General features: G+C 43.3%; 2 protein-coding genes across 2 annotated transcripts; one reads left to right on the top strand and one right to left on the bottom strand.

Moving 5' to 3' along the window:
* Positions 1-20,210: 20,210 nt before the first annotated feature.
* LOC138956604 (uncharacterized) lies at positions 20,211-35,497 on the bottom strand. The gene is made up of 8 exons (XM_070327920.1): positions 35,395-35,497; positions 33,924-34,127; positions 33,154-33,335; positions 30,724-30,883; positions 30,119-30,242; positions 29,136-29,256; positions 20,968-21,191; positions 20,211-20,253 (listed from the first exon to the last, which is right to left on the bottom strand). The coding sequence occupies exons 1-8, from the start codon at positions 35,495-35,497 to the stop codon at positions 20,211-20,213; spliced, it is 1,161 nt and encodes a 386-aa protein (XP_070184021.1).
* A 362-nt stretch (positions 35,498-35,859) lies between these two features.
* LOC138956605 (LRP chaperone MESD-like) lies at positions 35,860-42,909 on the top strand. Its single transcript, XM_070327921.1, has 5 exons — positions 35,860-36,028; positions 37,876-38,032; positions 39,697-39,778; positions 41,744-41,888; positions 42,808-42,909. Exons 1-5 carry the CDS (start codon positions 35,867-35,869, stop codon positions 42,907-42,909), a joined length of 648 nt encoding a protein of 215 aa, XP_070184022.1. The 5' UTR covers positions 35,860-35,866.
* Positions 42,910-72,089: the final 29,180 nt, after the last annotated feature.

The following is a 72,089-nucleotide window of genomic DNA, read 5'->3' on the forward strand; positions in this document are numbered from 1 at the left end:
CCCTGCCAGATTAAATGTCTAAAGTGATATAAAACAGAATGACTCATAGTACTCAGTTTAATTTATTTTGCAGCTTTTGTTCCAATTACAAACCATGGCGCTGTGTGTTTTGTGTGGTGATCCGCTCAACCTTGGAGAGAAGACTGTTGTGCCAACAGACAGAGGAAGAGATACCATAAACAAGGCTAGTCTGGAACGTGGTGATGCCGTTTGTCTATCAGAAGGTGAAGCAGTGCACGAGGTTTGTCGTCGCAATTACACGAATGCACGTAACATTCAGAGCGTTTTGAAGAAGAAAGCAGAAAAAGAGAACGCTTTATCAAATCTAGCACAGAATTTGCGCTCACAGAAAGAATATTTTGACTTTGCTAAATGTTGCCTTTTTTGCGGCAAGGAAGCAAACCTTGACTCGCGCTCTGGTCCCAAAGTGTATCCAGTTAGGACACTTGACTTTGAACGCACAATTTTTCAAGTTTGTTCGCAGCGCTGTGATGAATGGGCAGACATTGTACGAAGCAGACTGGAGTTTGTATCAGATTTGCCAGCTGCTGATGCAGTCTACCATCAAAACTGTAGTCTTTGCTTTCGGAGCAGGAAAAGACCACCACAGTTTACTCAGTCGCATCAAGGCAACAAACAGGTGAAACTTGGTCGACCGAAAGATGAGAGGAAAGCTGAAGCGTTTGAGAAAGTTGCTACCTACCTGGTTCAAAATGAAAACGAACAGATAACAGTGAACGACCTGATTATCAAAATGAAGGAGTTTACAGATGATGCTTATAGCCACCCGACGATGAAACAAGAACTTCAAAATTATTTTGGTGAGCAGCTCATCGTCACGGAAGTCAACGGCAAGTCAAATGTCGTAACATTCAGGAAGACGGCCTCTTCAATTCTTCATAACTTTTATGCAAAAAAGGTCAAAGATGAGGATGCACAGAAAGAGCTGATTCTCAAAACCGCTGCAGAACTGCTAAAGAATGACATAAGAGCAGTGCCGACATCCCATGCAATGTACCCCAGTGATGATGACATTTCATCGCGTGGCGCCAACTTAGAGTTTGTTCCAAAGTCCTTACAGATTCTTCTTGAAAACATCTTCAGTGGAAAGGAAACCAGCGTGAAAGTCTCATCGATTGGACAGGCAATTATGCAGGCATCTCGCCCACGATTGTTGCTGTGTCCCCTACAGATCGGACTAGCTGTGCAAATGCATCACTGTTTTGATTCAAAGTTTCTCATTGACACATTGTATTCTCTGGGATTCTGTTCATCGTACAAGGAGGTTCTGACCTATGAAATGAATGCTGCCGTTTCAGAAAACAACGTTGCGTTTCAAGTTGATGGCCATTTTACCCAATATATCGCAGACAACCTTGACCACAACACAGCAACACTTGACGGGTGCAACACATTTCATGGAATGGGAATGATCGCCACTGTCACTCCCACCATCGGAAAAACAGACAGAATCAGAAGAAGAACTGACGTCAAGCCAGAAGAAATAGTGAAAAGAGCTAAAGTTGACATTCAGTACTACAACAGACAAGCGTGTGATGGCCTGCTGAAGCTGAAATTTGAACATCTTGAAAACGTGTTTGTAGAAGATGTAACATCAAAGGTGGATCTGCTGTGGAAAGCTTGCTGGCTGTTGCAACCCGACAGACCATCTTGGTCTGGTTTCATGCAAGCCATCCACAAGGGCAGATATCCAGGACAGTCATCCATAATATTTATGCCGATGATCGACATGAATCCCAGTGACACCACGTGCATATTTTCTACCCTGCATTTCATCAGTGCTCAGGCAAAGCGCAGCAACACGACACCTGTGTTGACATTTGACCAACCCTTATGGTGGAAAGCTCTTGGCATCATCTCCAGTGAGCCAGATGGCAGCGACCTTAAAGCCATTGTCCTTCGCCTTGGACCCTTCCATCTGGAAATGAGTTTCCTGGCGTGTATTGGCCATCTGATGGAAGAAACGGGTCTTCATGAAGTGCTGTCTACTGTGTACGCACCAAACGCAGCGAGCAACATGCTTCAAGGGAAAGCTGTGCTGCGTGCCGTTCGAGGACACATACTTGTTGACGCAGCACTAAGCATGCTGTTGCTGTCTGACACATTCCGTGTGCCACTGCCACTGCCCGAAAGTGACACAAAATAGAATAGAGATGAACATATGCAAGATGAGCAGACAGGAACCCCTTACGAGTCTGAACTCAATGTGAACCAAGCACTGAGCATCAATAAGGACACTGCTGTGCAGCTTCACGGTGTTCTAGAGTTAGAACCAGTTTCCCAGCTCCCCTCTGATGTGAAGGGAATAGTGAGAGATGCACTGCGTGACTTCGAAGGTAGAGAAGATTTGAAGGCTGCTTCTTCTCTTCATGACCAACTTCTGAGGGGAGAGCTGACTCCAGAGTCGATCCAGAACAGCCAACATCTTGTCACAATCAGAACGAAACTACAGGAAAGAACACTTTCATTTTGCAGTAAAACCAGTGAACTCTGGTTACTGTACATGGCAATGGTTGACATCTTGAAGCGCTTTTTGAAAGCTGAGAGGACGGGAGATTGGTTTCTTCACCTTTCTGTTGTAAAGGAGATGCTGCCATATCTAGCAGCAGCTGGACACAACTCGTATACCAAGTCAGCCTATCTGTACCTGCAGATGATGAACCAACTTGACAAAACCAGTCCTGATGTCTACAAAAGCTTCACAGAAGGAAATCACGTTGTGAGACGAAGTGACCGCCAATGGGCTGGGATCTCATCAGATCTTGCGATAGAACAGACCCTGATGCGGGATGCAAAGACAACAGGTGGTCTAACAAGAGGGAGAGGCATGACTGAGTTTCAGCGTTCAAAGTGGGTGCTCTCCATGCCAGCCTGCGCTCAGGTGAACAATGCCATGCAAGAAGTCACAGGCACACGGCGACTTTCAAGTGACCAGCATATAGAAATGGGGTCAGCAAGAACAGCTCGGGACACAAAAGACATGATGGCTATCACGTCTTACCTCCTGGACAGAAACCCTTTTGCTGATGATCAGGCCCTCAGGAACATTGCAACTGGAGTTGTTGGGGAAGCGGCTGTAAACGTTACCAAGGCCAGAGAGGTCGGGTGTGGCATAATGCAGGCCATGGAAGGGAAAACAGTGTCGGATCTCGTCTTAAAAAAGAAGGATCAAGTCATAACACTGGGAACAAAAAAGTCACTGAAGGTTGATGGACATTCGATCACAGTCGACCCTCAGCTTCTCTTCCAGAGATTCATAACAGTGGCAAACACAACATACGAGGACAAGAAAGAACTCTTTCAGTTTGAACTGTGCAGCTTCCCCTCAGCCCTGTTTGAATCCCATGAATTTTTGAGACAGCCGAACAAAGCTACCCTGGCGGATGAACTGTGGAAGCTGGTTATTGCCCATGCAGGTTCTCCCAGCTCAAACTTTCCTGCCGACGTACAGTTCGTCATTGACGGAGGCTCTTTGCTTCAAAGGCTGCAAGGATCGTGGACGCGGGGAAACACCTTCCAGAGCATCATAGATGGTTATACACAGTTCGTCAACTCCCGGTACCCACATGCCGTCATTGTCTTTGATGGCTATATGTCTGGGCCATCAACGAAGGACATGACTCACCTGCGGAGGACAAAGGGGCGTAGAGGGGCTGCTGTCCATTTCTCACCGGACATGGTTCTCAGATCCACAAAAGAGCAGTTTCTTGCAAACGCAGAGAACAAACAGCGTTTCATCTGTGCACTTGGTACAGCTTTGGAAAAAAACTGCACAGTTATCCATGCCAAAGCAGACGCTGACGTGCAGATAGTCCTCTCAGCAACACACTGCGCCAGAGAAAAAGTCACTGCAGTAATTGCCGAAGACACGGATCTGTTGGTATTGTTAGGCCATCATGCATGTGCAGACGCACATGACATCCTGCTCTTTTCTGACAAACAGGCCGGTAAATCTTCAAAGTTCTGGAACATCAAACAGCTGATTGCAGCTCTTGGCAACGTGCGCCACTTGCTCCTGTTTCTCCACGCCTTTACCGGCAGCGACACAACCTCTAGGCTGGCGTCGGAAAAGCAGCCTCGATGAAGAAACTCAGAAACAACCTACAGTTGCAAACACTTGCTGAAGTGTTCCTCCAAGACAATGCGACCTTAGAGGATATCCTATCAGCAGGTGAAAAGGCGTTAGTGCTGCTCTACAACGGTAGTTCCAGAGAGGGTCTCGATGAACTTCGCTACCGACTCTTCTGTTCAAAGGTAGCTGTTGGAACAACGTTTGTGCAAGTTCACACTCTGCCACCCACCTCAGCAGCTGCCCGATTCCACAGCATGCGAGTGTACTTGCAAGTACAAGAATGGATGGGACTCAAAGTGGCCATGGATCCCACGGACTACGGCTGGAAACTTGAGCATGGCATCCTTGTTCCAGTGACAACAGATCTGCCGGCAGCACCAGCCGATGTGTTAAAGGTGATTCGCTGCACATGCAAAAGTGGTTGTGACACAAAGCGGTGTAGCTGCAGGAAACACGGACTAGAGTGCACATCTGGATGTGGGGAATGTCGCGGTGTTGGCTGCTGCAACTCGCCTCTACCGTCTTTTGAAATCGAGAGTGAAACATCGTAACCATCATGTTTTCCTCAAAAGGTAGGCCTATTGTGTTATGCACTCTTTTCTTCACCTGTAGATGACTTTGAATGAAAGCCGTCCTAGGAAGTATTCTGCTGAAGAAGACAAAGGGATAGGAATAGGTATAGTCATATTAAAGAATGCGTATTTCTTTTATCGTCCGTACGTGAACAACGCATTGCAATGCGTTATTGTTCATTTCATTTTCATTATTTTATTATCCCAGGGCTGGGAAATTCGGGTAGCTTCCTCCAAATGAAAGCTTGCAGCAACAAGAGTGGTGCTAACCAGGTGTGCGCGTGTTAAGGTGTAATCAGCTAACTGCACTAATAGCAGAATGACCAAGGTCTTTTACGTTTTACTGTGGTGACACGGGGGTGGGACATGGATACCGTTTCTTGGTCTGCACATACACTTGACCCTTGTCCGTCCACCGGCTTAATAAAGTGTTCCTTATAGATGATGGTAGGCTAATGAAGCGGCGTAGAGTGGAATTTTGCGGCGTTATTGGCAGAAACAAGGGTTTTTATATGTGACGTAATCAAACCGTCATAAAAAAGTTATGCAGAGGCTGCCAACGGTATAACTCGTTGGGAATGTTGAGACAGGCTATCTAAATGCGTTGCAACAAAAAAACTTTCTGTAACCATTTTTTTTGGGTCTAAGCATAAATCTGGACAGGCTCCCCACGCTAATAGGACATAATACTTATTGGTTGGAAGCACAAAGAGACCGGAGAACAATCCTCCAGTATAATATCATACTGTTCTAGATCTAACACGCTGTCTGTGCTCAAGACCACAAGTCACTCATTCTAGATCAAGACAACTATCTCTTTGTATTAGAAACATGCTAAATGCATCCATAAATATCATGATGAAAATAGCAGAAGTGAATAGTCAAGAAGTCACGGTGGAAGTAGCGAACAAAAACAAAACTACGTTGCCAAGAGCTGCAATCAGCTGTTTGATGTTCCAGAACTTTGAAGATTTACCGGCCTGTTTGTCAGAAAAGAGTTGTGTTCGTGAGCGGGAGTGACACCCTGACGCGACCTCTCGCTACTTTTACCTGTTTGACTGTTTTATGAAAGTTTGTATCGACTGATTTTAGTACCAGAAGCTTTCTGATGGAACCGTCTACACAGTGGTATCTTTTTCTACGAAATCTGTCCATGGATCCCCGAGCTTTCTTCATCTTTGTCGTTTGGCTGTCAGCCATCACAGTGCAGTGTTCCGTAGGCCTGTTCAGCGACCTGCTTGGCCAGTTAGCCAGCAGTTGTAATGACAGTGCGCTTTACGTCAACAGTGGCGTAGGCCTACGCGTGCCAGGTGTGCCATCCAGTTGTTCTGTGCGTCGGTGCTACACAAGAGAACAGCTGCTGAAATTGGACTTGAATACAGGCAGTCCTCCTGTGACCCCCTCTCCCTCTCTTGGATTACCTCTGACCTCCGCTGATCATCCTCTGGCCTCCACTCTTGGATTACCTTGCTCTACGGTGCCCTTCGCACATGGATTACCTGGTCCTCTGTCGCTGCCATCGTCGATGTCTTCTGCTTCCAGCTGTGCCGCTAGCGATGGGTCATCGCTGTGTTGTCGCCTTAATGACAACGGTATCCACTGCCGCCAGCTGCCGTGCCTACGCAACCGCCCAAAGAAGGCACACAGGGGGCATCGCCGCAGACCGCGACTGAGGAGTGGGGCAGTGCTTCCAGACGTACCAGATCGTAAGCCACGAACACAGGCCACACCCCCCACCTCCTCCTCCACACCTCTCCACATCGCACTCTTCAACGCTCAATCAGTCTCATCAACACAACAAGCATGCAAACGCACAGACATTGTAGACTACATCACAGATAAGGACATAGACATTTTAGTTCTTACCGAGACTTGGTTGAAGGAAAACGGCGATGAAAGTGTCTGTGCCGATTTAACACCACCGAACTACTCTCTGCGATCATATCCCCGCACCACCGGCCGCGGTGGAGGAATAGCCGTCATCATGAAGAACACTCTAGCTAAACATGTCTCTTTTAACACTGTGCTGCCGTTTAAACACACCTCGTTTGAGTGTGTACAGGTGACATTGGCGCTTCATCAAAAACCCGTTCAGTTATTCTGCATCTACAGACCACCCCCCAACGCAAAGAACAAACTCACTGACACTATGTTTTTCTCAGATTTTCATAATCTGCTTGATCACTGCAACACGTTGTCTGGAACCCCTGTTTTGATTGGTGATATTAATGTTCATTTTGATGACTGTAACCACCCGTCCACTGTCAAGATGTTAGACTTGTTAGATGTTTTTCAGTACACACAGTCTGTCAGTCAACCAACACACAAGAAGAACCACATCCTTGACTGGGTTATGCATAGGCCTGATGACCATATTGTTCAGTCTGTAACTGTTTCTCATGTTTTATCTTCAGATCATTTTTGTGTTTTGTTCGATCTGATGACTAGGCCCCCCACCCCACCCCCTGTTTTCACTTCTGTCCGTTGTCTGCGTACGATGGATAAGGATAGTTTCAGGGAAGAGCTGCAGACTGCGCTGTCCCCTTCTCTTACAGCTGATCAGCTTGAAGTTGTACTCCGTGCCGCTCTAGATGTCCATGCTCCCAGTTTGCGTCGCCGTGTCCGTCCGTCCAAGTCAGCACCGTGGTATCCTGCTATTAGTGAGGAACTGCGTGATGCAAAGTGTGAGCGTAGGCGTGCCGAGCGCAAGTGCCTTCAGACGGGTCTCACTGTACATAAGCAGATTTTTAACTACACCAAGAACGTTGTAACCAAGATCGTACACTCCGCTAAGACACTTTTTCTGCAGACTCAGATTGCCACTTGTTCTTCTAGCAAGAAACTGTTTGATATTTGCAACCGCTTGACTGGCCGCACTAAGGTGTCCCCACTCCCCACTGTATTTCCTGTTAGTGAGCTGCCTGATGTTTTTAGTGATTTTTTCATCCAGAAAGTAGCCGATATTAGATCAGAACTTGACACGCTAGCTGTTAATTCTGCTGCACCCACTCATGTTGATGCTTCCCCTGCCTGTACGTTTTTAGCATTCCAGAAAGTCAGTGAGAAGGACCTTAGAGAGATTATTTTGAAATCCAAACCTACAACTTGTCCACTTGATGCATTGCCCACACCATTACTTGTTGAAAACCTTGATCTTCTGTTGCCTGTTCTCACCCAGATTGTTAATGATAGCCTGTTGTCTGGTGTTTTTCCATCATTGTTCAAAACTGCACTTGTAAAACCGCTCCTTAAGAAATCCAATCTCGATGTAAATGTCTTAAAGAACTACCGCCCTGTTTCTAACCTTTCATTTTTGTCAAAGATCATTGAGAAAGTAGTTTTAAAGCAGCTGTTAGTGTATTTGAACACTCATGATCTGATCTCGCATTCTCAGTCAGCATACCGTCCTTCTCACTGTACTGAGACTGCCCTGCTCAAGGTGACCAACGACATTCTGTCTGCTCTGGATGGTGGTGATGTGTCTGTGCTCACCCTACTGGACCTCTCGGCAGCGTTTGACACAATAGATCATGTCACACTGCTGAGCAGGCTCCAGACCTTGTATGGCATCTCTGGTCCAGCGCTGGCATGGTTTGAGTCCTACCTTACGGACAGAACTCAGGCTGTGCTTGTCGATGGCCAGAGATCAGCCCCAGCCCCCCTTGTTTTCGGTGTCCCTCAAGGCTCTGTACTTGGCCCCGTCCTCTTCATTATGTATACCAAACCCTTGTCTGCCCTCATTCAAAATCATTCCGTTTCAAACCAGTCTTTTGCTGATGATACCCAGTTGTATAAGCCTAGTTCCCCCGCTGAGACACATGCCGCCATCCAGACCATTCAGACCTGTATCTTAGATGTTAAGTCATGGATGGTAGAAAATAAGTTAAAACTAAATGATGATAAGACAGAGGCACTTCTGTGCATGAAAAAGTCCACTAAGTTCCCAAATTCTCAACCTTCGTCTGTCCAAGTAGGCAATACCGACATCTCTTTCTCTTCTTCAGCTAGAAACCTCGGCTTCACCATCTCCTCAGACATGACACTCAACAAGCACATCTCCAACATCTGTAGGTCCGCATACTTTGAACTCCGCAAGATCGCAACCATCCGCCATACTCTGTCCGTTCAAACTACAAACACTCTAGTCTGCTCTCTTGTTCTTTCTAAACTTGACTACTGTAACTCTCTTCTCTCTGGCTGTCCACTCTACCTCCTGCACAAACTACAGAAAGTTCAAAATTCTGCAGCACGACTGATCCTCAAAGCACGAAAAAAAGATCATGTCACACCACTTCGCCGCACACTCCACTGGTTACCCATCCAAGCCCGCATTGAATACAAACTGTCCACTCTCTGCTTTCACTTCTTCTCTGCCTCGTCTCCTGCTTATTTCTCTGAACTTCTCACTGTATACACTCCTGCTAGACAACTCCGCTCCTCTTCTGATAGCCGCACCCTAGTCATCCCACACACAAAATCAAAAGCATATGGACAACGCACTTTTGCATTTTGCGCATCTACTCAATGGAACTCTCTCCCCTCTCACATTCGCCACTCTCTGTCAGTACAGTCATTCAAGCGAGCACTCAAAACTCACCTCTTCCTGAAACACAACTCCTAAAGTCGCAACATTTTGCCATCCTGTTCTGTAACGGTTCCATCTCTATTCAGCTTGTTATTTTTGTCTTTTGTTTTAAATTATTATAAATATAATTTTTATTGCAGTAGTCCTTTAATTTTAACCCTTAGCTGTAGGCTAGATATGCATAAGTCATGTCGGTGCCACATAATGCTGACACACATGTTCCTGTGCATAGTTTATGGATAACGTGTAGTTGGGAAGTTAAGAGTAGAAATAATTAGCATTTAGTGTAGGAGGAGGGTTGGGGGTGGGTAGGGAGGGGGTGGGTATGGTTTACTTTGAGCAGGTCGGTTTCAGTTTTAATAAAGAATTTTAGAGAATTGTGTATTTTATATTTGAGTCTTTCGTGTTTTAGACATTGATGCATTTAATAGTTTTAACGAGTTGCCTTTTGTTTTATCATTCTGGTGTTTATCTAGATGTGTTGTGTATTTTATAAGAAGTTTTTAAAAGTTCGAAGTTATTTTAGCATATAGGTTTTTTATGGTCTTAATAGTTAAACATGTATTACGTTATTATTAAGATTCATGTTTTGTTAGCACTAAGCAGTTGTTTTAATCAGTCTGGTTTTCTCTTGTTTTCATTTTATGAACATTTTAAATGTTAGACTAACTTATTGTTTTGTACAGAATAATAACTGTGTGAATGGTGTTATACTGAATGAAAGAGTGTGACATGAAGTTCTTGTACATCATTGTAAAGAGTGTGAATGACGTTTTAGTTTAGATGTCAAGCGCTTAGAGCAAGCCTTTTTAACGAAAGTTTTTGATTTAGCGCTATATAAATGTTCTTATTATTATTATTATTATTATAAATGGGCATTTGAACTATACATTTTACTTGCTAGCTCCGTAATGCAAGTGCACATTGGAATACCCAAATCAGTCAGAAAATCAGTGTTGTCGTTGTACATTCCCATACACATTGAGAGAGAGTCATTTCAGACCGGAACGCAAAACTGCCAACAACAAAAATGAAACAAACAAACCAACTTACTGTTGCTTCGGATAGTTACACACGTCGGCAGCTCTCATCGCCATTTTCCCCGACAAAGGCCAGGGAAATAATGATACAATAAGCTTAGTTCTGATTGGTTAACCGCAGTCAGGATTACAAAAGGGTGAACGCGATTGGCTAATGGACATAGAGCGCTAAACCATGCAAACTCGTTTTGAGGCTTGGAAAGAAGTAAGTCCAGTGCAAACCTGAAAACCAAAGTCCCTGGACTTGCTTCCATTTGCCGATTTTTATCCTTCGATTGAATTTTTTTAGTGGACTTACTTCTTCAAAAAGTCCATAAATATTGATCGCACATCTTAGAAATTTTGACACAAGATGCGCCTTTTTCCCCTCTGCATTATGCTATGAAAATCTCATTTTTACCGAATTTGGACTTACTGCCTTCTGCCAATACACGGCAGATTAATGTTGCCGTGCGCTGTAGGTCGTCCAGACTGCCATAGAGCAGCTTCCCTTGCACCGTGGTCGCCTCCGCTCAGATCTGGCCTCGCGGCGGGACGGGGTGACCTCCGGTAGCTTGGGTTGGGCCCCTTTGAGGCATAGGGCCCGGCACTCTACCAGCCCGGGGGGACTCCACAGGCAGAGCACCCTCACGTGTTGAATCGTCGTTGTCCATCATGGGAGTGAAATGCGTTGCACTGTCGTTACGCGCACTTTGGCCCAGCGCATCCGTCTTCAGCAGTGGTTTCTTCTCCGACTTTTCCTTGTCGTGGGAGACTTGCCGTCCATGGCTGCAGAACGTCCCCCGTCCTTGGTTTTTGGCTCACGTAAGTGTAGCCTATGCGATCGTAACTTTGTCTGTCTGTGCGTGCGTGCGTGCGTATGTGCGTGCGTGCGTGTGTATGTCTGTGGCAGAAACTCTAACATTTGAAGACGTCACATTATGACGTAAGAGGGTTTGACGTCACGCGAAGGAATTACTGAAAGTCTCGGTCATTGTTTTTTTGAGCGGGCCGAGACTAGTTGGCAGTCGTGTCCCTGTAAGTAGGCTACATGCAGACAGACAGATCTAGATCTAGTGTCTCGCTTTCTTGCACAGTTTCACCTATGCTCTTTCTGTGTGTGTGTGTGTGTGTGTGTGTGTGTGTGTGTGTGTGTGTGTGTGTGTGTGTGTGTGTGTGTGTGTGTGTGTGTGTGTGTGTGTGTGTGTGTGTGTGTGTGTGACGGAGTGATTGAGTTTGTGTTACTGTTTGTCGATTTCTTACGTGAGCCTTGAAGGCTTCGCCTCTTGTTTGTCTGAGTGATCCTTCTCATACCCCATTAGCCTCGGGGAGAGGTGGCTGAATTAGTCCGACCTCTACCCTTTGACCTGTCCAGCTTGGGTGGCCCTACCAGGAGTTTACACTCCCGCTGGCATAGCTCTCCGGGTCATCGAGGCACTCAAACCACCACACCGCGCTAAGGAATCAGCCTTGTGGTGGACAGATGAGTTTGAGGGCAGATCTTTCTGCTGAGGCTGTTGATTGCAAAACCAAGTATATTCCTCTACCTTGTTCAGAAAACAGATTGAGTTTACAGGATGTAGTGTCGATACAGTGGAACCTACAACACAGACACCCCTCAAAATCAAATTCGCAAAATCAAAGTTCCCGCGATAAAATCGACACAAAATCAGAACAACTAAATAGAAACATGTTTAGCATGTCATTAAATTACCATTTTACTGCTGTACGGTGAAAATTGTCCCTATTTGTCAGTAAAACACACACACACACACACACACACACACACACACACGCACACACACACACACACATACACACACACACATACACACACACATACGAACACGCACATACACACACACACACACATACACACACACACACACACACACACACACACACACACACACACGCATACACACACACACACACACACACACACACATAGTTTATATGCATTGCAAATGGAGAATATACCATGAGACAATTAAACTAATTATTTATGCATGCTTATGACAGTGTGTTTGATTATCTAGTTTTCCGTTTGCGATTCCTAGCTTGTTTATTGGTTTAAGTACACATGCCTGTTTATTCTTTAGATTAAGCATACGGCAGTTTTATTGTGGTTTTCTGAATTGAATTTTCCAGATAATCTCATGAAGCTTTGTAAAATATAATTTGAAAAAAAAAGCCATGACACCCGAAGCACTTTTCCTATTTGTCTTCGCCTCCGTGTGCATATATAAGAAGGAACATAATATACATATACTGCTGTAAAACTCAGCAAAGTGAGAAAAGGGCTGTCCTATAGAAATGTCCGCCTAGCTTCTAGCTTTTTTCATTACAGGGAGACCAGAGAACAATAAAGATAAAAGATAATACAATCAGTTATGACCGCGTGTAGGCAGAATTGTAAAGACATTAATAACTTTTCATCATGTACACTAAGCCCCTCTCCACACTGATTCAAAACCATTCTGTTTTAAATCAGTCTTTTGCTGATGACACCCAGCTGTATAAACCCAATCCCCCTGCAGAGACTAATTCCGCCATCCAGACCATTCAGACATGCATCACTGATGTTAAATCTTGGATGGTCGATAACAAACTTAAGCTGAATGATGATAAGACTGAAGTCTTACTGTGCAAAAAGAAGAACACTACACTTCCCTCTCCCCAACCTGTTTCTGTTCAAATAGGCAACACCGACATTCTTTTCTCACCATCAGCTAGAAACCTTGGATTCACCCTTTCTTCTGACATGACCCTTAATGTAACCGTGTGCCAATCTACTTTCCTCTTTCGTACTGAACTCAAACACTAAAACAGACGACACAAGTTATATTACCCAGGTTCTTTTATTCCATACGATGAAATGGGGAAAATGTGGGATAACGGGGGTTTATCTTCAAATACAACTTTCACTGTATAGGACTAAACAACTTTAAAAAAAAAACAATGTTCTCACTCTTCATTCTAAAACTACATTCTTTCCCTAAAAATACCCTTTAAAACACACCAAATCCTTTCCCCAAACTACACTCTACTCTAACTCCTCACTCTCAACTTTAATCCAAAAAAAAACCACAATGAGACTCTAATTTAAAACAAACGAAATCTAAAAAAACAACCTAAAAAAAAAAACAATTCTTTAAAAAAAACCAAATCTACAAAAACTCTAACAAAACCTGACCAAAATCTCTCCACTAAATCTAACTACTCTTCACTAACAAAACCTAGTCTATAAAAACAAATCTACGCCCCACTAAAAAAAGAAAAAGACCTAACTAAACCAGAACAGACCTAACTAAAAAGAACCCCTCTAGAAAGAAAGACCTAACTAAACCCAGACCTAACTAAACCCCGTCGCACACTCGGCCATCCAGCAAAAGAATCCTCACATCCCGGAAAGATTTCCGGCCGTGACAGACATGTCACACAACGGCATTGAAAACACGCCGCACCAAATACACGTCTTCTTCCCTCAAAGATTCCAAGCAAAAGCACAGTTTTAGCGTTCACATCCTGTGCGCCGGTGTCACAAGATTAACCCATTCAACTCGAGGGGTGTCAGGCAGCCCCACTTTCTTTAGTTAGTGCCTAACGTCACCTTCAACTATTCAACTTTACATCGCAGCGGAGGGAAAAAGGGAGATGGAATAAAGCCACCTGTCAATTGTTTCCTGCTCACAAAAACATTAATTACAAAATTTACTGCAGAGGCTTGTACTAAAAAAAAATCGTTTTACCTATGCAAATTTTAGAATCGGCTATTCCGCGAGACCAATTCAATAGAAATGAAACTCAGTCTCGGAAACCTTAATGGATCCCCGATAGTATAGAGGTACCACGAGTTCACACGGATGCACACAAGTGCATGTGTACCGTAACTCTTTCCCAAGCTCACATTAACAAACATATATCTTTAGTCTGTAGAGCAGCTTATTTTGAGCTTCGTAAGATCAGCACCATTGATCGCCACACACTCTCCTCTCAAACAACTAACACTCTTGTCTGTGCCTTTGTTCTTTCTAAACTTGACTACTGCAACTCTCTTCTCTCTGGCTGTCCTCTGTACCTCCTGCATAAAATACAAAAAGTCCAAAACTCGGCAGCACGCCTCATTCTGAAAGCACGAAAACGAGATCACGCAACACCACTTCTTCACACACTGCACTGGTTACCTATTCAACTGAGCCCGCATACAAACTGTCCACCCTCTGCTTTAACTTCTTTTCTGGCTCGTCTCCTGCTTACTTCTCTGAACTCCTCACCGTCTATTCTCCAGCAAGACAACTCCGTGCCTCTTCTGACTGTCGCATCCTCACCATTCCACACACCAAAACCAAAACATACGGACAACGCACTTTTACTTTCTGCGCACCCACACGATGGAATTCTCTCCCCTTTCACATCAGCCACTCTCAGTCACCCCAAGCATTCAAACGAGCACTTAAAACGCACCTCTTCAAGAAATACAACCCCTGATTTTGTGTTCTCAGTCCATCAGTAGGCTACATGTAGTGTATTTGTTGTTTTAGTGATAATGCTTTTAATTAATCGTTGCTGACTATGAATGTAGATGTAAATGCTTGTATAACTGTGTTTTAAGCGCAAAGAGCATAATTGTAAAGTTATGATGTTGCGCTATATAAATGCTCATTTATTATTATTAGTATTATTATTATTATTATAACTTAGGACGTCAAACACTCAAATAAAGCATCAGCTGAGTAAATGGAAATAACTCAGTTTGCAAACACGTAACCTCCTTATATGGTATGGATCTGGCAACACCAAAACGACACTAGGCACGTCCTGGCCCGGATTCAAACCTGCGACCTTCCGATCACAAAAGAGAGAGAGAGAGAGAGAGAGAGAGAGAGAGAGAGAGAGAGAGAGAGAGAGAGAAAGAGGGGCGGTGAAGCAATTATAAATGCGCTCCTGTGTACATGCAGCTTCAGTGATAACTCAGAGTGTATACGATGTAACCAAAGCATCTTTTCTTCTGTAATTGTTTGAAGGAGCTACTCCTAACGTGGCCCGCCGAGCAACGCGAGTGAATCATGCAAAGAAAACGTGAGCTGGTTCTCTGTGTGCCTTGTAAAGTCGGCCCCGTGACATCTCGTCAGTGATGCCATTTGCCTTTCATAGCAAGTCTTCAGGGGATGTCAACGATGAATTGATACATTATGCTTGATTTGGTACGTGAGCAGGGCGACAGAAAATAAACTATTGAAGCCACAGCGCCATTTATTATGGCCGCCGTTTGGCATTACATAATATGTAAGCCTAAGTCCTCGTAAAACACACACACACACACACACACACACACACACACACACGCGCGCGCGCGCACACACACACACGCGCACACACACACACCCACACATACACGCACGCACACACACACACACACACACACACGCATGCATGCACACACACACACATACACACGCATGCACGCACACACACATACACACACACATACGCACGCACACACACACACACACACACGCACGCACGCACGCACGCACGCACGCACACACACACACACACACACACACATAAAACAACAACAGCAAAATACAATCAAAATCATACTTGTGTACTCAGGTGCACAAAGGCCCTCAGGGATGTCGTTAGGCGTCGGACATCGGACATAGACCGATTTAGAGGCTCAAATGTCCGATTCACATAGCCGCATGGCGGTCAGATGTCCTATCGTTTTGAACTAAGCGCTGGCATTGTCCGATAAGAACTCAATTCCTTCGGACAGGGCGATATTCGTTAATGTTCCTTTCAAGATACACATTTTCAAAAAGCGACCAAGCACTCTCTTGTACAGGTGCACTGAAGTTGTGCAGTGTGGAACTTGCGTTTGGGTGACACCCGTCTTCAGCACATTAAAGTTGGGAGTATGGGACTCCAACTGACTAAGTCTTGCGTCTGCTTTTGCTGTCAGTTCGAGACATTTTGACGAAGCGCACAGGGCGGGGATGTATACTGTTCAAAAAAAGAAACGCATAGCTTGTAATATTTGGTTAATTTAGTTATATGGCTACAAGGATATCCACCAAACTGCAGAAAATGTTTATCTGGTCGTCGACCTTTCGTCCATTGCCACAAGTGAGCTCTGCACGTGACGCATGCGTTATCAGTGGCTACAATGTCAAAATTGCTCATTTGGCATGAACACTCGTCATGCTTCAGTGTAATCTCGTAAAACTCGGGGAATATTGAGCTCTCACCATGTCTTCCAAAACCCATAAAAGCGGATTGTTCGCCACAAAGAAAACAGACGACAATTCAGCGACGAAAGATGGCCCGATTGAGCAGAGAAGACCGCCAAATTGCATTGGGTCGTTTACAAGCAGGCCAAAGTGAAAGTGCAATCGCCAGGCACTTCCACGTGTCCCAGAGCACCATCAGTAGACTGTGGGTCAGGTTTCAAGCCACTGGCTCCGTTGCTGACTTGCCACGAGCGGGAAGACCAAGGGCGACAACTGCTGCTCACGACCACTTCATACGGCTCCGCCACCTCCGGAATCGTTTCCTGTCGGCCTCATCTTCTGTCCAGGCTCTCCCCGGGCCACACCGATTATCGGACCAGACCGTGCGGAACCGCCTGCATGAAGCTGGTTTGAGAGCTCGCAGACCTCACAGAGGAGCTGTCCTCACCCGCCGCCATCGCCAGAACCTAGTGCAGTGGGGCAACCAGCCCCTTCGCTGGACCGTCCGGAATCACTGGAGACACGTGTGGTTCAGCGACGAGTCCTACTTCCTGCTCCAGCGACATGATGGTCGGAGGAGGGTCTACCGGAGAGTAAACGAACGTTACGCGCCCAACTGTGTGGATGAGGCACCCGTTCATGGTGGTGGAGGCGTCATGGTGTGGGGGGGCGATCAATACCGCTGGAAGGAGCACCCTGGTGCACGTCCAAGGGCGCATAACTGCCCAGCGATACGTGGAGGAAATTCTGCGCCCACACGCCCTTCCTCTTCTGGCTGACCAGGATGCCATATTCCAGCAGGACAACGCTCGCCCGCACACAGCACGACTCACCACCCAGTTCCTCACCGACCACCATGTCCAGGTGCTTCCCTGGCCATCCATGTCGCCAGACATGAACCCGATAGAACACCTCTGGGATGAATTGGACAGACGTGTGCGCAGGCGAGAAGAAGCGCCGGCAAATCACCGCGATCTATTGCAGGCACTTCAGGAGGAGTGGGACACCATCCCACAGCAAGATATCCGGCATCTGATCCAGTCCATGCCCAGAAGGTGCCGGGTAGTTGTTGCTGCTCAAGGCAGTCACACCCCCTACTGACTTGACAGCCTCGGCACCCAATCGTATTGATTGACTGATTGATTTGAAGATACAAATGAACTGTGTGTGCATTCAACTGTGTCCATACCAAATTTCAAACAAATAATCTAAATATTGGATTTTCTGTTAATTTTTTCGAAAAATAAAACAAATTTGGCAAGTAGCAACTATGCGTTTCTTTTTTTGAACAGTATAGCTCAGTCGGTAGCGTGCTGGATTTGTATCCAGTTGGCCGCTGTCCGCGTGAGTTCGTCCCCACGTTCGGCGAGAGATTTATTTCTCAGAGTCAACTTTGTGTGCAGACTCTCCTCGGTGTCCGAACACCCCCGTGTGTACACGCAAGCACAAGACCAAGTGCGCACGAAAAAGATCCTGTAATCTATGTCAGAGTTCGGTGGGTTATAGAAACACGAAAATACCCAGCATGCTTCCTCCGAAAACGGCGTATGGCTGCCTAAATGGCGGGGTAAAAAAACGGTCATACACGTAAAATTCCACTCGTGCAAAAAACACGAGTGTACGTGGGAGTTTCAGCCCACGAACGCAGAAGAAGAAGAAGAAGAAGACGAAGCGCACTAAGTTATGCCACCGAAAAATAAATCTAAAGCCTGCCAAAGTTCAACAAAAGCTGAACACGTTTGGCTATTCAACGGCATCCTGTGCTACATTAGGGTCAAAAACAGGGGGGAACACGGCGAGTGTCATTCTTGAAAATGAAAATATTCTGACGTCCTATTGGAATTTCTGAAAGCGGTCAAATGTCCTATTGATGCTGAAGAGCCAGGACATTTGTGCTATAGGTATGAATTTGTAGCGACATCCCTGGGCCATAACGTAGCTCAGTTCGTGGAGCACTGGACTTGTGAGCCTTGGGTAACGGGTTCAAATCCAAGCAGTAAAAGGAAAGAGAGAATGCTTACTGTCCTAGATCCTTCGCCCGACCGGGTTATCGACTACACACGGAAGGTATTAGTTCTAGACACAATCACCAGGCGGAAGCATGCATGTGGCAGATGTTACCGTGCTGGTCACAACTGCACCGCTTCTGCTTGTCTGTGTCATTTCAGGGCTGGAATCTAAAGGGCAGAGATGACATTCTTCTTCTTCTTCTTCTGCGTTCATGGGCTGAAACTCCCTCGTACACTCGTGTTTTTGCACGAGTGGAATTTTACGTGTATGACCATTTTTACCCGGCCCGCCATTAAGGCAGCCATACGCCGCTTTCGGAGGAAACATGCTGGGTATTTGCGTGTTTCTATAACCCACCGAACTCTGACATGGATTACAGGATCTTTTCCGTGCGCACTTGGTCTTGTGCTTGCGTGTACACACGAAGGCGGTTAAGTCACTAGCAGGTCTGCACATAAGTTGACCTGGGAGATCGGAAAAATCTCAACTCTTAACCCACCAGACGGCAGCGACCGGGATTCGAACTCACGACCTCCCGATTAAGAGGCCGACGTCTTACCACCACGCCACTGCGCCCGTCAGAGATGTCATTAATTGATGAAGGAAATTAGGCTGAGTTATTTCTGAACGGTGTATATTACGTAATGGTTAATTGGCTTGTTCACAAACGTAATCATCTAAGACCTGGTTAGTGGGAAGGTCCTGTGGTGTTTGAGGGTTACACAAAGGCTATAGAAATACAGAGTAGTTTATGAGCGTTTGGGTCATGTAAGACCTAGGAAGAACTATGAATTTACAGATAATGACAAAATTATCGCAAAAACAATATACCCAAGAGGCAAAGGAAAACCAATGTTGTTTTTCTAAAAACCTCATGGACTTGAAATAAAAAGGAAAGCCTGATACTTGCATGCTACTGTACACATGTTTTAAATCGGAGTCATGCTTAAAGTCCTGCCCTGACAGCTCAGCCTGGATGGCCTGCCCTTGGTCCAGCACACTTGCGGCGTCGGGACTGGCACAACATGCTAGCTATCATCTGAATAAATTTGTATGTATGCTTCTTGTATCTGTTCATTCGTTTCCTTGTCATTGTTAACTCAAAAGATTGAATTCAACATTAAGTTCATGGGTATTCATGCAGCATTTTAATTTCTTTTGCCTCTGAGTACATACTATTCAGACTGAAAATATACGCCTTCAATAATGTGTACCTGATGGAAGTATATTTGTTGGTGAAAAGTAGGATATGTGCAGAAATGGCTGCGATCTGCTGGCCGATGTGAATGCGTGATGTATTGTGTAAAAAAATGTCATCTCACACGGCATAAATAAATCCCTGCGCCTTGAATATGTGCGCGATATAAATTGCATAAAAATTTTGAAAAAATTAAAAATAAAAAATCCCTGCGCTTAGAACTGTACCCACAGAATACGCGCGATATAAGCCTCATATTGATTGATTGATTGACTTTTTTCTTTGTCAATCAATCAATGAAGCTTATATCGCGCATATTCCGTGGGTACAGTTCTAGGCGCTCTGCAGTGATGCCGTGTGAGATCAAATTTTATACGGCCAGTAGATTGCAGCCATGTCGGCGCATATTTACCTTTCACGGCCTTATTCCAAGTCACACGGGTATGGTAGACAATTATTAACTGTGTCCTCTTTGGAATGTAATCTCAGGCAGTCGCTCAGGGTATGGTGTTGTCAGTGAAGACACGCTTGGGATCACATCTGGAATAAAACATAACAAGCATGTGCATTATTATAAGACAATATTATTTATATAAATTAATTGGCTTTAAATTGAAACTTCGAGGTGATCATCTTGGATTGGCTCCTGAACATTACCATATTTAAGCCCCATGGAGTGAAATGAGACATTATGGAAACATGTCCCACACATGAACTAATTACCTCAAAGAGCTGCATGGAAATCTTTAAGTCTTGACGTGATAGAGAGAGTTCATTCTACGTTGAGTACTTTATGTCAAGATTGTTTTATTACATAATTCTACGTTGAGTACTTTATGTCAAGATTGTTTTATTACATAATTCTACGTTGAGTACTTTATGTCAAGATTGTTTTATTACATAAGAAAATGAGAAATGGTATTTACTTTTTTTCTGGCATGCTGCACACAGTCCTTAGCAACAGAATGCAATCAATAAATATGCCTTAGTGACAGGCATTGAAGAAAAATCCTTTTAGAGACTTAAACATTTTTGTTTTACCTTCTGGAGGTGATACGTCTGAGCTGCTTGAACCTGCTGGTAGTGTCGCATGAGTACTTGGACTTTCAATATCTATACACACACACACACACACACACACACACACACACACACACACACACACACACACACACACACCACATACACACACACGAAGATATAAGCAGATGTACACAGAGTTAAATGTTTAACAGGAAAAATATTAACCTGTACCTCCACAGCGGACCGTGTAGCACGTCGGCAGTGGCGGAGCTTTTCTTGCCGCGTGAGCCGGCTCTCAACGTCTTCATCGCTGAGACCCCTGATGCCCTGGCCTTGGAGCTCATTTCGCTTTGCGTTGATGAGCAGCTGCACGTCCTTGGGGTCCCAGGCGAAGATACAACGAGAGAGTCGGGACATGGAGAGCTTGTACTAGGGATGCCTCTCGGAGTTTCAGCCTGCATGATGCAATCTTTTATATAAAAAAAAATACAGAATGAAAATTGAAATACTTCACACTGTCCTTTCACTTTTTCTTGTACATATATCCTTTTTTCGCTCTCTCTTTTTTTTGTAAATGGATAAAAAGAGAAATTGTCTGTCATTATGAAAGCAGTGTTTGGAATCGAATAACGTTGCCCAGAAAAATTCATACATCAATTAATATCATGCGATTGAAAACTTCCCTTCGCATGGATTATCATCTTGATTGTTTTGTAACCCTTCTGTCTTTCTTACAAAAAGTAAAATTAATGTTGAGTGTGTATTGATGCGCATCGCCAGCGTATGTTCATGTATCAAATGTTTGGTCACCATCAAAGTTGAACCCCAGTAATCTGACCAATCACATAATCTTTTACATTGTAAACCCATCTTGATGATTTTACAATATGTATTTGTCATTCTTGGCTCAATGGCCTAATGAAAATGGCTTAATATTCAGACAAACTCATCATTTGTGCAGTTACTTAATGTGGTTATTCTCTAACTTGATATACACTGCATTTAATTCATGTTGAAGCAGTATACACAGAAGCGACAACCCAAAATCACACTTATACCCGAAATAGGGGGACACAAAGAAATGAGGAAAACCGACTAACCTCATCATAAAATGCCATACGTCAAGGCGTACGTACACCTGTGGCCATGATTCCCTGAACATGGTGCGGATCTGTGTGCATCAGTCCCGGTCCACATAGAAAACCTCTGGAGGGTCGGCTTTTGTGTGTGCGACTTTCTTTGTTTAGTGGGGCACTGAGGGGTCAGTCTCGGCAAGCCTCGACCCCCGTAAGTGCCCCACTAAACAAAGAAAGTCTCTCGGGATTCCCAACGTGAGTTATAAATAGAACATTGTGTAATCTCTATATAGTACCTATTTGTTTGAAGGGGAATGATCAACAACGCCAAAATTAACCCTATCAATTTGACAATACACTCACCTTTTTGATAGAATCCATTTTCAGGATCCTTCCTGTGGTGCTGGAGCTCTTTTCACCCCAGCAGATTATGTCTATTCTTTGTTGTTTTCTTTATTTCTTCAATGTTAAAATGCTTGTAGATCGTTAGCCAAACGAGAGTTCGACTTTTATACCGCAGAATATCTCAATCGTTTTGCTGAAGAAGGTAATCCCGGAGTCAACGCAGATGACCTCTATAAATTATTCAATTGTACTCTGAGATTAAAGACAATGACCAATGACAGGTGAGATCGAGACTCGGTGATGATGGATTATCCTTATGGTAACCATAGATTATCCAGAATAATCACCTCCTCAGCTAACAGAGACAAAGAGGCAGGTCATGGGATAAGCGTGTTTAGGTGGTATCAGCCATCTGCACTTATGGCAGAATGACCGAGAATTACGAGAATATCAAGCATGCATCCACCAACATTGGTCATACACATAAAAATCAATTTATGCAAAAACACGAGTGTACGGGGAACGTTAATCTCATGAACGCAGAAGAACAAGAACAAGAAAAAGAAGGAGAAGAGCTTTTTGAGATAATAAAGCTCTTGTATTCTTAAAGACATCCGACACCAATTAAACAACCGTTAAAAATCGCCAATATTTTGCCTGATGTATCTTTAAAGTCTGACAAAACAAATGTTTTACAATCAGAGAAATCGATCGTTGCGTTTTTAAGATACAGCCTCATGAATATGTTGACATTTCACGTTTTTTTGTAAATCAGGGTAGGCTATTGGATATAACTGATTAATTAAAATCACAAATACTTGTTTTTGTATGTGGCGTAAATACCGACTTTGTGCACATAAATATGATGGGTTTTGTTACGAATAAGTGTTTCCATTCTTTCTGAAATGGCTAATATTCGTTAATTTACATGACGTTTTATGTGCTAAAATTAGACCACCTGCTCACTTCAACTGAATATATCTGCTAATAGAACCGTTACATTTTCATAAAAGTTTGACATAAAGCACACCTGGGTGTACACAATTAGATACACAAAAATAAAAAATAAATCGATCGTTAAATTTTTGCATAAGTTTACAAAACGTAACCCTAACCCCATTTATAATTTTAGTACAAAAGAAGGTTGACATTATGACATTCGTTGCGTACGGAAAATACGCTTGAATCTAATGATTTTGTTGTTGTTACATATTCGTTGTGTGTTACATCAAATCGATATTGTTAGGCATCTGTCCGTGTTTCCATCCGTCCGTCCGTTCGTCCGTCCGTCCGTCCGTATGTCCGTCCGTCCGTCCGTCACACTTTTGATCGCTAATAGCTCCTGGGTTTGTGGGCCCGTTATCGTGAAATTTGGAATGACATATACCATTGTTATGGTATATATGTGGTTAACATTTCTACCCAATGGCTACGCGAGTACCGAGGTTGCACACGGTTTAGCGCTCACACGTCATTTCCTTTGCCTATACCTCCAGCGTTTCTTGACCGATTCACCACACATTTCGTGTGGATGTGGATATGCTGATGCTTAAACCTGGCGCAACACTTCAAAAACATTGCTTAATAATCGTTGGAGTTGTAACTGAAACAAAGCATGGGCGACCGCTCAATCGCTGAGCGCAGCTAGAGGTGTTCGACCCAAGCGTACGGATAGGCATAGAAATTAGAGCGCTTACCTCTCACGCTAGCATAAGGCGTTTGGCTGCCAGTCGGGGCGACATTATTATTAATATTATATTATTATTATTACCATTATTATCATTGTTGTTGTTTTTGTTGTTGTACTTGCTGTTGTTGTTTATACACACACACATACGCACACACGTTTCAGATATATATACACATACTTACACACAAACATACATATACACATACAGACACCCACACACACAATCACACACATATATACACACACACGCATACTCACACACCCATACACACATACAGACACGCTCCAGACACACACACACACACACACACACACGCACAGATACTCGCACGCACAAATACACATGCACGCATTGACGCACGTACGCACGCATACACAAACACAAACACACACACATGCCCACACACATATACACGCACACATTCACACACACACACGCACACACACACATACACACACACACACACACACACACACACACACACACACACACACACACACACAGATGCACGCACGCTCAAATACACATGCACGCATTGACGCACGTACGCACGCATACACAAACACACACACACACGCCCACACACATATACACGCACACATACAAACACACACACACGCACACACACGCACACACACGCACACATACACACTCGCACACACACACACACACACGCACACACACGCACACACGTTTCTGATGATAATCGTTGGTTGGCCAAAAAGAAGGACATACATATTATTTCATACACATTTTTACCCGTTTTGGATTTGTGAACGAATAACAAAGAACAGCCTTTTCAATCACAACATAGCAACATCTTGTAGCAGGCGTAATGTCGACTTCATAAAATGTTCTCTTTTTGTGTTTGCTATATTCGCCCGAACATAGAATAAACTGAACAAACAATCTTCACTGTCGGGTATGTCATCAGCACATAATGTTTGCGAGCAGCTGTTATTACTTTGGACTGTAAAGAACAGTTTCAGAAATTGTAATTGGTTGTCGATGCTACTAGTACTGCTACGTCTATAAACTAATGAGAACAACGAAACAAAAACGTTATTCGTTTTAAAACTTTGATATAGAAATTCTGTTGTTGAAAATCATAAAAGATACGCTCATCACATGTAATTATTACACACACACACACACACACACACACACACACACACACACACACACACACACACACGCGCGCGCGCGCGCGCGCGCGCGCACACGCACACACATATGCACATACTCACACACAAACATACATATACACACACCCACACACACAATCACACACATATACACACACACGCATACCCACACACCCATACACACATACAGACACGCTGCACACACACACACACACACACATATATGTATACACACACACACACACACACACACACACACACACACACAGAAACGAACACGCACTCACAACCACGCACAAAGAATTAAAGATTCTTGGCAAGCATAGTGACCGAGACTTGTAATAGGTGGAACGTCTTGGACCAGAAACATGGACTTTCTTTTACGTGTTCCGTGACGTTATTGTAGGTTTGACGTCATAATGACACAGGAGCAAAAGAAAAAGGCGAAGGACACGAGGGCAAGCAAACTCATTTGTTTTAGGGGATCATGAAAACAGGGGGAGGTAAGGCCGGAAGATAAGAGTTACGGAACTTGTTCGCAATCGTCACTACGCTGTGCATTGATCGGTGTCGGATCCCTTTAAGACTTCCGCAACTCATCCCCCCCCCCCCCCCCCCCCCCATACCCCCCACTGCATCTGCCGCCGACAATAAAGAAGGAACTTAATGCGCGAGAATAACTTCATCATTATCAAATAAAAAAAGGGTTTTCTTTCTAATAACGCAGAATATGAAACAGTAATTTTCTACACACGAGGAAGTACCGTAATAACATATATTTATTGACAATAAATGTCAAGAACGAGGCAAAAATTAAATAAAAATGGGGAAAAAGAGCGTGCTTTTGGTATCAGCTGCATAGTGACTGGACCAGTCGCGCTCAACCTGGTCTTGGGGAATTAAAAGAACTGCGTATAACCAGCTCCTGCATAGTTGTGCGTGACACTTCACGCTATCAATTGGTGAGTGTATCTGCCGTGATTCTATGTCCGTTGTGTGTGTGTGTGTGTGTGTGTGTGGTGTGTGTGTGTGTGTGTGCGTGCGTGCGTGCGTGTGTGTGTGTGTTGGTTGATTTGTGTGTTAGTTTGTTGGTTATTACTCGTTAGTGTCTCTTCAGCTGATATTACTATCCTAAACCGGTGTGTATGTGTGTGTGTGCGTACGTGCCTGTGTTTTTGTGAGTGTAAGTGTGTGTGTGCGTACGTGCGTATGTGTTTGTGTGTGTTAGTGTGAGTGTGTGTGTGTGTGTGTTTTGTTTTGTTTTGCCCCCCCCCCCCCCCCTCGCGTTTCATTCGAAGAAGAGTGTGTCACATGTTTTGCTCTTCCAATAAATGTGTCATCTATAAAACAATGTGTCTCACGTTTCGCTCTTCCAATAAATGTGCAATGTCTAAAACAATTATCTACACAAAATTCATCTCGCTCTTCCGGTAAATTTGACATGCATAAATCAATCATCTACAAAACAATCTTTGCGCTCTTCTAGTAAATATGCTATGTATAAGACAATCATCGATATAACAGTTGTTTTCGCTCTTCCTGTAACAGTTATGTGCCATGCGCAGAACAATCATCTTTATTACAAATTTGTTTCGCCATTCCAGTAAATGTGCCATGTATAAAACAATTATCAACTCAAAATCTTCTCGCTCTTCCAGTAATTGTGCCATGTTTAAAACAACCATCTACATCACAATCTTCACCCTGTCCATCCCAGGGGCACACATCCACGTCGGACATCGGACATACACGGATATTTTTTCCAAATGTCCTATACATTTTTCACGCAAGAGGACATGTCCTATTGTTTTAGTCACAAAGTGGTCATTGCCCGATTATGCTTTCATGTGATCCGTACATTGTCAGTACTTTCCAATTTATAGTAGTTTGATTTGCTATTTTATCGATGTTTTGCGAAGCGATGTGTCTCGAAATTTGGGGAGACTTTATGTGCTTTTTATAGAGAAGAGCTTCCAAGGGTCGCCACTCTGAATGCTCCTTTGCAGTTTTTTTCTTCCGAAAAAGCAACATGCCGCCGAAAATGTTTTTCTATTGACTTATTTTTGATCAGGACAAATGTCCTGTCACATTTGCATTGTCCAGGACATTTGTCCTTGCTTTCACCGATGTGAGCCCCTGCATTCCAGTAATTGTGCCATGTTTAAAACAACCATCTACAAAACAACCTTCTCGCTCTTCCAGTAATTGTGCCATGTTTAAAACAACCATCTACAAGACAATCTTCTCCCTGTTCATTCCAGGAGGATGCAGGGCGGAATCATGTTTTGGCTGACAGCTCTGCTGTGTGCCATCCTCCTCCTGCAGTCTGCTCAAGGTAATACTCTCAGCATTATCTTTCCTTTCTACTGATGTTGCGTTTTTCCCCCGTGAAAATACACGATCATGCAGTCGTCGGCAACCAGCTCATCCAACGTGTGAATCACGTAGCTGCAGACAAAGAAGAGCAGCATCCTTAACCCCTTCACTGCCACAGTATAACAGCATTATCCGAACGGTCTATGGGAAAGAAATGTGTTTAGAACCCCTACAAGTACTTGGACAGTGGTTACCTCCCATTTAGTTTTCAGAAATGTCCTGAAATGTTGTTGACACAAATCCCACGTATGAGATACGGTTATGGGCGTAGGACAAACCGAAAATGACCACGTATTACATACGGGGTGGGCAGTGAAGGGGTTAATTATGAACAAAAGTGTACCGTTTTGTTTTGTCAATAATTAAACGTTCCAATAACATTGTGTAACCATTCATGCTTTTTGATTCAGAAAACAAAAGGTCAGTTGGACCTTAATAGGAAATATGTATTTGGTCCAAATGTCGTGCTTTATCTGCTTGGTAGGAAAATTGATGGTCAGAAGACTTTTTACATATCAAAACTATCGGACGGCCGAGCAGCCAGGAGTCAGGCCAATGTGTCAAATCAATGACCGAAGACTTAAGGACTGAGGACGACACTGCATAGCAATCAAACAAATCTTAAAGCCATATGTACTCGATGACTATACACGCTAATTGCTTTACCAACAGCTGGAGACATGCTAAATTAAGTTCCCTGCAAAATATTGTGGTCTAGGACCCCTTCAATGTTGAGATATGTTAATTTTCATTTTGATCTGGATCGTCCTATTTATAGATTTGCCAACAGTTTGAACAGTTTGAACAGTTTGAACAGTTTTTGAACAGTTTGAACAGTTTTTATTCACAAAAAGCTCTTTTGAGCCACATAGTGAAAACAATTTACACTTAATGAACATGCAAAAGTACAAATGGAAAGATGGCATGAAGCAAAAACATGGTTATGATGTAAACAGAGGTAGCGTTGACGCAAGGGAAATAACTCCGCGTCTTTGTTTACATCCAAAGTTTTTGAGACTCTAAAACAAGCTGTAATGCATGTATATGGTCCGCGCATGGCGACATATCGTCATTACATGGTCTTATGGTGCGTTTGACATCGATTATGGGCAAACTACACTTTGTAAACACGGGAGCGCGTACATATGCCTTTAAGCTTGACCTGACAGGCTTTATATTCAACGGATGCAGCTGCCTGTCACTGTACTGTGAAGAGTATAGCATCTGACCGCCAATGTACAATTGTAAGCGCAGTGGCATGGTGGTAAGAGGTCGGCCTCCAAATCGGGAGGTCGTGAGTTCGAATCCAGGTCGCTGCCACCAGGTGGGTTAAGAGTGGAGATTTTTCCGATCTCCCAGGTCAACTTATGTGCAGACCTGCTAGTGACTTAACCCCCTTCGTGTGTACATGCACGCAAGCACAAGACCAAGTGCGCACGGAAAAGATCCTGTAATCCATGTCGGAGTTCGGTGGGTTACGGAAACATGAAAATACCCAGCATGCCTACTCAACGAAAGCGGAGTGAGCTCACTATGCTCTCAGAGTATAGTGTGGGGAACCCAAATGGGCAAACGAGCTCACACGTCACCAGACAATTCTGGAACGCTGAAGAAGAAGAAGTAAGCACAATGATTTATGCAAGAAATGTCACACCATACATCAAAAGCACTGATCTTATACAATGCTTAAAGAGAGATATCTCAGACAAAGACAAAGAGATTTACCCAGTTATGCCATAAATGGCAAACCGTACAAAAGCACTGACCTTATACAATGCTTTCAGTTTTTCCAATGCTTGGAGGGCCGTCTCAGGCAGAGAAGAAGGGTGTAAGCCATTGGTGACAGGTGGGCGGTTGTCATGGTGATTGTGGGCGTGATTCAAAAGCCTAAGAAACAAGAGAAAAAAAAATGAAACTCCAATTAGCGTAAACTAATATCTTCACTTCCTGATCTAAAGCAGGGGCTGGGCGTTTACTAGGTACTACAGGGTAACCCCTTCCGCAGTTATTGACCAACATTGGGGAGGGGTGGGTGGGGGTGGGCTACTCAATACTGGATGCTTACAAGTAACGTTACGGTAAATCAAACAAATTCTTCTTGGACAATTAATGCAAGGACATTTTGTTGGAATCCACCTGATTTTTTTCAGATATTTTTTAATTGTGTTGTTCCCGACAAAAAGGTACACTGTATATAAAAGCATACAAAGGAACAACAAGAGGCGAAGCCTTCAAGGCTCACGTAAGAACTAGACAAACAGTAACACAAACTCAATCACTCCGTCACACATACACACCCACACACACAGTAAGCTTAGGTGACACTGTGCAAGAAAGAGAGACACTAGATCTAGATCTGTCTGTCTGCATGTAGCCTACTTACAGGGACACGACTGCCAAATAGTCTCGGCCCGCTCAAAATAACAATGACCGAGACCACACACACCACGCGAGAGAGAAAGACTACAGGGAGGCATGCCGTCATGATGCATTAATTGACGTCAAACACTTTTGACCGTGACGTAATCTTATGCGAGCTTTATCCATAGTCTTGGATAACCACTCACACATAGACTCGGAAATGTTAAAGTTTCTACCACAGACATACACACACACGCACGCACACACACACACACACACACACACACACACACACACACACGCACAAACGCACAGACAGACAAAGTTATGATCGCATAGGCTACACTTCGTGAGCCAAAAACAATTCCAAGAGACACTGAACCTGCACCTGAAAGCTTCACAGATTTCAGCCAGAGTAGCGCTTTCTTTCAGTTTCATGCCGCCATTTTGTCTTTTCTTTGCCACACTGCCCATTGCTTGACCGCAGCACGCCTCTTGGAAGGGACGCAACCCTGAAACATATTGTACAAATACAAGTTAAAATAGTTTGCAGTTACAAGCACACAACAGCACAAAGGAAACCCCATTTTACTCACCCCTCACCCCCCCCCCCCCCCCCCCAAATTTAAGACTTCCCCCTTCCAAGACTTTGCTTTTTCAGATTTTCTGTTCATAACCTCTGTTAATTTACCTCCATTTTAGGATTCCCTCCTTTTTAAGACCTTATTTTCTTGGATGTAAGTGCACATACATGCACACTCAGACACACACACATAGAATGTGTACATGCTAAATTATACACATCCATGTACACACAGTCATAGACTCTCTTGCACACACAAACACACACATACACGCAGGCATGCACAAACACTCATCCACACTTAAAAACACAGCCCCCCCACCCCCCCCCCCCCCCCCACCACAAACACATGCACCTAAACACACACACATGCACTTTACCAACTTCCACCCCTCCAAACACACACACACCTGTCACTGTATTAACAGAGAGTTGATCGCGAAGATGCTGCCACTCGTCAGAAGAGTAGACCAGAGCGTCTTTGTCGCAAAACGCTGTTTCCACATATCGTGTCCGCCCCTTCACCAAAAATCGCCCGAAGTGAAACAACTCTACCACTGAAAGCCAGCCCTGAAATTGAAACACACAGTTATTTGTTTGTTTGTTTGTTTATTTGTTGCTTAACGTCCAGCCGACTACGCAGAGCCATATCAGGACGAGGAAGGGGGGGATGAAGGGGGCCACTTGTCAAGCGATTCCTGTTTACAAATGCACTAACCCATTACTTGTGTCCCAGCAGGCTTTAGTAAAACTAAATTAATACCTACTGGAAGATTACCAGTTTCCAGTATGTTAAAATAGGCTTAACCTATCTACTGCTGGACTTACATCAGAACACTAACAGATTAAACTATACATGAATCGCGAGACAAGCGGCAAGAGAAGAGATTTTTGGAAAAAATACAGGTGAATGAGCAAGAAGGCAGAAAAAAGAAAAGAATTCATGAAGAAAAAGAGAGCATGACAGGAAAGAGGAACCAAAAATCTACCTAACAGCAAACTAGAAAGCTCCTGCGGTTCCAAAAACAGGAGGGGCCTTTAATTTCATAACCGCAGTGCCCCACTGCGGGCAACACAGTAATAATATTAATCAAAACAAGAAAAGTGTGTTATAGAACATCAAATTATTATTATAGGCAAAGCAAAACACCTAAGAAACAGAGGACGTTTAACTATAAGAAATAAAAAAGTGTAAGAATTTGCATTCAGAAGTTATTTTTGCCTATTCACGTTCATTTAATTAATTAGTCTAGTTACGAATCGTTTTCAAGTAAAGCATTGTAGGTCATTCTGATAATCATCGGACCACACTATCGCTCATGGTCTCTCTGACAGGATGTATAATTACTGCGCAGAATCTATCAAAACAAGAATACAGAGTTTATCTCCCAACTGAGACAAAAGTGATTGCAGATTGGCCGACTTCAACAGTGATCTCCGTTCTGTTCTTCACAGTTATGATAAAGACATCGTTCAAAGGTTAAAACAAGTCGAAATGTTGAGACTGCTGTGGGAAGGAGACCATGATATTGTTGCATCACTCCCAACTGGTTACGGAAAAAAGTATCGTCTGCTTCGTAGCCAAAGTTGATTATCACGTGACACTTTTGCCATAGTTAGAGTTGTTTGCACAGTAAATACACCCGCGAAAGATAGCTCGCTTGAAACTGTCTCACATATAATCAATTTCTTTGTAATCTAAAAATTACACAACACCATGAAAAATCATTATCGACGATCGCGAATCTGCTTATATCAATAACTCAGTACGAAAAGCTCTAAATATGTCAAAAATCGATTTCTTACCCACAGAAAGAAAACCAAGGCATCCTGTCAGGGTTAAATGAGACCCGAAGGGAGGTAACTCATTTTGACCTGAGTTCAGGATGATTGTATAGGTGTGTCTTAATTACAGCAGAGTTAATGTTCCTTGGATTTGTCAATGTCAAATTAGCTAGATTATCCAGAAGACTTCTCATATTTTCATTACAGTGGTACCTGCGATGTAGGTCCCCTCTGCTTAGAGGACACCTTCCATGAAAGGACACCTTCTGTTGTCCCTTTGTCTATTATCTCTCCTAAAATACACCTGTCATGAAAGGACACCTGCAATGTAGGGACACTTTGGGTTGGTCCCAAGGGTGTCCTTTCGTCACAGGTACCACTGTACAACTCTACCTTCAAGGTATTCCCGGTGTAGTGTCAATACTCCACCCCAAAACACCCAACTGTGTACCTCTTGGGACAGTTTGAGACATTTTTACACGCACAGTAAATGGGAGGTGTATTGTTTGTTCGTTCATGGGCTGAACCTCCCACGGCTTTTACGTGAATGATCGTTTTTACCCCGCCATTTAGGCAGCCATACGCCGTTTTCGGAGGAAGCATGCTGGGTATTTTCGTTTTTCTATAACCCACCGAACTCTGACATGGATTACAGGATCTTTTTCGTGCGCACTTGGTCTTGTGCTTGCGTGTACACACGGGGGTGTTCGGACACCGAGGAGAGTCTGCACACAAAGTTGACTCTGAGAAATAAATCTCTCGCGGAACGTGGGGACGAACTCACGCTGACAGCGGCCAACTGGATACAAATCCAGCGCACTACCGACTGAGCTACATCCCCGCCCTTGGAAGGTGTATAGCTTTCACTCTGTCAGCCTGTCCGTCCTGCTGTCGGCACTCAGATCTCTGGTGTTTATGTGCAGATTTAACTGAAGTTGGCATGCACCTTGGTGGAGAAGGACACACAGTCATACCTTGCTTTAAGAGGGAATATGCCGTCGACATTTTTTACTTATGACAGGTAAGATACATGCAAAACCATTACTCCTCCTCACCAGATCCACGACACCGCCCGCCTCCTTTGTTTGAAGATTGGCCGGTGAGAAGAACTGACGATCGTCGTTCATGACGACCACGAGAAGCATGTTGTGCTTGGCCTGCTCTCCCCTTTCCTTCTGTGTGGCCGCGTACCAAGGGCAGGTCAGCACTACTCCCGCCACTATCTTCTTACATCTGTCTGACACAGCATCACAGGGGTCAATGAATACATCATCAACAAAAGCACTAAGAAAGAAAAAAAAGCAAGAGAGAAAGAACGAAAATTCTGGTCATGAAAAAATACAGAATAAATGAAAGAATATAAATACAAAGGAACAAAGAAAAAAAAGAAGGAAGAAAAAAAGAATAAAATAAAAAGCTCCTTCACAGTCATAATACAGGGTGATGTTTTGTGTTGTTGTTGTTGTTGTTGCTGTTGTTGTTGTTTTGGTTTTTTTACAGTTATTTTTTTACACATGTTGGATGCATTTAGAGTGCTTACTTCCCTTTGTTTATTCATATTATATGTATCAGATGTTTCAGATTAATAAAATAAAAATAGAGGTCGACAAAAGACAACAAAATTGAGTCATATATTCTCAAATCTAAAATATCATAAGATGTTTGGTGGCTTGTTGACAGACCAGCTTTTTTCTTTTGTCCGAGGGGACCATATCGTCTTTTGTTTCATCTTTATCAACCAAGGCCAAAGGCCAAAGTTTTAGGGTCTGCAGGAAAAAATAGGGTTGGTCGCGTAACCCTAAACCAACTTTTATTTTTGCCTTACCCCCAAGAGCCTGGTCTATAAGCATGAAAAATCGCTGGCGTGCTTCGTCGGTGATGGAGGAAGGGACGTGCATGAGCAGTAATTGTTTGAGCTCCAGCAACGGTTGTTCGTTGATGCTGAGCGGAACAAAAGTGTCATGGCTGCCTTCCACCAGCGCCTTTACCTCCCTCAGCTGGTCTAACGCTGAGCGAATCTTTTCTTTCACTGCAACAAGAGCAAGAGATCAAAATGTAATAATGACTTACATTTACAACAAGAGGCGAAGCCATCAAGGCTCACGTAAGAAATCGACAAACAGTAACACAAACTCGATCACTCCGTCACACACACACACACACACACACACACACACACACACACACATGTACACACACACACACACACACACACACACACACACACACACACACACACACACACACAGAGAAAGAGCATAGGTGAAACTGTGCAAGAAAGCGAGACACTAGATCTAGATCTGTCTGTCTGCATGTAGCCTACTTACAAGGACACGACTGCCAACTAGTCTCGGCGCGCTCAAAATAATAATGACCGAGACTTTCAGTACTTCCTTCGCGTGACGTCTAACCCTCTTACGTCATAATGTGACGTCAATGTAATGTGACGTCTTCAAATGTTAGAGTTTCTACCACAGACATACACACGCACAGACGCACGCACGCACGCACGCACAGACAGACAAAGTTACGATCGCATAGGCTACACTTACGTGAGCCAATAAAACCTGTTTTACAGATTTTTTATGATAATTAGGCTCACTTGCGCCCACCCTCCACCGACCCCCCCCCCCCCCCCCCCCTCCTTCCCTCAGAGTTTTTCTGTTCCTCAATCTACAGCTGTTAATTAATTCACTTAAAACTTCTAATTCTAGAGAGTATAGAGGAAACGAAGGATCGATGGCCAAATCTTGGCCTGATCGCAAGGGGTGAGTAAAAAATCCGCCGCGCTAGTAAAAATTCTGGTCAAATTAACAACTTTTGGTTGTTCCATCGAGTGTCACTTTCAAAGCTATATAAACACTGCATATATGTAAAAACTTCTGTCGTCTGCAAAATCATCGCCATGTTCGAGTGAATCAAAAACGAGGCTCCTGTGCGTGTCACCACTGTTTTAATTGTGTGAGACATCTAACACTCATAATTTGTTGTGTGGTTTATACCAGACCAGCGAAATTTCTGGCGGGCTTGTGACTTTCTTGAAGTTACTCGATAGCCTGTCTGGCGAGTTAAAATGTTGAGATTTGGCCATCCCTGAAAACATATTGTTCATGTCTTCACGGCCAAAGTATTAGATGTTATGGAAATTACAAGGGAAAAGTTTACGTCGTGTATTTAACAGACAAAATTGCTTCTAGCATACAGTTTCGTCATTACAATGATAATCATTCTATCATCAAATGATCAATCATTCAATGGCAATGCATACTGGTACTGGTAGTGGTAATGGTACCTACACATGAGATTCCTCTCGGTGTCTGAAAAGCTTCTCGCTGTAAGGTGAAGTCGCTCCATTGCTTGGACAGATGCCGTCGCGTCGGATTCTCCTTCCAACTCCATATTTTAATCAGCAGTCGTTTAATCACAGCTTCCTCAACTCCAAATGCAACCAGTTTCGATTGCACAACTGGACAGAGGAAAGCGAAATCCCAAAGCGACGTCACTCTCATGTTTTTAATTTGCTTAGAATAACTTCCCTTGCAACAATCCGCAGATTTACAATCCCTTTAAAACATACTTCGAATGAAGATATTATATCATTTCTTGTGCAAAAGTCACCATCAGTATCAGTGCATTTACTAGCAAGGTTTTTTTGATAGTTTTTATGATTTTAACACCACAGCCAAGTAAATTATAACACGTAATCGTAGCAGACAACTTGTACCTCTTCTCTTTTAAAGAGCAAATTTGGTCACAAATCTGTCAAACATGGCGCCGCCCATGAGCTGGCTGCTGTTTTTCCTGCTTGTTGTTTTGTGTGTTTCTGCCATTACAGCCAAGAAAGACGAAGAAGAATCAGAAAAGTGGAAAAAGAAAGATGTTCGAGATTATACCGATGCAGACGTTGAACGATTATTCGACCAGTGGGAAGTAAGCATCCCTAGGCACTTGGCAGTTCATGCTTCGTAAATCCGGCTCGAAGTCGTACGCCATGAAATTGAAAAAGAAATGTCTAAAGTGTCTGAACCTCATAACGCAGCCTCTGCTGTCCAAGTTAAGTTCTCGCTAACGCTAAGAGACGCAAGTTTTTGTATTCTTTTCCAATTTTTGGTTGTGTGCTAAATTCATAACTCAAAATTCAGTGGCATTCTTTACTTATTTTTGATACAAATTACAAGTCCCTGTAAACAAGCCAAAGAACATTTGTCGTGAAATTAATTGACGGATTGAGCTCCAAACTTAAGCATTATTAATTAATTTGGTTGTTTGATCGACGAAAATGATGTGAAAACGTTTACGTTTTCAACCAAGGGACATCATTACACGATGGAGATAATTCCTTCTTTGATGCATGTAATTGTAAACGAAATGCATTCGTACAGTTCATCGGGGTTCATTCCGTGACTTCAAAGGGATCTAATATGACTTGTTATGACAGACGGGCGCAATGGCTTGGTGGTGATTTAAGACGCTGGTCTCCAAAGCGGAAGGTCGTGGGTTCGAATCCCGGCCGCACCTGGTGGGTTAGGGTGGACATTTTTTCGATCTCCCAGGTCTACTTGTGTGCAGACCTGCTAGTGCCTTATCCCCTTTCGTGTGTACACGCAAGCACAAGACCACGTGCGCATGGAAAAGATCCTGTAATCCATGTCAGAGTTCGGTGGGTTAAATAGAAACACGAAAATACCCAGCATGCTTCCTCCGAAAGCGGCGTATGGCTGCCTAAATGGCGGGGTAAAAATGGTCATACACGTAAAAATCAGCCCACGAACGCAGAAGAAGACTTGTTAGGATTACAAGTGCAGGTTCTACAAATTTGGAGGCTTAAATGCCTCTGAATTATGAGCTATGAATTTAACAGACTAAAGTTCAAGATTACCCTTTTTGAATAAAACGTTGGCCTGCAATGTGAAAGGTTGAGTATGCCTGCAGGTGAGGATGGCTAAGGGTGGTATCATATCTAGCGCACACCGCATAGCATACACATTGAAGTTTGTTCTTGTGCCGCTCGCTGGATACGGCCCGTCGTAGGCATGGACAGTTTTCCGGAACTTGTCTTGTTTGACTGCAGTTTTGAGGGGAACCTACTCCTCCAGATCGCCGAAAATCCTGATTTCTGGAAAACATCTGGGTTTGGACAACTTATGCAGTGTTGTTCTCAGGCCTTGGTATCCAGGTTTCCCAATTGCTTCGTTTCCGGCCGATTTATGTGGAGCACGTGATGCGCACAAAAAATATTGGCGGTCCAGAAGTGTCGTCTGCGCAATGATCGCGGCGGCTTTCTTGACTGCCAAGGACGACCGCGCACGTTGTGAGACGTCATTCGTTAAACCTCAATACGGTCATTTACACATGTATATGTTTTTGATCCGCTGCATTGGTCTGACGTACCCAGGTCGTTGGACCGACCAATAGTTTTGAGATGCAGGAGGTGCTATGACTGATGTTTTTATAGCCAGGACTTTGGACCTAAACATATTACAGTGGAACCTCCCTACGTATTAAGACCTCCCACAAATATGAGAAAGTCAGGTCTTAAAAAGGAGGGAGTCTGAAAATGGGGGTACATTTTCAGAAATCATCAACAGAAAGTCTGAGAAAACAAAGGTCTTAAAATGGGGGTTCCATGCTTCACCGTAACAGCCATCACAGCTTCCCATTTCAGAAAAGAGTCTGAGAAAACAAGGTCTTAAAATGGAGGGAGTCTTAAAATGGGGGGTTCCACTGTAACATCCATCACAGCTTCCCGTGTGACAAAGAACTGTGTGTTGTGACAGGACGGCGACGAAGACGAGCTGGAGCCCGATGAGTTGCCGGAGTGGAAACGCGAACGACCCACGGTTGACATGTCCAAGATGGACCTCAGCAAGCCGGAAGAGGTCCTCAAGATATCCAAGAAAGGTCAGACTCTCATGATGTTCGCCACTGTGGCCGGTAAGACACTGATTCCTTTGGGCAGGGAAATAGCTAAGTCAGTACAGTGGTACCTACCATGTGGGGCCCCTCCGATGAGAGGACACCTCCCATAAAAGGACACATTCTGCGGTCCTTTTGTCTATTATCTCTACCAAAATATATCTGAGGTTGTTATGACAGGTAACCTGCAAAGTAGGGACACTCTTAGGTGGTCCCAAGGTAAGGGTGTCCTTTCATCACAGGTACCACTCAATAGTGTCGCTGGCTTCAAAACCAGTTGTCGTTATTGGCGAGGGTTCCATCCCCATGTTCGGCAAGGGATATATTCTCCCAGAGTCAACTTTAGGCAGAATCTCCTCAGTGTCCGAGCATGCGCACGATAAAGCAAAAGGAACTTCTGAATGCAGATTCGTACACTTTCTTATTTCTTAGTTACTCTTAAACGTCCTCTGTTTCTTAGTTGTTAAATAATATGGTCTTGTTCCCAGGGTACAACAAATTGACCAAGTGCATTATGGGAAGTCTAGGGGCTTGGAGCTCTTTCATTTCTGTTTCCTTTACTTGATTTGCCCATTCAATCAATCAATCAATCAATCAATCAATGAGGCTTATATCGCGCATATTCCGTGGGTACAGTTCTAGGCGCTCTGCAGTGATGCCGTGTGAGATGAAATTTTATACGGCCAGTAATTGCAGCCATTTCGGCGCATATTTACCTTTCACGGCCTATTATTCCAAGTCACACGGGTATAGGTAGACAATTATTAACTGTGCCTAAGCAATTTTTGCCAGGAAAGACCCTTTTGTCAATCGTGGGATCTTTAACGTGCACACCCAATGTAGTGTACACGGGGGGGAGTTCGGACACCGAAGAGAGTCTGCACACAAATTTGACTCTGAAATAAATTTCCGCCGAACCTGGGATCGAACTCACGCTGACAGCGGCCAACTGAATACAAATCCTGCGCGCTACCAACTGAGCTATATCCCCGCCCACATTGTTGTGCTGGGAAATTCAGGTCACTTCCTACCAGTGGAAAGCTAGCAGCAACAGAGTCTCCTAGCTACCCAGGTGTCTGTGTGTTAGGTGTAATCAGCCACCTGCACGTATGGCAGAACGACTGAGGTCTTTTACATGTCGCTGTGGTGAGTCGGGGGTGGGACATGGATACTGTCTCCGAGTGTGGACACAAAGTTGACTTAATGTGTCTGTCCCGGCTCGGATTCAAACCAAGACCTGCGGATCACAAGTTGAGTGCTCTTGGCGTGTTGATCAAACGTTTCAGTGATAGGTTCATTCTGATGTTCCCTGACTCAGTGACTGGTACGTTTCGTCTTCCCTGGAAACCAGGGCCGAGGTGCACCAACCTAAACCAGCTGGTGCCACCTAACTGGGTCGTACATAGCCCCATGGTTGGATTGGTTGATTTTGATTTGTTGAGATTTCAACCAATTAGATCTCATGTTAGGTTGCTCCCAGTGTCGCGTCGTGCACCTCGGCCCTGGTCATTAGGGAAGTCCGAGGCTTTTTTTTTGCTTTGTGTCTGTCTTCATTAAGCATACACACAAACACAGACACCGTACATACACCCACACACGCATGCATGTTAATAATGCAATTCAAACTGCAACCAGCTATGTATCTTAGTCCTAAATTATATTTATTTTACGCTGTCCAACAGGTGATCCGACAGAAGCTGACACAGAAAGGATCTCCGCCTTGTGGCATTCCAGTCTCTTCAACGCCAACATTGAAACACAGAGGTGAGAGCTCCCACTGACACAGGTAACAAGTTGATAACACTGACTGACGGGGTAAGACGTCGGCCTCTTAATCAGAAGGCCGAGGGTTCTAGCCGCGGCCGCCGGGTGGGTTAAAGGCACAGTAAGCCTCCCGTAAACCATCACAGAGCTCCCCGAGCGTCTACATACAGTACAAGCATACTTCCATTTGAACGCTCACCGAACGGGAACATCCTGGCTGCTTTCTGTCGAGCGTGAGAAATGTTCAAAGAATTTATTTTCGTGGACTTGGCCTGCTACAACAATGGCGCCTCGTTTTGGTGCTGGACGGCTGTTATGATACCGGAAATCACGCCCGGGCAGTAAGCCTCCCGTAAACCATCACATATACTGTCAGGTTTTTATACACAGTACAAACACGCTTCCATTTGAACACTCACCGAACGGGAACATCCTAGGTGCCCTACGTAAAGAGCGAGCAATGTTCAAAGAAATAATTTTTCGGATTGTCTCCATCTCAATCGGACCCATCCTGAACTCAGGTCAAAAATGAGTTACTTCCCTTCAACTGGCGATAGCCGTGGAGCGATGATTATCAGAATGATTTGGACCGTGGTGCGTTTTGGCGCTAGACCTAACTTTTAAAATCTAAATAATAAATTCTCAGCTTGTTACACAAACATTCTTAAATAATAAAAGAATTCTTTTTTCATCAAGACAAGATCAGTACAATTCGAAGTTTTGAAAGTTTGAAAAGCCCGAAAGCAGGGTCACGCAAGGTCGTGATTTTCATAGCAGACGACGGTTTATAGGCAGTCAAAAGCCATCGCTCGAGTTCTTATGAATCACATTCGTTTTTTTCGTGAAAAGTCAGAGGTACATAACGTGCTATTGCAGATAAGCTCACAGCGAGCCCCATTCAAATTACAAACTGACGACTGCATTGTGAAAAAGGGAAACTGGATCACACGGGTTCACGATGGCTCAGGGGTAAGATAAACCACGCAAAAATAAATTCTTTGAAAATTGCTCGCTCTTTACGTAGGGCACCTAGGATGTTCCCGTTTGGTGAGCGTTCAAATGGAAGGGTGTTTGTACTGTGTGTAAAAGCCTGACAGTATCTGTGATGGTTTACGGGACGCGTACTGTGCCTTTAAGGGTGGAGATTTGTCCGATCTCCCAGGTCAACTTATGTGCAGACCTGCTAGTGCCTTATCCCCCTTTGTGTGTACACGCAAGTGCGCACGGAAAAGATCCTGTAATCCATGCCAGAGTTCGGTGGGTTATAGAAACACGATAATACCCAGCATGCTTCCTCCGAAAGCGGCGTATGGCTGCCTAAATGGCGGGGTAAAAATGGTCATACACGTAAAATTCCACTCATGCAAAGACACGAGTGTACGTGGGAGTTTCAGCCCACGAACACAGAAGAAGAAGAAAAAGATAACACTGACACTTAACAGTGTTCAGCTTGGGAGGAAAAAGACTGATTAGCGTGCGCTTTTATTTTATTACTGTAAACTGTGCATTGGGTGGCTCAGTGGTAAGTATTTTTGGAAAAAGACTTTTTCAGGATATTCAATTTTTATCTTTCGGCCAACAGATTGATTCTATGAATGTTTTGATATCAATTTCACTTGTTTATAAACTGTGCTCATACCCAAAAAAGGTATGTGGTGGGGGATAACCATGTGCTGTTCACATGTCATGACAGGACGCAGACGTGAGACATTAAGGATTTCCGCAGCAAGACAACTGACTGCGACTTGTTTCTAAACTGTGCGCTTGTTGCTGACAGCTTTTGTAGAGGGAGGGGATCACCCCCCGCTGTTCATTTGTTGAGATAGGGGGCAGATATTGGACTTTCAGGATTTCCTGGTGCAGCAGGGTTACACTTGTTCATTTTTAACTTCAGGCTGTCAACACTGAATGTTTTGATATGGCTTTCAGCGACTAGTTTCTAATCTGTGTGCTTGTTGCTGACAGGTTTGTGGTGGGAGCTAACCGCGTGCTGTTCATGTGTCGTGACGGAGCCCAGGCCTGGGACATCAAGGACTTCTTGGTGAAGCAGGACAACTGTGACAGCGTGGAGATCGAGGGGCAAACTTTTCATGCTAAAGGCGGCAAAGGGGTGAGTAAGAGAAATATTTTATCTATGAGAAATCTTCATCTTCTTCTTCTTCTTCATTCGTGGACTGAAACTTGTTGTGTGTCCGTGTATAAAGCCATGCATACTTTTTTCATCAGAGGTAAATGACTGCTATATAAATTGTTCCAAGACTTCAAACAGCTGTTTTTCAAATGGTATTGCCTCTCTTGAATTGCTACTCTGATGGGCGCAATGTCCTAGTGAATAAGACGCCGGCCTCCTAAGCGGAAGATTTTGTGTTTGATTCCCGGCTTCACCTGGTGGGTTAAGGGTGGAGATTTTCCGATCTCCCGGGACAACTTGTGTGCTGACCTGCTAGTGCCTTATCCCCCTTCGTGTGTACACGCAAGCACAAGACCAAGTGCGCACGAAAAAGATCCTGTAATTAGAGTTGGGTGGGTTATAGAAACACAAAAATACAAAGCATGCCTCCCTCGAAAGCAGTGTATGGCTGCCTAAATAGCGGGGTCAAAACGATCATACACCTAAAATCCCACTTGTGCAATAAAAACAGGAGTGTACGTGGGAGTTTCAGCCCATGGATGAAGAAGAAGAAGAAGAAAATGCTACTTGCTTGGTTATACAGTTGGTTGTTTGAGTCATTTATTTTCTGAAATTTCATGCTATGTGTTTGTCAAAATGACGACCGCTTTATCATCAGTTGCAGTGACATCATTTGCATCATGATTTATTGTGTGTTACAGTGACATCATTGGCATTACAATGTACTGTGTGTTAGTGTTACAGTGACATCATTAACATTACAATTTACTGTGTGTTAGTGTAACAGTGACATCATTAGCATTACAATTTACTGTGTGTTGCAGTGACATCATTAGCATAACAATTTATTGTGTATTACAGTAACATCATTAGCATAACGATTTTCTGTGTGTTACAGGATTCGAACAGCACAAATGACAAGAAGAAAGACGGTAAAGGGGAAAAGAAAAAGATTGCCGGCGGCAATGACATCAAAAAGAAGAAGAAAGATGAGCTGTGAAAATGTGCGTCAAAGAGACTGCCCGTGTGATTGTGTGTGTTGATTCAGAGTACGCAAGTTTTGTTGGTTATACATGTACATGTGATGTTTGATCTTTACCTGTGGATAACTGAATCATGCCGTGTTCAATAAGTGTCAAACTGGTAAAGTAGGCACTCGTGCACAAAATGTGTTGGATCAGAGTTTTTTTGTTTGTTTTTTTTCCCAAAATTTTAATCAATCTGTTGGATCAGAGTTAGAAAAAATTACATTAACATGATAAGAAAAAAGAATAGGGTCAGTATAGGAGTTCCCCCCGCTGGTTAGGGGGAAGAATTTACCCTATGCTCCCCAGCATGTCGTAAGAGGCAACTAACGGATTCTTTTTCTCCTTTTACCCTTGTTAAGTGTTTCTTGTATAGAATATAGTCAATGTTTGTAAAGATTTTAGCCAAGCAGTATGTAAGAAATGTTAAGTCCTTTGTACTGGAAACTGGCATTCTCCCAGTAAGGTCATATATTGTACTACGTTGCAAGCCCCTGGAGCAAATTTTTGATTAGTGCTTTTGTGAACAAGAAACAATTAACAAGTGGCTCTATCCCATCTCCTCCCTTTCCCCGTCGCGATATAACCTTGAACGGTTGAAAACGATGTAAACACCAAATAAAGAAAGTATAGGAGTTGGGTTTTTTTACTTTTTTTTTTAACCTTTGTATGGGTTGAAATTCTGATTACTGCAAATTTTGTTGGTTATACACGATGTTCTTCATTTGTAGATGAATCATGCCAGGTAATTTAAGTGTCACACATGTCAATTAGGTCCATCACGTACACAAAATGTGTTGCATCAGGGTTACGTTAACATGGTAAAACGGTCGGGCAAGTAGGAAAGTTTATCTCCTTTAGATTTTAGTTTTCTTTTATTTTCCGCAAAGCTGAACATCTGTATCTGTACTCTGATTTTGTTTATGTAGTGAGGGTGATAATGCTGAGTATTAATCAGGAAAACGGAATCTTTGACTTGCACATTGTATAGTTCACTCACTTTTTTTTTCATTTTTCACTTGATTGTCTCCCTTGGGCCGTCACCCTCAAACGTTTTCAGTGCTGTTGAACATGCACCTATCTCTTTTTTTGCTCTTTTTTTTGTGGTGGGGGGGGGGGGGGGGTTTACAGAAGAAAGATGAGCTGTGAGGACATGCTTCAAAGAGACTTCCCATGTCATTGTGTGTGTTGATTCAAATTAACTCAGCTTGAGTACAAGTGTTGTTGGTTATGCGTCGTGTTTGTCACTTGTGGATATCACAGTCATGACGGTAATAGGAGTCAAACTTGTGGATATCACAGTCATGACGGTAATAGGAGTCAAACTTGTGGATATCACAGTCATGACGGTAATAGGAGTCAAACTTGTGGATATCACAATCATGACGGTAATAGGAGTCAAACTTGTGGATATCACAGTCATGACGGTAATAGGAGTCAAACTTGTGGATATCACAATCATGACCGTAATAGGAGTCAAACTTGTGGATATCACAGTCATGACGGTAATAGGAGTCAAACTTGTGGATATCACAGTCATGACGGTAATAGGAGTCAAACTTGTGGATATCACAATCATGACGGTAATAGGAGTCAAACTTGTGGATATCACAATCATGACCGTAATAGGAGTCAAACTTGTGGATATCACAGTCATGACGGTAATAGGAGTCAAACTTGTGGATATCACAGGCATGACGGTAATAGGAGTCAAACTTGTGGATATCACAAGCATGACCGTAATAGGAGTCAAACTTGTGGATATCACAATCATGACCGTAATAGGAGTCAAACTTGTGGATATCACAATCATGACTGTAATAGGAGTCAGACTTGTGGATATCACAATCATGACGGTAATAGGAGTCAAACTTGTGGATATCACAATCATGACGGTAATAGGAGTCAAACTTGTGGATAACACAATCATGACGGTAAGAGGAGTCAAACTTGTGGATAACACAATCATGACGGTAATAGGAGTCAAACTTGTGGATATCACAATCATGACGGTAATAGGAGTCAAACTTGTGGATATCACAATCATGACGGTAATAGGAGTCAAACTTGTGGATATCACAATCATGACGGTAATAGGAGTCAAACTTGTGAATCAGGCACACGTACACAAAATGTTTTGGATCAGGGTTGCACAGGCAATCTAAATCTCTGCAATTTCGCTAAAAGCAACAAAAAAACTAAATCTATACCAAAATAGTGGGGTTTTTTTTACATGCAAAATTTATCTCTCACTAGAGGGGGGTTAAGTTCATATTTACAAGGCCTAAATGCTTCAGCTTCTTGGGCTTTTGCCCCAAGACCCCCACCAAGGGACTTGCCCATGAACTCCGCCAGGGTAGCTGCGGGCTCCCGGGATCCCCGGCAATTTTGTTTCTTTGAAACTCGTTCTTCCTTGAATGGATTGCCTGTTACAGTAACATGATAAGGAACAAGAGTAGTGTCAGTGTAACCCCCCGCGGGTTAGGGGGAATAATTTACCCAATGCTCCCCAGCATGTCGTAGGAGGCAACTAACGGATTCTGTTTCTCTTTTTACCCTTGTTAAGTGTTTCTTGAATAGAATATAGTCAATTTTTGTAAAGATTTTAGTCAAGCAGTATGTAAGAAATGTTAAGTCCTTTGTACTGGAAACTTGCATTCTCCCAGTAAGGTCATATATTGTTCTACGTTGCAAGCCCCTGGAGCAAATTTTTGATTAGTGCTTTTGTGAACAAGAAACAATTGACAAGTGGCTCTATCCCATCTCCCCCCTTTCCCCGTCGCGATATAACCTTCGTGGTTGAAAATGACGTTAAACACCAAATAAAGAAAGCAAAGAAAGTGTCAGTGTATGAAGGCTTTTTAAAAAAAGTGATCCTTTGTATGTGTTGAAATTCAGATTAATGCACGTTTTATTGGTTATCCATGATGTTCTTCACTTGTAGATGAATTGTGCCATGTGATTTAAGAGTTGGGCCCATCACATACACAAAATGTGTTGCATCAGGGTTACATTTACATGGTAAAACGGTAGGGTCGGTAGGGAAGTTTTTTCTCCTTTAGTTTTTGGCTCACGAAGTGTAGCCTATGCGATCGTAACTTTGTCTGTCTGTGCGTGTGTGCGTGTGTATGTCTGTGGTAGAAACTTTAACATTTCGTCATTTGAAGACGTCACATTATGGCGTAAGAGGGTTAGACGTCACGCGTCTCAGTCATTGTTATTTTGAGCGGGCCGAGACTAGTTGGCAGTCGTGTCCCTGTAAGTAGGCTACATGCAGACAGACAGATCTAGATCTAGTGTCTCGCTTTCTTGCACAGTTTCACCTATGCTTACTGTGTGTGTGTGTGTATGTGTGATGGAGTGATTGAGTTTGTGTTACTGTTTGTCGATTTCTTACGTGAGCCTTGAAGGCTTCGCCACTTGTTATTTTTATTTTATTTTTTCGGAAAGCTGAACATGTGCATTTAGATTTCGTTTGGGTAGTGAGGGTAATGATGCTGAGTATTAACCAGGGAAACGTCCCAAAACTGAATGTTTGACTTGCACCTTGTGAAGTTCACTCACTTTTCTTTGATTTTTTCACTTGATTGTCTCCCTTGGCCTGTCACCCTCACACATTTTCAGAGCTGTTCAACTTTCTTCTTTTTTTCTGTGGTGTTGGAGGGGTGGGTTACAGAAAAAAGATGAACTGAGACTTCCCATGTGATTGTGTGTGTTCATTCAAACTCAGCTAGAGGACGCAAGTTTTGTTGGTTATACATGATGTTCTTCACTTGTGGATCAATCGTGCCATGTAATTTGAGTGTCAGACTTGTAAATTAGGCTCATCACGCACACAAGATGTGTTGCATCAGGGTGACATTAACCTGGCTAAAAAGTAGGGTCAGCAGGAAAGTTGTTTTTCTCCTCTGGTGTTTTAGTTTGTTTTATTGCTGTTGTTGTCGGTTTTTTTGTGTGCAAAGCTGAACATGTTAACTTTGATTTTGTTTGATTTGTGAGGGTGAAGCTGCTCATAATTATCAGGGAAACATCTCAAAACTAAATTGATGGCCTGTTCATTGAATAGTTCACCCATTCAGCTTTGATTTCAAATTCAATAAAACTTTATTGTCTGAATGTAACAAACAGACATTTTTCTTTTGGCTTGTGTATATCATCTTCCCTTGATTATCTCCCTTGGCCTGTCACCCTCAAACGTTTTCAGTGCTGTTTTTCACCATCTTTTTTTTCTTTTTGTTGTTGTTAGGGACGGAGGGTGGTTGCCTTAGATGTCATAACATTTTCCTCACCCCTCCTTCTTTTCAAAAAAAGTGACTGCCAACAGCTTTCATTTTAAGAAATAATATGTAGGCCTATGTGCCTTATTGTGTGAGGTTGCAAAGCGCATGGGATTCACCAATGTTTTCATCTTTTGTTTGTGTAAGTGTTAATCCCAAGCATAACATCTGCTGGGTCAGTTGAGTTGCATGAGGAGAGTTGATACCATTACAGTGTTAAAATATGTGACCCTCCACCACGAAATGAGTCGCATGTCACCTTTGCATGATTTTCATATTTATACATTTTCATAAAGAGTTTTGTATGCTCTATCCAGTGGTGAAACCCGTTTTAGAAAAGAGCGAAAACTGTTTGAGTTATAAGCCTGTGACTAAGGTGACCCTCACACTGTTACCAGACACATCCCGGACTTATATTAAGCCTTGCGCAAAACCGCGCGAGGTGACATTCGACTCATTCCATGGTGGAGGGTCACATATTATTATGTTCTTCCAACATGTATTGTCACTTTGGTATGGTTTAGATAGGAACTTGCAAGTTTATTACAATGGCAACTTGTTTTTCACACACAGGCAGCCTGGCACGCACGCTCTCACAAACATACACACACATGCGCATACGCACGCAAATGCGCACACACACACACACATGCTGTGTACACAGATACTCTGTGTTAGTTTCTTTTTTGTAGGGCTGTGGGCATCTTGTTATGGAAAGACTTTGTATTGAAAATGTTCACTATTAACTCACTTAATTATACTGCCAAGTATATACTGCTGGATTATTCTTCTGAAGTGATCGCAACAGTTTATCAGTACACTATATTCATGTCTTGTATTTGTAGGGCTGTGGGCATATCTTGTTATGAAAAGACTCTGTATTGAAAATGTTCACTATTAACTCACTTAATTATACTGCTATGTATATATACTGCTGGGCCCCCCGCGGGTTAGGGGGAAGAATTTACCCGATGCTCCCCAGCATGTCGTAAGAGGCGACTAACGGATTCTGTTTCTCCTTTTACCCTTGTTAAGTGTTTCTTGTATAGAATATAGTCAATTTTTGTAAAGATTTTGGTCAAGCAGTATGTAAGAAATGTTAAGTCCTTTGTACTGGAAACTTGCATTCTCCCAGTAAGGTAATACATTGTACTACGTTGCAAGCCCCTGGAGCAAATGTTTGATTAGTGCTTTTGTGAACAAGAAACAATTGACAAGTGGCTCTATCCCATATCCCCCATTTCCCCGTCGCGATATAACCTTGAATGGTTGAAACGACGTTAAACACCAAATAAAGAAAGAAAGATTAAAATGGAGGTACATTTACAGAGGTTATGAACACAACATCTCAGAAAGGAGGGTCTGAAATTGGGGGGTCTTAAAAGGGGGGTTCCACGGTTCTACCTCCCAATTTAAGACTCGATCCCTCCCTTTGAAGTCATCCTGCTTTCTTTCATTTTTTTCACATCCTCTGTACGCTTACCCCCATTTTAAGACTCCCTCATTTTTATGACCTGCTTTCCTCAGATTTGAAGGTCTTAAAAGGGGTTCCACTGTGTCATGACCAAAACTAACCTGAAATAACAGGCCACCTGCAATGTAGGGACACTAGTTTTTCTGGTTTCAAGGGTGTCCTTTCATTGCAGGTACCGCTGGATAAGGTTGAATGTTGCTGCTTCTTCTTCTTCTTCATCTGCGTTCGTGAGCTGAAACTCCCACGTACACTCGGGTTTTTTGCACGAGTGGAATTTTACGTGTATGACCGTTTTTTACCCCGCCATTTAGGCAGCCATACGCCGTTTTCGGAGGAAGCATGCTGGGTATTTTCGTGTTTCTATAACCCACCGAACTCTGACATGGATTACAGGATCTTTTTCGTGCGCACTTAAGGTCTTGTGCTTGCGTGTACACACGGGGGGTGTTCGGACACCGAGGAGAGTCTGCACACAAAGTTGACTCAGAAATAAATTTCTCGCCGAACGTGGGGACGAACTCACGCTGACAGCGGCCAACTGGATACAAATCCAGCGCGCTACCGACTGAGCTACATCCCCGCCCCAATGTTGCTGCTGAAACTTTCTGAGTGAAGAAAATAACAAATCTTTACAAAAAATAATGGCATTCTAACTTATGAGATAATGGATGTCGTGATGCAGTACTCGCATCCCTTTTGAATAATCAAACTGGATCAGTGAATGAAAGAAGAGCTAAGCTGATAGAACTTTTATGCAAGTAACATTTTTTATTTGTAGAGTTCAATCCATACATTGACTAGCATTACTAGATACGATTGATTAATCTGTATTTTGGGGTGTCACCAAAATTACAGGAATTTACATCCATTTATTTTAGTTTAATACATGTATATATGGTAAAGGTACACGCAGTCCTAAAAATTCACATGAAAACTTGGGATCACAATCTTAGATCTGAGCAGGATTTTTTTGTTACTTTGTGCAAGACAATGCCCTGCTTGGAAACTTACGACAAATCAACATTTAGATTGCTTGCTGTGCAGAGTGGGAACTATTGTTGATGAATTATTTTAGCAAATTGACAGTAGGGTGAATTCATAAGAAAAAAATCCCACTCTGTACAAAGAGTTGGGGGCCCGGGTAGCTCAGGTGGTAGAGCACTGGACTTGTGATCGGAAGGTCGCTGGTTCGAATCCGGGCCGGGACGGACACGGGTCATCTTTATGTGCAGACCCAGAGACGGTACGTATCCATCTCCCACCTCCGTGTCACCACAGTGGCACGGAAAAGATCTCGATCATTCTGCCATAAGTGCAGATGGCTGATACCACTTAAACACGCATACACTTATGTAGTTCATCTAAAGTTGGGTTAAAACCCGGAAACAAATATGACCCTAATGGCTTTGCCGTGAGGGCGTAAAACTTGAATTTCTCTCTCTGTACAAAGATCAAGCAGCGGAATCATTTACAATGGGATGGCCAGTGCCTTTGAATGTATATGTGTGCATGTATGATGATTAATGCTATTGAGTTGGCGAACAACCATTCCACAGCGATCGCGTTTACCGGTATTTTACCGGTTAAGATTCGCCAATACCGGAAAAAAGTGGATGTCGGTCAGACGTACCGATTGTTATTTGGTTTGACCGGTAAAAAAAAAGTAGTAATTACAAAAATCGTTTGTCAGTACGAGGGAGGGAGAGAGAGAGAGGAGAGAGAGAGAAGAGAGAAGAGAGAGAGAAAGAGAGAGAGAGAGAGAGAGAGAGAGAGAGAGAGAGAGAGACTCAGACTCAGAACTTTATTACAAAAGGAGAGAGAGAGAAAGAGAGAGATTTGGATGGCTTGTTGTGACAGCGCTACAATGTTGCGATTATGTCTCCATTGATGACACTTGATGTCAAGGTGTCAAATATGACGTCAAAAATAACAAGGAGGCGAGCTCCGAAATGTCTTTCAGTACGATTGTGCCAGATCTAAAGTATTTGCTAGCAGATTATTTGAGCAATGTAGGTGGTCAGGGAGCGGAGAAATCTTTCTTGTCGCCGAGAAAAAGATCTACACACACAGACATCAGACATCATACTTTTCGCGCCATTTCTTTCGGTTCCCGGTCCATCGCAAGTCACTCAGGGATTTTGACATCGGCTCTGCGCGTGAAAACTTTTTGACAACAAAGAATAGGCGAAAGTGAAACTGTAACAGTAAGTAACTAGTGAGTAAGTATTGGCCCTAGATTATACACGTGCATTTGACTATCTCCAAGGAATTCATGCTATGGGCTTTCAGAAAATTCGGATTTGGCGAGAATTTTACGCATTGGGTTAAAGTTCTCACAAATGAGACCGAAAGTAGTATTAACTACCTTGGCTGGATTTCCGAACCATTCCCGATTGAGACAGGAATTCGCCAAGGCTGCCCGTTTTCGCCAATGGCCTTCATTCTCGGACTGGAAATTCTTGCAATAAAGATTAGAAACGATCCAAGCATACACGGACTTCGATTACCTCGCTCCCAGATAGAGACTAACAACTCAATTGATATGATAAAATTAGCAATGTACGCTGACGACATTAGCATGCTATTACAAGGAAAACAAGATCTGGAAAATGCAATGAAGCTTGTCACTGATTTCACGAAAATATCACAACTAAAAATTAATAAAAACAAAACGGAAGCAATGTGGCTAGGATCTCAAAAGGACAGCAGAGAATATCTCTGTGACTTAAAATGGAAAAAACAACTAAAGATTTTAGGTATACTCTTTAAAAATGATGTCACTGCATCAGACATAAATGAGAATTGGTCGGTAAGAATCGAAAAAATAGAAAGAATAATAAGCATATGGTCTAAAAGAAACCTTAGTATCACAGGCAAATTATGTATTGTAAAAAGTTTCTTGATTTCACAATTTGTATACCCAATGCAAGCTTTAAGTGCTCCAGCCACTATCCTACAGAAAGTAAATACAATCTTATTTAGATTTTTATGGAAAAAGAAGTACACAAATACACGAGCCTTTGAAAAGGTAAAAAGATGTGTAATGTGCAACGTAGGGGAGAATGGAGGTTGTAATATGATAAACATAATAGATATGCAAGCCTCCTTTATGATGACATGGATAACTCAGTTAAAAATAGACACATCTGCCAAATGGAAATTAATACCAACCTACATCTTTAATGAAGTTGGAACAAACCTTTGCTGCCTCAATGCTACTGCCAATCCAAAAACATTTTTAGGACTCGAAAAAGTCAAATCTAAATTCTGGAAATCATGTCTAATTAAATGGCTTGAATTCAGAAATATATACCTGTCCAATACTGAATTCAAATATACCTGTCTCTGGAATAGCAAAGAGATAATGTACAGAAACAGACCTCTGTTCTTCAAGAGATGGACAAATGCATACATAAATTATGTCCAAGATATATGGACAGACGAGGGATTATTACCACTCGCACGTATTGCAGAAAAAATCGGGGACTACCCTGCTCTGCTGTTTGATTATAACGCAATGCGAACCGCGCTCATTGCGCAATCATTGCGAGCTGACAATAACCAAACTCAAGAAGCGACTGTCTCTCTAGAACCTCAATCTCTTAAAAACTGGACTCCCAAAAAATGTAGATCACTACTTACCAAACAAAAAGCAAATACCCCTTGCTCAATACATTTGTGGATGAATAAAGAAATCATTGGATGATAGCAAACAACTGCACCAAGGAAGAGCGACTAAGGCTACTTCACTGGAAGATATTGCATAATATCTACCCCACTAATATCTTACTACACAAAATGAAAAAACGTGAAAACAATCGCTGTAGTCTGTGTGGAGATATTGATTTCATTGAACATTTTTTCTTTAAATGCCCAAGAATATCACTTTTTTGGAAGAACGTAGAAAAGCAAATTTATATAAAAACAGGTTCACAGATAAAATTAAAAGAAACTGACGTTTTATTTGGTTTCCAACCGAACAAGCAACAGGACCAAACTATAAGAAATATTAACTTTATTCTGCTTGTTGCAAAAATGTCAATAAGTATATACAAATACGGAGAAGGCTTTGACCCAAATTGTATATTTGAAAGAGAGCTCTCCATTCGGCTTTTTGACTGAGAAACCCAGTACTATCATGCTATTGTAAATGACTCGTTGCAAATGTCAATGTATTAACTAAGGTGAACCAATGATGAAAACAATTATGACGAACAGCAAAATATATCATTATTATTAATTCATTTAAACACAACCATGGTAATAGAGAGAGAGAGAGTGAGGGAGGGAGAGTGAGGGAGAGAGGGAGAGGGAGAGAGAGAGGGAGAGAGGTAGAGAGAGATAGAGAGAGGACGAGAGAGAGAGAGAGAGAGAGAGGGGGAAAGGGGAGGGTGCGAGAGAGAGAGAGGTAGAGAAAGAACGGAGGGAGGGGTGGGAGAGAGTGAGCGAGAAAGAGAGATTTTCGAAGATTGTCCATGTTAAACGAAAGAATATTATTGCTATTTATAACCCTATCTGTTTATGTTTAAACTGTTCAGCATCGCTCACAGTATCAGAGAGAGAGAGAGAGAGAATGGTAGGGTTTATATTTAAACTGTTCAGCATCGCTCACAGTATCAGAGAGAGAGAGAGAGAGAGTGGCAGGGAGGGTGAGAGAGACAGAGAAGGGGAGAGGGGGAGAGCCGGAGAGAGAGAGGACGATTAAAGATAGAGAGAGGGAGAGAGGGGAGGGGAGGGGAGGGAGAGAGAGGATGGGGAGAGAGGATAGAGAAAGAGAGAAAGTGTGCAAATGCCAGTTGACGGAGAGAATTATAGCTAAATTATAATTGATTGAAAATATTGTACATTTTCGAAGATTGTCCATGTTAAACGAAAGAATGATATTATTATTATTTATAACCCATTATGTTTACGTTTAAACTGTTCAGCTTCGCTCACAGTATCATACTCGTAGCGAGTCATATTGTAACTGAGGTTCAAAGAAAGGAAGAAAAATAGAGAAAAAAAAATAGAAAAAAAAAAAAAAAAATAAAAAAAAAAAAAATAAACTAGTGAGTAAGTCTTCCAGTTGCGTGATTACTATTTGCTTTCCTATTTTATTTCGGAAGTCTCTCTCTCTCTCTCTCTCTCTCTCTCTCTCTCTCTCTCTCTCTCTCTCTCTCTCTCTCTCTCTCTCTCTCTCACAGCGGCTGCTGATGTGTCACTGTCAAGTTGTGCGACAGTTGCTTTGAGGGGGGGGGGGGGGGGGGGGGGGAACGTCCACATATCACTGACATTGATAAACATTGATTTAATGTATTGTAAGTCATTGTTTGTCTTTTACTGGTTGCCTTGGCAAGCTCACCGATTTTCGTGAGAGCCTTGTAGCCAGCTCACTGATTCCATAGTTACCCCCCGCGGGTTCTTCTTCCTTCTCTCCGTTGGGACCGGGTTTATTTGATAAACGTAAGTGGTCCCGCGTTGATGTCACTTGTCGATTCCGGATGCGGTGTGTGCCTCTTGGAATCGGGATGACAATTTAAAAAAAACAGCACTGAGAAAGGGCAGGAACTGGATAGGTTGGGAGGCGTTTAAAACTATGTACAGGGGTTGAGGGATTAGGGGTTGCCCACTGGCGGCTGCAGGGGGCTGCTACCGCGGAGACGTGAGCGGAACGACTCGAGGCTTGGGGCTGATGTCGTCGTCGTGGGAAGATGGTTCCAGTTGGAGATAGTCCGTGGGAAAAAGGTGTTGCATATGGCTTTATGGAAGTCCTGTTGCTGCCTCAGCCCATCTCCTCTTGTTCTTGCGTCGGAGCTATGGAGATAGTTCTTTTCGTCTATGCCGACCATCTTGTGCTTGATTTTGTACAGCATCATGGGGCGATTGTTTTCTCGTCTATTTTCCAGAGTTTCCCATCCTAGGTTGTTCAGCATGTTGGTGACTACGCCAGGCGTTTTTTCAAAGTAGTTGTTATGGGCGTATCTGGCTGCTCTTCTCTGGACCAGTTCTAATGCCTGCTTGTCATTTTCCTGATGTGGGTCCCACACTGTTGACGCGTATTCGAGAGTGGGACGAACCATGGTTGTGTAGGTAGCTGACTTCACCTTCGTCGTGCATTCTTTAAAATTTCTTCTGAGAAATCCCACGGTTCTGTTTCCTTCTTGATGTGATTGGTCCAAGATAGGTTTTCGGTGATGGTGACTCCTAAGTATTTGCTCTCCTTGGTAGTTTCGAGAGTCTGTCCATGTAGGTGGTAGGTGGACAATATCGGCGGCTTATTCTTGCTGGGAAGTATGCGGATGATGTTGCATTTGCTCGGGTTAAACTCCATTTGCCATTTCTGTTCCCAATTTTGGAGTGCGTTCAGATCTTCTTGAAGGAGGAGTGGATCTTGCTGCTTTGTTACTTTTTTATACAGCAGGCTATCGTCCGCAAAGAGCTTTAGTTTTGAATGTTTAACTGCCTCGGGTGTGTCGTTTATGTAGATCAGGAATAGGAGGGGGCCTAGGACTGTACCTTGGGGCACCCCTGACGTCACTGGTCCAGCCGATGAATGAACACCTTCAAGTACTACTTGTTGCGTTCTTCCTGTCAGGAACGAACATATCCATTTAAGTGTGTTGTTCCTCACTCCGTAGTGGTCGAGCTTGTGAAACAGTCGCTGGTGTGGGACCTTATCAAACGCCTTGCTGAAGTCGAGCAGGATTGCGTCGACTTGGTCCTCTGAGGCCAGGTTCTTCGCGATGTCGTGCACAGTCTCGATGAGTTGAGTCTCACATGACCGGAATTTCCTGAACCCATGTTGTGCTTCTGTCAGGATCTTATGGGTGTCAAGGTGATTCATGATGTTACTGTGGATGATGTGTTCGAGAAGTTTGCACGTGATGGACGTAAGTGACACAGGCCTGTAGTTAGCTGCCTGGTGACGGTCTCCCTTTTTAAAGATTGGCACCACCAATGCATCCTTCCAATCCTGCGGCACAGCGCCCTCGTCAAGTGACCTCTGGAACATTTTGGTAAGTAGGGGCGTGAGTTCCTCAGCTCCAGTTTTCAGAATGAAGGCTGGGATAGCGTCGGTACCTGTGGCTTTGTTAGTACGCAGATTCAAGAGTAGCTTCCGGACGCCTGCTTCGGATACTTTGATGCTATCCAAGGCGGGATGTTTGCTCGTGCCTTTGTTTGGGATGCTCGATAGGTCTTCCGTTGTAAACACAGACTGGAATTGGGATTGAAGTATCTCCGCCTTGCTGATGTTATCGCTCTTCAGGAAACCATCCTGGTTCTTCAGCGGAGCAACCCCAACAGACTCCTGCCCTCTTGCTTTTACGTGAGCCCAGAATTTCTTTGGGTTTGTGGCGTAGTCCGCGCTAATGACTTCTTCAAGGTACGTACTATTGGCTCTCTTTATTTCGAACCTAACCGCGGCTTGGAGTCTCTTGTAGCGATCAACGTCTCTTTTTTTTCCTGTTCTTCTCGCTTTCTTATGCGCGCGTTGCTTCCTTCTTATCGCTCTCCTGATTGAGGTGTTGATCCAGGGATTACTGCTTCTCCTGGAGTTTGTTTTTGTTGGAATGCGTTTCTCAATAATCGCTTGTACTCTCTCCTTGAAGTAGGACCAAAATCTATCGATCGTAGCGGTTTCTGCCGTATTAGTCTCCATCTCTTTCGAGAGGTGGCGGAGGCCTTCCTTTATTCCATTGGAATCAGCTTTGTGCCATAGGTAGATCTTTCGTTTGGTCGGTCTCGGTCTCGAGGGTATGAGTGTCGTATCGTACAGGACTACGTCATGATCGCTTTTTCCAACAGGGGGGAGGGGCTTGCAGCGCATGGTGAAGCTAGGATGGGTGGTGAGAATGATGTCCAACGTTGCTTTTTGTCTTGTTGGGAAATTGACAACCTGTTCCATGTCCGTGTCTGCCACGATGTCCAGCACACACTTGCTTACCCGGTGGGGGTATTGGCTGCGTTCAATGGTTAACGTCGACCAATCGATGTCTGGAGCATTTAAATCTCCAGCAGCGATGAAAATGTTGCGTTTATTCTTTTTCCTAATCTTTGCAAACTCTTCCTTTGACTTTGTTAGATAGTCCTCATCAGTTCTGATGCATGGTCTATAGTAGGCTGCTATTGTGACTCTCTTTTTGCTGGGTCCCAGTCTAAAGTTTCCACTTAAAAGTTCGCAACTTTAGATTTGTAGACGTCGTGCATTTCCAACTCTTTTTTGGCGGCAATAAGTACTCCGCCGTATGTTTGAGTTTTGCGGTCATTGCGTTCAACATCAAATCCAAGATAGTTGGGGAAAAGTTCTACTGATTGTCTATTGTTTTCGTGTTCCAGCCATGTCTCTGTGGCTAGATTATATCTGGATCAGTTGAGTCAATTAGGGGGAAGAATTTACCCGATGCTCCCCAGCATGTCGTAAGAGGCGACTAACGGATTCTGTTTCTCCTTTTACCCTTGTTAAGTGTTTCTTGTATAGAATATAGTCAATTTTTGTAAATATTTTAGTCAAGCAGTATGTAAGAAATGTTAAGTCCTTTGTACTGGAAACTTGCATTCTCCCAGTAAGGTAATATATTGTACTACGTTGCAAGCCACTGGAGCAAATTTTTGATTAGTGCTTTTGTGAACAAGAAACAATTGACAAGTGGCTCTATCCCATCTCCCCCCGTTCCCCGTCGCGATATAACCTTCGTGGTTGAAAACGACGTTAAACACCAAGTAAAGAAAGTTTTGTGTCTTCATCTACCGGTTTCAGAATAGTGTTGTTTTGTGAAATTCATATGAGAGCCGACTGATAACTTTCAAAAGTATATACTAGCTATTTCATTGTTAGGATTGTGTCCATGCTGTACGTGCTAGTCAGTCATCAGTTTTGCGCGTCTGTTCATCTGAATAATTTTTGTTTAGATCATAACATGCTAATGTGAGTGTGTTTGTTTGAATAATCCTTGATTAGAAAACGATACTGTGCTTTATGACTATGAGAGTCTGTGTGTGTATGCAAGTGCAAGATACACACTGACAGCGCTATATAAATATGACTAACATGATAAAATCATCCTGCTGATCAAAATTCCCATATTTTGTTTTAATTGTTTCTACATTTCTTAAAAACATTGTATCAGAATCATGGGACACATTTATATGTGAGAGCAACACTAAAGTTTTTGTTGTGAATCATGACTTTTGTACTGGTGACCAAATGCAGTGTGCAGTGTGTTTCTGTGAAGGGGTTTTCATTATGATCAGAGTTTGTATGTATAATTGATAGTGTTAAAGCGTAACCTTCCTTCACACGGGAGGCATCAATTATCAACCAACAAACCATCACACATCTGTCCAGGCTTTTGAATCATTCCACTTCAGGGCCGGACTAGGCGAAGAGGGGGGGGGGGGGGGGGTTGCCAGTGGTGGCCCAGGGGGATGTCCCCCCTGGCGGCAGGGGCGGATCAGTTTATTTTATGACTGGGTTTTTTCAAAAGTATATTGTGAAGATATGGGTGTGAAGGCGCGAAGCGCCGAGCCGACGGCGCAAAGCGCCTAGCTTGCTAGGGGGGTCCGGGGGCATGCCCCCCCGGAAAATTTTGAAAAAAAGGATGCAAAATGGTGCAATCTGGTGCATTCTGAGGATGATCATTACCAGTTTCAGGCAGCAGATTTTGTCACTGATTAATACCCCAAAAATTGAAACTCAATGTAAAATAAAGAAATGCATACCTCATTCAATATTTTTATTTTTTGGCTGGGGGGGGGGGGGGTCCGGAAACCCTAGAACCCACCCCTCCCCCCTCGTTGTGGGGGTCAGGGGGCGAAGCCCCCTGAAGCTGACCTGTAGGTCATATTCTGAGGTAGGAAAATGGTCGCTCGTTGCATGAAACGGCATAAAATAAGCAATAATAAAAAAAAAATTAAATAAGTAAGGTACATGTTTAGGCCAGGGGGGGGGGGTTGCGCAACCCCCATAACCCCCCCGGTAGTCCGGCCCTGCACTTGGAAACATACATGCAGGAGTTTATTTTGGAATAATTGTGTGATCTAATGGAAGCACTTATCAATGCAAAAAGCAAAACCATACAATCAAAAATCATGAAACAAACATATGAAGTGACGGGGTTTGTGTTATATTGTGTACTACGTCACCATTGTATTGTGTACTAGGTCACAATTATGTTGTGTATTACGTTACTGTGTTTGGAGACATAATAAAGTTACAACAAAAGTATAAGTTACAACTCTAACAAAACCAATCTACGAAACCTAACTGAAACCCCGTCTACTGAAAAACCCCGTCGCACAATTCCGCCCACTCCCGTCACAGAAAATTCACATAACTGTTCCCTTCCTTCCAGTAGCAAATCTGCCACGCGACCGCTCACCAGACACACGTCTGTTCCGCTCAAAGCATCAGCGAAAGTGAAGGGCCCCAGCCCACAACATCCCGCGTTCCTACGTCACAAGGTCAAAACAAATTCAACTCAGAGGGGTGTCGGGTACCGAAAAACGATCATTTTACCTATGCAAATTAAAGGATCGGCTCTTCCAACAGGCCATTTCAATACAGACAAAACACAGTCTCGGTATCCCCGATAGTACAGGTTTGAATCCTCGATAGCACAGAGGTACCACGAGTTCACGAGTTCACGGATGCGCAAAAGTACACGTGTACCGTAACTGTCGCTCAGTCTAGTCACAAGCTCACGGGTACGATAACATTCAGATACACACTATGCGGTAACAACGGCTGCCAACCGTGCTACACTGGGATAGGAGTTGACACAACCGTGCACGGGGTTCATAAAAGCAATGCATGGTGGCCGTCGCAACAAGGGGCGGAGCTAAACGTCTTGTTGAAAAACACCCGCAGGCTTAAAGATAGATTGCCTTAAATATCATATCGTCACGGTCGGTTTTCCTTCAGTTTTGTGATTTTTTCTTCTGGAAAAGCCCTGCCAGTTCCATGCTTTTAATGTTGCTGTCACGTTTATTTTGTATTTCAGGTGAGTTGAAAGTTAATGATACGATCGGCGTTTTGTGATTTGTATGTTATTGTATTGATGTTTAGTTGTTTGTTTCAAGAGAGACTCGTTTCGAATCTTCCAGAACTTTGAAAGAACACTCGCACTCCACGTGGTAGTCGTTTGTGGCCTTTTGGCGATTAGTCAATGTATTTCAGAGATGGAGTGCCAACATAATGTCGGTCACACTTAAAATAAATGCTATTTGATTTTGCTTTTCAAACTGATAGGAAGTTCAGAAACGGGAGCACAGGGGCAGTTATTAACTTAACTTGCCTCGAACAGTGAGATCGCGTGATTGTTCTGTGTGAATCGATCTCACAGTAAGTAAAAAGTGTACATAGAAATAAGAATTGATATTTGGCACCACATCCATGTTAGTGGTACGATAAGTGAGGTTTTTGTCGTGCAACATACCAAAAACTCATAAATGTGACCCACTGTATACTTCAACTGTCCGATCAGCACTACACGCGGAGATAGCAGTGAGGCACAATTTGGGTGATTTTCACTTTTTGATGGAAATGGCTTCTCCAACCTTTAAAAAGTAACGTAGTTCTTGCAATTTACTTGAAAGATGTCTAGAAAGATGTTAAAAACAATGTTAAAGTTCCCTAATTACTGCTATTGACGCTTTTGTTTGAGCAAATGACCCATTTTCACTGTACTCAAACATCCCGTATCCCTTAGAGGGCCCCACTGTGTCGTATACCGTTGGATTCGTCTCATTCACAAACTTAATAATAAACCACAAGGTCGTTCCAAATAAGGAAAATGACGTGTATACAAACGTCCAAATGCAACCAATCAGAGTACATGATACTGAGGTTCCTTGGTAACGAAATGTCACACACGCTCTGATTGGCCAAATGACACCAAAGGGAGAGAACACTGTACACTTCCCCCTGCGTCTCGTTGTTCCGAAAGTCAAGCAACATGGCAGACAGATTAACTCGGCTTCTAAACACATGTAGAGATGGGAATTTACCAGCTTCAGATCAAACAGAATTGAGTGTTAACACCTTTTAATTACCACCATCATTGTGTCCACTATTCTCAGTAAAACACCGAAGAGACAAGTATGCGCAAGCAAAATAAAACAAAACATATAACTGTCGGAAGGCTGTACATGTATAAGATGTGTATGAAACACATCTTATGAGTAATTAAACAACAGCATTTCTAACGGCTTGCAACTGCCAGCCAAAAATACTTTCCAGTTGTTAAAACGAGATTTACTGTGGAGCCAGTAGGTATTCCCCATATGAACATGACTTCGAAGGCTTATGTACTATTCATGCGAAAATCGTTGCAATACTTGAAAATCTCCCCATTTGCTTTCTTTTCTCAATTTTTAAAGTCTACGTGCCTTAATGTCAGAAAGACAAGTTAAGTCACCGTCACAACTGGTCCTCTTAACACGGGCGTCTGCATCAGACCGGCAAACCACTTCTTCGAGCCTCTTCCATCTGGTAGGCGCTACAGAGCTTTGAAAGCCAGAACTAGTCGCTTTCGCTCTAGCTTCATCCCCCATGCTGTACTGACAACTCCTGTAGAGAAGACGTTGTAATATACTGTAGTTATAGGATTGGGGGGGGGGGGGTTCTTTTGTTACTTAGTCCTTTCACTGCATTCTATTACTGTTCTCATAACTTGTGATAGTGGAAGTATGTGCAATGTGGAATGGTCCTTATTTTTTAGGTGCTTGAGTAGTTCTGTGATGGTAGTAGTTTTGTGCAATGTGACTCTAGGTTCAGGTGCTTGAGTAGATCTGTGATAGTCTGTTAATACTGTTGTTTTAAACTGTCTAACTGGCTAGATCATGATTATATAATTTTATGTGATGATCTGACTAAATGATAATAATTACGTGTACTACTTACTTTTAAATGGATTATAATGTGTAGGTATTGTTCTAGTATTCACTAATGTTGCATTGATATTACTGGCACCCCTTTTAAACTGATATGGTTTTTACCTTTACAAGGCGACGATGTGAATTTGTGATGTAGATATGTGGCTGGTTATGTGTGAGTATGTAAATAATTGTGTGTGTGTGTGTGTGAGTTGTGTCTGTGTGTGCATGACAGTGTAATGTATGTATGTATGCATGCATGGTGATGTGTGTCTGGTTGGTTTTTATTGACTCACATGCGAAGCAAAAGTGAGTCTATGTACTCACCCGAGTCGTCCGTCCGTCCGTCCGTCCGTCCGGAAAACTTTAACGTTGGATATTTCTTGGACACTATTCAGTCTATCAGTACCAAATTTGGCAAGATGGTGTATGATGACAAGGCCCCCAAAAACATATATAGCATCTTGACCTTGCTTCAAGGTCAAGGTCGCAGGGGCCATAAATGTTGCCTAAAAAACAGCTATTTTTCCCATTTTTCCCATTTTCTCTGAAGTTTTTGAGATTCAATACCTCACCTATATATGATATATAGGGCAAAGTAAGCCCCATCTTTTGATACCAGTTTGGTTTACCTTGCTTCAAGGTCAAGGTCACAGGAGCTCTTCAAAGTTGGATTGTATACATATTTTGAAGTGACCTTGACCCTGAACTATGGAAGATAACTGTTTCAAACTTAAAAATTAGGTGGGGCACATGTTATGCTTTCATCATGAGACACATTTGGTCACATATGATCAAGGTCAAGGTCACTTTGACCCTTATGAAATGTGACCAAAATAAGGTAGTGAACCACTAAAAGTGACCATATCTCATGGTAGAAAGAGCCAATAAGCACCATTGTACTTCCTATGTCTTGAATTAACAGCTTTGTGTTGCATGACCTTGGATGACCTTGACCTTGGGTCAAGGTCACATGTATTTTGGTAGGAAAAATGTGTAAAGCATGTGAGTCATATGGGCTTTGCCCTTCTTGTTATTTTATTTTTACCGTGCCGTGCCAAGATGAAATCCTTTTGCAAAATTGGTGAATAAATATCTTGTATCTTGTATCTTGTATCTTGCACAGGATAACTTGACACCCGATAATTATTAGGTTTAGCCTTTATACTAGCCGCCCCCCCCCCCCCCCCCCCCCCCCCCTGTACACACAGGTGTAGAACTTGTATTTGAAAACTGCTGGCTGTGTTTTGCAGTTTTTATCATGACTTTATTTTGTAAGTTTTGTTTGACTTGAAATCAGTGATACCATAGCTAGTCGTTTTATCCATGACTGTTTTTAATTGACCCATATGTGTCATTAGCTTTGACTATTAAGGCTCTGCATCTGTCTTTAGGAATTATATTCTAACCATATGGTGATAGGGCTTAATTGGGTGGACACGACCTATGTCATGGGCAAAATTAATTGAGCCAAAAGCCACCTGTATAGAAAGCATCATTTGTTTTTATAACGGCAGTGTGTTTCTGACCTACGTAAAGAAAACGACTAGATCTTTGGTGTTGCCCGAGATCACTTTTACGGAACGGACGGTACGTTTAGATTATTACAATTTTTAACAATATCTGGAACATATGTAAGGAAATTTGGTTTGCGCGAATGTTCACTGTTTACCAAAACATTAAAGCTCCAGTCTGCCTCAGATGGTTTACAGAACGATTTAAATCTTCTCACAAAAAGAGCAGTTATAACCTTATGTGGAACACACTTGCAATATCATTTAACAGCATTAATTGACACTGTTCGTTTTAATGGCTATTTAGCTTGCGTAAACCACACACCAGATTTTGTGGTTTATTTGACCCCTGAGCCATCGTGAACCCGTGTGGTCCACTTTCCTTTTTTTTTCCCAATTTAGTCGTCAGTTTGTGATTTCAATGCGACTCGCTGTATCTGTAATAGCACGTTATTGTGTAACTCTGAATCTAAAATGCAACAAACGACTACGAGTCACACAAACCTATTGGCGACGGTTGGCTTCAAAGAAGCAATTTAAGCGCTATGCAGAACATTCGTTTGCTTGGGAAACACGACCTTGCATGAGCTGCTTCCGCGCTCCTTTTTTTCAAACTTTCAAAACTTCGAATTGTACTGACCTTGTCTTGAGGAATTTTTATTTATATTATATGATATAAGAATGTTTGCATAACAAGCTGTCAATTTATTATTTATATTTTAAAAGTTAGTTCTTTCGCCAAAACGAGGCGTCCGTTTTGTCTCATTGTAAATCCGTTCTGACTGCACAAAATACATTCTTTGAAAAATGCTCGCTCTTTACGGAGGGCACCTAGGGTGTTCTCAAGCGGTGAGTGTTTAAACGAAAGGGTGTGTGTATTGTGTGTAAAAGCCTGACAGTGTCTGTGACCAGAAACTGATGGTTGACGTGAAGCTGAATTTGCCTTTAAGTTATGATTAAAAATTGTCTCATGTAAAAAAAACGTCTTTTACCTCTGAAAACAATGCCTATATTCAACCGTTTTTCTGATTTCATCCACGCTGAGTTATTTAAACATTCTATTAGCTATATTACCAGCTAACTTTAAAATCAGCTCAATAAAATTATAAGTTAAATTGTTGGATGGCTTCCAGTCTTTGTACTTCAAAATATCTGTTATCGTTGGATTAAAATGAAAAGTACTTGCATTAATGTTAAAATATTGAATGAAGTGAGGGTTTTTCTCTCAGAATTCCGCTTTGGTTTTCCTATCCTTCAAAGAATGGGTTGATTTGTTTGGGTTACACTGTTAGTGAAATTCTACTAACAAAAACCATGCTTCAACCCACCACTACAAATGTTGTAGTTGTTGGAATGTTCTCAGGACAGTTTGGTTAATGCCCTAAAAAGGTTATACGTTTCGAGTGAGCTGCACAATCGAGTAATTTGCATATTAGTGACGTTTTACGTGTCTCGGCCCAATTGCATTAGCTGCATCCTTTTGCATTCTGGGAGTTTGTCAGGAGCTGGGTGTTGTAGGGAAATGTTAGTTATGAAAGGCATGGTATGACATCGTGTCCGACGATAAAAAACGTCACTATTCTTGGTTACTTTACGGTACCATTCGGCGGCTTTGCTACGAGTATGGCATAGTCTTGGTTTGCCGAGACCTTGCACCGTTCTATCAGACTGCCTGGCTGGCTGTTGCACCGCGAATTCCTCCCACCGCCAAGTCGTTTTTTTGTGGTTTATTTCGCATTTAGGTCCCAGGTAACATTATGAAGTTTTAATACGATCAATCGGACCTATTATCAAGTTAGTGTATCAACTTTTGAACGAACTGCGCCCAGTAGTTTCCCAGCAATAAGCTGTTAAGTCGAGACACACAGACAGACACACACACAATTAAAGTCTGCTGGACCCTTGTACTAGCGTACTCGGGGATAAAATGTCAGTATAATGGAAGGGCGCTGGTTCTGTGCAACCCTTAGTTTTCGAGATAGGTGTGATTGACGATCGAAGTACAGGACGTCACAATCCAAATAAGCACGACTATGTTGCAGGTGGAAGCCGCTCGCTGAAGCTCGCATTTTTCATGATCCGCTAACTTCGACCATTATTTTTAATAATCACTGAGACTCGGCATGTAACCTCTACATCTTGATAATAAGATTGGTTTGCATTACCAGAAACGTATGACGTCACTAATATACAAATTACTCGATTATTCAGATCACTCGAAACGTGTTATTTTTGGGGGCATTAATCAAACGGTCCTGAGCACATTGCAGAGTGGTTGGTTGGATCAGCTCCACTATGTATATGTCACTACACTGCCCTTGTCTCAGACATTTTATACGGCCAGTAGATTGCAGCCATTTCGGCGCATATTTACCTTTCACGGCCTATTATTCCAAGTCACACGGGTATAGGTAGACAATTATTAACTGTGCCTAAGCAATTTTGCCAGGAAAGACCCTTTTGTCACTCGTGGGATCTTTAACGTGCACACCCAATAGTGTACACGGGGGGAGGTTCGGACACCGAAGAGAGTCTGCACACAAAGTTGACTCTGTGAAATAAATTTCCGCCGAACCTGGGATCGAACTCACGCTGACAGCGGCCAACTGAATACAAATCCAGCCGCTACCAACTGAGCTATATTCCCTTGCTCATGACGTAATTTTTCCGCATTCTCGCTACTGACGTCAATCTCTTTTTACATTTAGTCAAGTTATGACTAAATGTTTTAACATCGAGGGGGGAAACGAGACGAGGGTCGTGGTGTATGTGCGTGTGTGTGTCTGTGTGTGTGTGTGTAGAGCGATTCAGACTAAACTACTGGACCGATCTTTATGAAATTTGACATGAGAGTTCCTGGGTATGAAATCCCCGAACGTTTTTTTCATTTTTTTGATAAATGTCTTTGATGACGTCATATCCGGCTTTTCGTGAAAGTTGAGGCGGCACTGTCACGCCCTCATTTTTCAACCAAATTGGTTGAAATTTTGGTCAAGTAATCTTCGACGAAGCCCGGACTTCGGTATTGCATTTCAGCTTGGCGGCTTAAAAATTAATTAATGATCTGAAAATTGTAAAAAAAATAAAATTATAAAACGATCCAAATTTACGTTCATCTTATTCTCCATCATTTTCTGATTCCAAAAACATATAAATATGTTATATTTGGATTAAAAACAAGCTCTGAAAATTAAATATATAAAATTATTATCAAAATTAAATTGTCCAAATCAATTTAAAAACACTTTCATCTTATTCCTTGTCGGTTCCTGATTCCCAAAACATATAGATATGATATGTTTGGATTAAAAACACGCTCAGAAAGTTAAAACAAAGAGAGGTACAGAAAAGCGTGCTATCCTTCTTAGCGCAATTACTACCCCGCTCTTTTTGTCAATTTCACTGCCTTTGCCATGAGCGGTGGACTGACGATGCTACGAGTATACGGTCTTGCTGAAAAATGGCATTGCGTTCACTTCAGTTTCATTCTGTGAGTTCGACAGCTACTTGACTAAATATTGTATTTTCGCCTTACGCGACTTGTTTACTTTTATTCAAAAGTAACCAGCGATTTAAGTGCTCATTTTGGCATTTTTAGCAGCTTTCTCATTCTAAATTTCTATTATGTTTAGGTTAAAACACGGGTGTTTTTGTTTTATATGGCTTGTATTTCAGTCAAGACCCATGGCCAGCGGATGAATATCATAGGGTTCCACGAGCCTATGGCGAGTGGATCCCGATGATATTCCCGCTGGGTCTTGACTGAAATACAATTACAAGCCTTCTAACTTCTTCTTATTCCCCCCTCTGCTTCTTTACCTCTGTAAACTTGTAGAGCTGGTTATTTTTCGATAATGACCCAGCAACCAAACAAATAACGAGCCAGCAACAGCCTGAATCCTCGATAGCGCAATGGGTTGAGAAGCTGTTCTGTGTCGGTACTACTTTTGCGACTGAAAAGTTCCGAACGCTCTAATGTACGAAGTATACATCTCTGGAGCAAACAATACAAACATACCGCATTTAAATTAACAACTACAGGCCTGAACACATGAATCTCCATATATTGAGTTCGGTTGTTTTCTGAATCTAGATCTGCCGTGCACAAACGTTCATCACCAGCAAATTCCCAAGGCAAGTAACTCATACTTTGTCTAGCGACAAGAGTAGTTCCCCTTCTTTTCACTCAGTTTCTTCGACAACAGACTGCAATCCGACGGTCAGTTTTCTACAATATTTCAATTTATAAACAGATGACACGCAACCAAATGCACACATCTCATCAATTTAAACAAAATAAAGCGGTTTCATACACTATTTTCCCCAGAAAACTGAACTTCATACAGTAATTAACGATGGAACACGGGAGCAAAAGTTCGTCTGCTAGTCCCATTTGACGAAAGAACATTATCCTAAGCGATACTAAAACATAAACAGAACACACAATATCTGCCTTTACCGCCACAGCAGAATAACAGCATATCTGTGTACTTGATTTTAGTCCAAAACAGGGAAACTGACAAGAAGTGTTAACAGAATGGAATGATTTGCACGGAACTATACAACCGCGCATTAATCGATCGCCTGCGCAGGTTGACTGGTTGAGTGATTCGGATTCGATCAAACTTTCGCACAAAAACTCTAACTGAAGAAAGGAGGAATAAAGAGGTTACACACCTCGTCTCAGTGACCATTAAAAATAAAAAACGCTCGCGCTGGACCCGAGTACTCTTCAGACTAGCTCGCTCAATAAATATAAATGTTTGGAATGTCTGTGGTGTGAATGTTGGTTTCTGACCAGAAATGCAGATCTATCTCTGGCCGATTCATAGATTCAACCTACAAACTGCGACCTCATCTGTGATCAGATGGCCAAGCAATGCGTGAAATCTTTTATTCTAAAGCCTTATGGCTCGTTTCGACAAGCATTAAACGGATGAAATTAACCACATGCAGTTTATTCTTCAAAAAAAGCACACAAAAAATGGGTTGGGTTCGGTGATTTGTACATAAGCGTCTTCCTCGCGATAGATTCGCTTATTATTTTGTCTTATGAAGCCGTCATCAACACGAACACAATGATTGCAGAAGCAAACTCTGTACCTACACAACCGAGACACAAGACTGATTATTTCACAGCTGCAATGTGAATAGAGAACAAAGACTGTCGTGTTTTTCCTTTCGCCACTCTCAGTCGCAAAGGAGACACAACGAGTTGTGTAGGTTCTATAGATTTATTGACAGCTGGAACAACGGTGACAATATCTCTCAGCACAGTGTAAGAAAGAACAAGTGTAAGACTGGTAAAGAACAACAATACGTGTGCGCAGCCCTACTTATATAGTTAATGGACATACGAGAATATTCGGGAAACATCGACACTAATCTGGTTAGACCTACACAGTTCCGTCTGTCCGATGAGCGTCTACGCTTACGTCATGAGTGACTGCGCACTAACTCAAAGTAAGTTCCATAATGTTCTTTATCCTTCCATTCGATTCCAGGGGTATCTAGCGATCTCCACAACACCTCCCCACCTAAACTGATGCTACTCCTCAAGCATCAACAGCAAAGTCTCTCTGTGGGTTTGCGTGTTCTCTTTGACCGTCTTGGATTGTCTGGTCCATACTCTGGAACGGATGGAGTACCTTTGGGTTTGGTCTGTCTCCGAGTTTGTGGCACAGTTTCCAAGATCTCCATGGGGTGATCTGTTACAAGTTCAGAAACAGTGTCCACTTCCTCACCAGGTTCATTGTCTTCCTCAGTGGTGTAGCGTGGCTGTAGCTGTTCCCAGTGTCGTCTCCATACTGGACTATGAGGAATGACCATGACGTTGAAGCAGCGAGTACCCAGAGACTTCTTGACGACTGCTGGTACCCATCGGGGTTGTTTGTCTCGGCGAGGTCCATGGTACAGAGCATACACAGGATCTCCGGCCTTGTACTGTCTGGTTACCTTGACGACAGCTTTCGAGTCTGGAGTCATCTGAGACTTGGATGCCTCCTTGGATTGCTTGCCCTGAGCGATGTGGGCTGGCGAGGGCAGCAGAGTGTCGATCCTTGTCCGTAACTGCCTGGAATTCAAGAGTTCACTTGGAGAGAAACCACAGGATGTCGGCGTTCTCCGGTACTGCATCAAGAACTCTTGAAGAGCACGCTTCGGTGGCAAAAAAGATTTTCTCAGTGCTTGTTCGAATGTCTGCACCAAACATTCGGCGGCTCCATTGGTAGCAGGATGATATGGTGCCCCTGTCAGGTGCGTGATCCCCCGTTCCTTGCACCAGCTCTGAAATTCTTCAGAAGTGAAGGTCGGCGCGTTGTCAGTGACAAGTGTGTGAGGCAATCCAAAATGAGCAAAATCTTCTTCCAGCAGGTCTAGAGTGGCTCTAGAGGACGTGGATGACGTAGAATGAATGCATGGATACTTGGAGTAAGCATCCGTGATCACCAGCCAGTCTCTACCCATGAAGTTGATTGCATGGTCCAGGTGTAAGCGGCTCCACGGCTTTTCTGGTAGCATCCATGGGTGAACTGGAGGCTTGGATGGCTTGTTCTGATGTTCAGCGCATGAGTCACATCGTCGAGTAGCCATCTCAATAGCAGCATCGATACCGGGCCAGTAAACAGCAGTTCTTGCCAACTGTTTCATGCGTTCCATGCCGAAGTGTCCGAGATGCAGCAGATCAAGGATCTTGGACTGCAGGCTCTGTGGAATCACCACTCTCGATCCATGGACGAGGCATCCGTGGCAGATACTGAGAGAGTCCGACAACTTCCGGAACTTGTTGACATCTTCATTGATCTCAGCGTTCTTTGGTGGCCAGCCTTCACGGACGTAGCGCATCACAGTAGATATCACTGGATCTTTTCCAGACTCTTGACGGAGGATATTGGCATCCACAGGCTGGACTTGAAGACTAAGAACCTTGATGGCACACACCATGTCCATGTCTTCACCACTTTCCTCCCTGTCGAAGTCGATGTCATCTCCGTATGGCAAGCGACTAAGGGCATCTGCATTGCCATGATCCGCTGTTTTCCGGTACTCGATGATGTAGTTAAACTGGTTCAGCCACAGGGCCCACCGAGCTAGTCTGTTAGCTGCGAGCAGTGGAGTCCCTTTCTTTGGTCCGAACAGTGATGTCAGTGGCTTATGATATGTCACCAGTGTGAACTGTCGTCCGTTGAGATACTGGTAGAACTTCCGCAAGCCAAAGATGATGGCCAGGGCTTCCTTGTGGATTTGGCTGTAGTTCCTTTCTGCAGCCGTGAGAGTCTTGGACACGTTGGCGATTGGGCGCTCGCTTCCATCTGGATAGCAATGAAATAGGACTGCTCCAATTCCAACGTTGGACGCGTCACAAGCTAGTCCCAAAGTCTTGTTTGGATCGAAGTGTACCAGAACTTGATCAGAGGAAAGCACATTTTCAACTGTTCAAATGCTGCCTGTTCCTCATCTCCCCACTTCCAGGGGTTCGCCTTCTTCGTAAGGCGGTAGAGCGGCTCTGCCATGCTGGCCAGGTTAGGGATGAACTTCCCGTAAAACTGAACTGAGCCCAAGAAAGACTTCAAGCTTGAGACGTCCGTAGGGGCTGGCATTTTCAAAACTGCCTCGACCTTCGATCCTTTGGAGATCCCTTCGGCCGATAAGGTATGTCCAAGGTATTCCAACTGGCTTGTGCGAACTTGCACTTTTCACGACGACTTCTGAGTCCTTTGTCGTTCAGACGAGTGAGCAAACGTTCCAGGTTGCTCAGGTGGTCGTTGGCGTCCTTCCCGCTGACGAGTATATCATCTTGGAAGACGGCAACACCAGGTAGATCACAGGTCAGGTTTTCCATGATCTCTTGAAAGTAACCAGGTGCTGACTTTATCCCGAAAGGAAGTCGTTGCTGCAGGAGTACCCCACGGTGAGTGCTGAGGGCTAGCCTGCATTGACTCTCTGGTGCCAGCTTGATCTGGTTGTAGGCATCAGCAAGATCGATCTTGGTGTATTCGAATCCACCTCCTAGCTTCTGCATCAGTTCCTCTGGGAGTGGCATTGGATGACGGTGATCTTCAAGCTGATGCCCACTGAGTAGTCACCACAGATCCGTAGCTTGGGCTTCAGGGTGCCCGAGGTTTGTGCCTTACGAATTGGTACCACTGGCGTTCCGTATTCGTTGAACTGGACTGGCTTCCAGACTCCTTTGGCGATGCCTTCTTCGTAGCCTTTGGCGAGGTCATCACGAAGAGCGAAAGGTACCGGACGTGCCTTGTGAAAAACCGGCTTCGCATCAGACTTGAACTTCACGTCCAGTTCGAAGTCCTTGAGACATCCCAATTCTTGTTTGAAGAGATTTGGGAATTTATCAGACAGTCTGTGACAATCTCGTTGCAGGGCAGCATAAGGCGCGTTGGAGGTCGCTGGATGCGTAGGTTTTGCACCCTCACTCTTAGCGTGACTCTCTATGCTCCTCAGTCCTAGAGCATTGTCCACAGAAATTCCCAGAGTCTGGATTGCGTTGCGTCCTAGCAGATTCAGATGAGGGATCTTGGTGACGATGTACGGAATTGAGCTTTGCTTGCCAGTCACTGGATCCTTGGTTTGGCCCATGAAAGTTCCCAGCACGGGCAGGTCGTGCTTGCTGGCAGACTCGTAACGATGTGTGACGTCATCCAGCTTCGGTTTTCCTAGTTGTCTCCAGACCGGAAGAGAAACAAAATTTCCCGTAGTTGCGGTGTCCAGTTCCATGGTGAACTGTCGGTCCTGGATTGTTATGGGTACATCCAACCTAGGAGTATCTTGGGGAACTTCACCGAGGATCGCGTTGACAAGCTCTGCTTTCGTGACTCTCTTCACGGAAGCCTGGGAATGTCGTTCCCGATTCTGATGTTGCTTTTTTCTACAGACAGCTTCCAAATGTCCTGTGACGTCACAGTATCGGCATTTGGCTTCTTTGTAGGGGCAGTCTGTTGCTTTGTGGGCCTTTCCACATCGGTAGCACTTCCTGTCTGTGGAATTAGACTGCTTGTGGTTCTTTCGTGGACCCGTAG

This window comes from Littorina saxatilis, unplaced genomic scaffold (assembly GCF_037325665.1).
Source record: "Littorina saxatilis isolate snail1 unplaced genomic scaffold, US_GU_Lsax_2.0 scaffold_74, whole genome shotgun sequence".
In the NCBI taxonomy this organism is placed as follows: domain Eukaryota; kingdom Metazoa; phylum Mollusca; class Gastropoda; order Littorinimorpha; family Littorinidae; genus Littorina; species Littorina saxatilis.

Bases quoted from the DNA above. Each gene is read 5' to 3' on its own strand.
- LOC138956604 (XM_070327920.1), bottom strand. From the start codon at position 35,497: ATGGAGTTGGAAGGAGAATCCGACGCGACGGCATCTGTCCAAGCAATG. The intron at 29,257-30,118 runs GTGCAGGTTCAG...CTTGTTTCTTAG, and splicing joins GAAATCTGTGAAGCTTTCAG to GCTTTTGAATCACGCCCACA. The intron at 20,254-20,967 runs GTACAGGTTAAT...GTTTTATTCCAG, and splicing joins CTACACGGTCCGCTGTGGAG to ATGTGATCCCAAGCGTGTCT.
- LOC138956605 (XM_070327921.1), top strand. From the start codon at position 35,867: ATGGCGCCGCCCATGAGCTGGCTGCTGTTTTTCCTGCTTGTTGTTTTG. The intron at 36,029-37,875 runs GTAAGCATCCCT...GTGTTGTGACAG, and splicing joins GATTATTCGACCAGTGGGAA to GACGGCGACGAAGACGAGCT. The intron at 38,033-39,696 runs GTAAGACACTGA...GCTGTCCAACAG, and splicing joins GATGTTCGCCACTGTGGCCG to GTGATCCGACAGAAGCTGAC.